General features: G+C 53.7%; 4 protein-coding genes across 9 annotated transcripts; 1 reads left to right on the forward strand and 3 right to left on the reverse strand.

The window, feature by feature from the left end:
- The first annotated feature begins 300 nt into the window (after positions 1–300).
- On the forward strand, positions 301–17,280 carry TCFL5 (transcription factor like 5). Of its 5 annotated transcripts, none has more exons than XR_011247966.1 (7): positions 301–1,004; positions 1,929–2,115; positions 2,396–2,558; positions 5,041–5,287; positions 7,173–7,314; positions 16,498–16,858; positions 16,992–17,280. XR_011247966.1 is itself a non-coding variant. In XM_069546750.1 (6 exons), the coding sequence occupies exons 1-6, from the start codon at positions 346–348 to the stop codon at positions 16,618–16,620; spliced, it is 1,521 nt and encodes a 506-aa protein (XP_069402851.1). In that variant the 5' UTR covers positions 301–345; the 3' UTR covers positions 16,621–17,280. The 5 variants fall into 5 exon arrangements, 3 of the variants coding, with proteins under 3 accessions (XP_069402851.1, XP_069402853.1, XP_069402852.1); XR_011247967.1 differs by having other exon boundaries at positions 310–1,004; positions 5,044–5,287; XM_069546750.1 differs by having other exon boundaries at positions 16,498–17,280.
- COL9A3 (collagen type IX alpha 3 chain) lies at positions 17,278–36,255 on the reverse strand. Its single transcript, XM_069546749.1, has 32 exons — positions 36,104–36,255; positions 35,435–35,503; positions 34,218–34,253; positions 33,535–33,606; positions 32,742–32,795; positions 31,590–31,625; positions 31,354–31,377; positions 31,062–31,115; positions 30,686–30,739; positions 30,239–30,280; positions 29,111–29,167; positions 28,688–28,741; positions 28,025–28,078; positions 27,781–27,834; positions 27,325–27,378; positions 26,879–26,932; positions 26,161–26,214; positions 25,597–25,650; positions 25,452–25,505; positions 25,262–25,306; positions 25,088–25,141; positions 24,956–25,009; positions 24,448–24,501; positions 24,271–24,342; positions 23,915–23,950; positions 23,398–23,442; positions 22,190–22,222; positions 21,877–22,023; positions 21,661–21,715; positions 20,987–21,169; positions 18,888–18,965; positions 17,278–18,087 (listed from the first exon to the last, which is right to left on the reverse strand). The coding sequence occupies exons 1-32, from the start codon at positions 36,179–36,181 to the stop codon at positions 17,897–17,899; spliced, it is 2,055 nt and encodes a 684-aa protein (XP_069402850.1). The 5' UTR covers positions 36,182–36,255; the 3' UTR covers positions 17,278–17,896.
- A 2,859-nt stretch (positions 36,256–39,114) lies between these two features.
- OGFR (opioid growth factor receptor) lies at positions 39,115–46,595 on the reverse strand. 2 transcript variants are annotated; one of them, XM_069546755.1, is made up of 7 exons: positions 46,362–46,595; positions 44,330–44,398; positions 43,702–43,780; positions 42,721–42,799; positions 41,912–41,978; positions 41,175–41,323; positions 39,115–40,459 (listed from the first exon to the last, which is right to left on the reverse strand). In XM_069546755.1, exons 1-7 carry the CDS (start codon positions 46,506–46,508, stop codon positions 39,445–39,447), a joined length of 1,605 nt encoding a protein of 534 aa, XP_069402856.1. In that variant the 5' UTR covers positions 46,509–46,595; the 3' UTR covers positions 39,115–39,444. The 2 variants fall into 2 exon arrangements, with proteins under 2 accessions (XP_069402856.1, XP_069402855.1); XM_069546754.1 differs by having other exon boundaries at positions 46,254–46,560.
- A 2,086-nt stretch (positions 46,596–48,681) lies between these two features.
- Positions 48,682–53,583, reverse strand: MRGBP (MRG domain binding protein). The gene is made up of 5 exons (XM_069546756.1): positions 52,886–53,583; positions 52,271–52,392; positions 50,439–50,520; positions 50,115–50,189; positions 48,682–49,705 (listed from the first exon to the last, which is right to left on the reverse strand). Exons 1-5 carry the CDS (start codon positions 53,031–53,033, stop codon positions 49,518–49,520), a joined length of 615 nt encoding a protein of 204 aa, XP_069402857.1. The 5' UTR covers positions 53,034–53,583; the 3' UTR covers positions 48,682–49,517.
- Positions 53,584–68,106: the final 14,523 nt, after the last annotated feature.

A 68,106-nucleotide genomic window follows, 5' to 3' on the forward strand; every position in this document is an offset into this window, starting at 1 on the left:
CCGATAGCCGGCAACGCCCCGAGTAGTCTGCTCCCGCGACACTGGACTACAGTGGTCTCGACTCGCGGACGCTCGGACCCCGGCGGCTCCGCCCCGCCCCCTTCGCGCCCTCTACCTGCGCGCGCAGCCCGGGAGGTGGAGCCGTAGCAGGGGCGGGGCGGGGCGGGCGGTTGGCCTGGCCGGGCCGCGGGGCGGGGCCGCGGGGCCGGGGCGGGGCCGCGCCCGGGAGGGGCTGCCGTTGCTGGCAGGCGGCGCAGGCGCGCTGCGGCCGGCGGTTTCCGCGCCCCCGCCCGCCCGGCCTGGCCCCGCCGGCCCGCCCGCGCGCCCCCCGCCGTTGGCGCCGGCATGTCGGGCCCCGGGCCGCGGGAGCCGCCGCAGGCGGGCGGGCCGGCGGGCCCCGAGGGCGCGGACGCGGCTCTGGGCGAGGCGGGGCTGAGCTTCACGACCACCGACCTGAGCCTGGTGGAGATGACGGAGATCGAGTACACGCAACTGCAGCACATCCTCTACTCGCACATGGAGGCGGCGGCGGCCGACGGCGAGCTCGAGACGCGCCTCAACTCGGCCTTTCTGGCGGCGGCAGCGCCCGGCGCGGCGGCGGGAGGCTTCGCAGCGGCGGGGGGCGCGGCAGCCGCGGCGGCGGGGGGCGCGCCGCCTGTGTACCCGGTGCTGTGCCCGCCCACGCTGACCGACGGCGGCTTCGCAGGCGCCAACCAGTGCCTGGGCCACATCGACTTCCAGGAGCTGCGCATGATGCTGCTGAGCGAGGCGGGCGCGGCTCCCGCCGCCGAGAAGACGCCGGGCGCCGACGGCCCGGGCCCGGGCGCACCCCGGCCCAAGGCGCCCGACGGCGCCGGCAAGGAGAACGCGGAGGGCGCGCCGGAGGCGCGGGCCAAGTCGGCGGTGCGCGTCCGCCTGGAGGACCGCTTCAACAGCATCCCTGCCGAAACCCCGCCCGCCCCGCGCGGCGCGGAGGCCGCGGAGCCCGGCGTGGCGCTCAACAAGTGGGTGCATCCCCCGAGGGAGCGGGCCCTGCCGGGTGCGGGTGTAGACCAGGGCCCGGTGCAGAGAAGCACCAGCCTCGGTCTGGGTGTAGACCAGGGTCACATGCAGAGGCCAGCGGCCTCCGTGCAGCTTGCATCATAACAGGGAGCAGGCCACAGAGGGCCTGGGCCCGACCTGAGACATTGTGTGCTCTGTGCAGGCAGAGTGAGCAGGTCTTGCGTACACACCCCATAGCATTTCCTTTATGGTGTACACTCTGCGTCTGCACGTGGAAGAGAGATGAGTTAAGTGCACAGATGCTCCTGAGGATCAAGGCTTTTTCCCCAGATCGCCTACCTAAATGTCAGGAGAGGCCTCGGCTTCCCCTTGCATTGACTCAGGCTTAGGCTGACCTCACGCTGTGCCGGTGGAAGGAGAGAGGTCATGTTGTGAGGCTTGGAGTGAAAAGCAGCTTCATCCTTCAGCCAGACTGCCAGCTCACAGGCACTCTCCCAGCCACTACTGGAGGGGAGTAGCCTGTCTGCTGGGGTGTCTCCTCAGTTTTCTGACTGTCCCCACCCTGTAGTTTTCCCCCCATTTTGCCCATAGTCGTCAGATTTTGGAGGATGGCAAAAACAAACAAAAACCCACCAGAGATTGGTGTCAGAAGTGGGATGGGAAGGGAGTTGTAACTGAAAGATGACACACAGCTTCACCTTGCATTGTGAAGAAGATAGTTTGAACTTGTCCCCTGCAACACTAGTGGATAATTGTTTTATAGAGATTTCCATGATGAGGGGCCTTTCATGGTGACAGATTAGAATCTGTTATCTAGAAAATCTAATGTTAACCACGGGAGTGTGATAGTAAGTGATTGTGGTGTTTCAGGAAACTTACCTGCCACACACACTTCACGGGTTTCTGGGTTTCTTTTGTCTTGGCAGTTTGGTTACTCTTATTCGCCATCCATCCGAACTAATGAATGTTCCTCTTCATCAACAACAAAACAAATGTACAACATTAGTGAAAAATAAAACTACTGCTGCAACTACTGCTTTGCAATTTACATACCCTCTGTTTACTACAAATGCTTGCTCTACTAGTGGAAATTCTAATATTTCACAAACACAGGTAGGGAAAATAATTTGTAAAGCTTTTTGCTCTTTTGTATTAAAAGGATAAGTTGTATTTTAGTTAGGTCCCAAGGATTTTTTTTTTCCCTTTCATTAAGCTCAATAACATTTTAAAATTGAGAGTATTTATGTGGTTCAGGGATACTTAAAAATGCTTAAAAGTTCTTCAAGTTCATGTGAATAGTTTTGGTGTTATTTCTGTTAAAGTGCATTTTATTTGTGTGTAGAGAGGAGATTGTCACATGTTGATAAAGTTCTTATTGCTTCATTTTCTCCAGACTTCTAGTAACTCATGTTCTATACTCGAAACTGCCAAGCATCAGGATATTGGATTGCCAAGAGCATTTTCTTTCTGTTATCAGCAAGAAATTGAATCCACTAAGCAGACTTTGGGTAGTAGAAACAAAGCTTTGCCTGAGCAGGTTTGGATTAAAGTAGGAGGTAAGTGATAAGGCAGAAGCTGGCAGATGCTTTCTCTTCCTGCCTGAGTTTTGCCCTTGATGTTGGGTGGGTTTGTTTGGCCATGGGTGGGAGAAGGGGGAGGTGGTTTATAAATGAAATAATCTTGGAAGTCTGCTTGCATTTTAGGAACCCTTTCCTCCCTCTGCTTTAGTCACCTCACTTTGAACATTCATACCAATTTTGAACATCGAGTTTATACTTGGCCTGGAAATATTCAGTTTAGAGGCTGGTTTTTCTTAACAGTAACCTCTTTAAACAGAAAAATGATAGACTTATGTACATTTTTCGTTACCTTCAAGTTGCTGACAGATGTAAAGTTTTTTTTTTTTTTTTAATTTCATACTTCATGAATGAGGCATGAGTCTGAAATCTGCTCAGAGATTTTAGGGGAAGAGGAACTAAAAAGCTTCTTGATGAAAGTGAAAGAGGAGAGTGAAAAAGTTGGCTTATAGCTCAACATTCAGAAAATTAAGATCATGGCATCCGGTCCCATCACTTCATGGGAAATAGATGGGGAAACAGTGGAAACAGTGTCAGACTTTATTTTTGGGGGGCTCCAAAATCACCAAAGATGGTGATTGCAGCCATGAAATTAAAAGATGCTTACTCTTTGGAAGGAAACTTATGACCAACCTAGATAGCATATTAAAAAGCAGAGATATTACTTTGCCAACAAGGTCTGTCTAGTCAAGGCTATGGTTTTTCCAGTAGTCATGTATGGATGTGAGAGTTGGACTGTGAAGAAAGCTGAGTGCTGAAGAACTGATGCTATTGAACTGTGGTGTTGGAGAAGACTCGTGAGAGTCCCTTGGACTGCAAGGAGATCCAACCAGTCCATTCTAAATGAGATCAGTCCTGGGTGTTCTTTGGAAGGAATGATGCTAAAGCTGAAACTCTAATACTTTGGCTACCTCACGTGAAGAGTTGACTCATTGGAAAAGACTCTGATGCTGGGAGGGATTGGGGGCAGGAGGAGAAGGGGAGAACAGAGGATGAGATGGCTGGATGGCATCACCGACTCGATGGACATGAGTTTGAGTGAACTCCGGGAGTTGGTGAAGGACAGGGAGGCCTGGCGTGCTGCAATTCATGGGGTCGCGAAGAGCTGGAGCGACTGAGCAACTGAGCAACTGAACTGAGTGGTGGTGGTTTAGTTGCTCAGTCGTGTCCAACTCTTTGCGACTCCATGGACTGTAGTCCATCAGGCTCCTCTGTCCATGGGATTTCCCAGACAAGAATACTGGAGCAGGTTGCCATTTCCTTCTCTAGGGTATCTTCCTGACCCAGGGATCGAACCCACGTCTCCTGCATTGCAGGCGGATACTTTACCAGTAGCATCACCTGGGAAGCCCTGGTGGGGACAGTCTGCAGATGGGCAAAGGATTGAGTTGGGAGCAAGAGGCCATAAGGTGATTCAGAAAATTTTAGATATAAAGAAACTGCTGAAGACAAACTTTGCTTACCTCTGACGTTAACTCTCAATCCATTTTTCCTGGGAAGCATTCTTTTTCAAGTTATCCAACAATAACACAACTCACACAATGTGCTTTCTGAGAGCTGATGGAGACAGGATAGTGATGGAGTGCTCCTGCTTTCTCCCACAGCAGTGATTAATTTTTCCTGGTCATTGTGATGTTGTATGTGAAAGTATACGTTAACATTTGTAAGGTACAAAGGTTAATATTAAAATAGTTCCTGTACTGACTATTCAGCTTAAGAAATAAAGCATCACCAATACTTGTGAATTCCCCTCTGTGTCTTTTTAAAAGTTATCCCCATTCTGAAATTTGTGTTCAGCAATTCTGTCACTGTAGAAGATTTGGCTTTGTATGGCACCTTGGGAATGCTCATCACCACTTGTATTAGTTAGACCCCTGTTTGATGGGAAATTGACAGGTTTCTGTAGCACAGGTCACAGCTGTGATGTGATTACTGGTTTTGTAGGGGGAAGGAGTCTCATTTGTAAGGTAAGGGCATGTTTAACCCTAAACCACTTAGGTTTTGTCCTCTTCTGAGCATTGCAGCTATAGTATCAGTTGTCATTTTAGAATAATTGCATATCAAGAAAATCTTCTGGAGAAAAGATTTCTGGGTTAAAAAGAAACCCCAGATTCCATCCTGAATATCAGGAAAATCAAACAGCTTCTTGGTTTCTCTATTCAGAGATGACAGTTAAAATGCCTCTTGATTTAAAGGAGAGACCTTTAACAAGCTCTGTTGATCACATAATACTCAGTGTATTTTAATTTGGTTTATGTTCAGTTTTATAGTTTGAAACCTGGAGCTCTGTGCCAGCTGCCCCTGTGGAATTTCTGAGGCTTCCTGTTCGGTTCTGTGTGCTCCTTACCCATTCATGTTTACATCTTGGATTGAAAATACTGAAAAATATATTCAGCATTTACGAGGGTAAGTTAAGAAGAACTGAAAAATTAAAATACCACTTTTTCCTTCTTTTGCAAAGAAGAAGCGCTATGTAAACAAGCCATAAATAAGAGGAATCGGAGTAGGATACGTCAGTTGGACACAAATGTAGAACGAAGAGCCCTTGGAGAGATTCAGAACGTGGGCGAAGGCCCCACGGTGGCGCAGGGGGCTTGGCAGTCAGCAGAGCCATCCCAGGCCGCCCTTGGTGAGCAGACCCAGAGCGGGCCGCAGGGGGGCCGGTCCCAACGCAGGGAGAGACACAACCGCATGGAAAGAGACCGGAGGTAAGGCCCGAGCGCCGGTAGCATGGGCGCCCCAGATGCCAGGCAGGTGGCGGGCAGTGCTGGTGGCAGGCAGCCTGTTGTAGAGAACGGGGGTGTAGCCATCTCTGTATTCAAAGGGAGAGAGAGCCAGCAGGAATCAGCAGCCACTGTGTTTTGTGAGGTGGGAGTACTCACGACGACCCCCAGCCTTGATGATTCATTGGGAACACTCGTGGCTCTGGTCTATTTTGGACAAAGAACCCAGCAGAGCCAGCAGAGGTGTGTGGGGAGACAGCCAGGGGACCAGGCACCAGCTCCCAGGAACCCCCCACCCCCAGTGGAGCCACTCAGGATGCCTGTCAGCCCCAAGCCATGGGAGTGTGTCCCCAGCCAGGAGAGTGGTTGAGAGACTCGGGGCCCTGGGATCCTACTATAGGGAGCTGACTGTGGGGGCCTTCCTTATCGGCCGCAGCCAGATCCCAGACTGCCGGAAGGAAAGCTGGTATTTGACATAAGCCGTGTTGTTTGCACCCACGGCTTAGTCACGGGGTGGTGACTGGTGGTGGTCGGATCCCCCAAATCTGAGTTTCAAGGTGCCGGCCAGGGTCACTGGTCACTGAGTCACTCAGTTTTGTTGGGTTCTTCTAAGAATGTTGGAGAAGGAGGAGGTTACAGCTTATGTGAGTTGTTTTTATCTGTTGATTTTATTTGTGCTGTTTTGCATAGATCCAAAGGTGGTTACATTTTCCATTGCAGCTGGGTTTTTACAAGATGATTCCCTCACATATAATTACCTTAGTCATTTGTTGAGTTCTATACCAGTTTCTGTTTTAGGCTCAAGAACTAGAGCACTGAGCAAGACATATATTCATCTCTGAACCTACAGTGTTGGACTAAGGCAATTTACTTATTTTAAAGGGAAATATTAAAGCTAGGCAGCTAGACACCTTCCCTAAATATGCATCCACACATAACTGAACTCACTGTGAATTATAATGGGCATTGTTCCCACTCTGACATGTATTTAATAAACATATACTGAGTACCTACCATCTGACAAAAAGCCTTTTACTTACTACTACCTGTTGACAGTGAAGGTTTGAATTCTTCCTCTGCCATTTCCTAGTTAAACAACCTTCTTCTTGTTCTTCTCATCTCCTCCTAAGTTCCTCGTGTGTGAAATAGGTGTTTGAAATGGGACGCCAGCATCAAACAAGCTGAGATGTTGGGCCTGGTGCCTGCGGTTACAGAGCATCTAGTGAATTCCCACTGTTACTACCTTACAAAGTTTCTCTTACATTCTAAGTGTACACATGGGAAGATGAGCAACAAGGGCCATATTGTATAAGGTGTTCCACATCAGCTCGTGTAGCACTGAATGTAATTCGTGAATGTTAAAAACAGTCTAAGAGTGAGGCTCCAGTAATGTAAATCATCTCTAAAAAGACCAGGTTTGGGGACATTAACAGGCTGGTAGTCTGTGTCCTAAATGAACTGGGACCCCTTGAAGAATGAGTGCTGTGAAACCTAGCTTGTGTGAGCTCCTTGGCACCTAGCGGGCAGGTGAAGGCGTGTTGAGTGAAAGAACATTCTGCCCAGAAGAAGCACATACAGTTTTGCTTCTGGTTTTGGGGCTTTGGGTCCATCCTTGCTCTAGAGGCTTGGAGCTGGCCCTTGCATGTACCCCAGGAGAAGTAAAGAGGAGAGACTCTCCAGGGAGCATGACAAGGCTGAGCTGGCCCCCAAGCGGGCCTGGTGCTGCAGAGGGGATCCTAGTGGGGGAGGAGCTGCTCGTAGTTCTCAGTGGCTGAGCTGGGAGCTAATTCCTTGAGGAAGTTAGGTATTCATTTTATTCCCTTGTTCTGCATCAGCTTTTCGATGTTATTAATTTGGATTTTGACCATAGGCGCAGAATCCGCATTTGCTGTGACGAGTTGAACCTTTTAGTCCCGTTCTGCAATGCTGAGACCGATAAGGCCACGACTCTGCAATGGACCACAGCATTCCTGAAATATATTCAGGAAAGGCATGGAGATTCTCTTAAAAAGGTTAGTATCTAGGCCAGGAGACTTTCAATCCTGTAAATGGATCAGTATTGCTATTTATCCTTTTCCTCGAAGATGTCCCAAACTGTCCTTTGTTTCCTGTACTTTAACATCAGATACTGAGCCCAGTGTGAGTAACGCCCTGCTTGTTAATGATGGAATTATCTATTATCAAAGTACAAAGCATAGCCTGGGTTTGTCCACTAACCACAGAGTGTAAGCCTGCATTGTCAGTTGTCAGCTAGCAAGGAGACACCCGCTCTGTACAGTGAATTGTTTGGGGGCTCAATGGGGTTTCAGAGACAGGCCTGTAGGGTGTGAGTTTTTGCCCTCAGAAATTGTTGTGAAAGAGATAAAGCACAAATAGAAACAAAAAGAGGCAATTCAGTGTCAAAAATAATCAAACAGTCTGGTTATCAAACGTGTTGAGAAGGCAGAGCAGAGAGACCCTTCGGCCTGGGTGATGGAGGACTATGCGGGGGCCTGCGGCAAGCATCTCAGTTTCTTAGTACAGCGAGTGCCTCAACCTTGACCCTGTCTGTTGGGGCTGAGGAGCCATTGATACCTTGCAAGCCAGCGTGGCTCCTGGTGGGACCTAATGCTGGATGTTAGTGGGGTTTCAAATGAGAGAATGTGCCTGGCGGTGCCTCCTGTGCTCTGCCTCGGGGGACCTTGGGTCCAGGTACCTGCCTCAGAACTTGAGGTAGGGGCAAGTGGTTAGTGGAGAGCACCCTGGTTTTGCTCCTGGTCCCAGCTGTCGTGCTGCTATTGACCGAGCATAAGTCTAATAAGAGAACTGAGCTGACATTGGTGTAATAAACAGGGAACCATTTCTAGATCCTGGGGGCCTGAGCATCCCCCGCCCCCAGCCAGCCTTTCAGGCTGAGTGCTGAGAGTTTGTCTTCTCCATTTCCTCTCCTGTGCCCATGTGCATTTCCATCTTGTGAGTTTTGTAATTTCATCAAGTTCCTTATTTTCATTGTATATTTCTAATTGCCTTTTAGATTTGTGCTAATTGGATTATTTATGGTTATTTATAATGTGGTTATTCTGGTTATTTTTTTAACATTATTTTTAGCAATATACTTGGTTTATTGTAATAAAATAAAGCTTTTATGTTTAAAAAATGAATTTAATGGTTGGCTCTGTGTACCTTGTAAATGGTGAATTATTATTCATATGATTGATTCAGATATGATGATAGTGTTTACAACAACCCAAAGAACTTAACTGTCTCTATATTCAAAGATTAAATAGTTTAAAACATATTAATGTTTGTGTGTATTAGGTTTCCTGAACATTTCTGAAATTTAATTACATTGAGTTTGTAAATTATTTCTGTGTCGGATTACAGGACCCATCAAAAAACAGGCTGAAGTAATATCAGTAGCAATTTTGGGGAGAATTAGACTGGAAAATCCTAAACCTTTGTGTCGTTACTGTTTCCTTAGTGACATCCCCCCTCACACTTACATGAACATTTTTGTTCTTTAAGGTAAAATACATAAAAGTCTTAAGTAATTTGCCAAGATTATTTCAGTATACATCTCATCCCACAGCCCTTTCTGGATCACCAGGGAAGTCCAAGACTCTGCTTTTTAAGAATAGTATTTTGTCTGTTTTATCTATCCTATTTCTCACATTCTGATCTGTAAAGATGGCAGTTTTTAACAGCTTGCAGAGACTTCCATTGTGACCGCTTATGTAGTCAAATTTTTAAAAATTCTGTGTTTATTTGGAAAGTACATGCATTCTCTGTTTGGTGAATTCTGTATGTTTATTAGGTCAAGGTTACGAAATATGGTTCAGGTCTTTCTTAAACTATTTAAGGTCCTCTCTTGTCTGTCATACCTGTTGTTCCGAGAGCCCTCGTGGCATTTCCCACTGTGATTCACCTGTCCTGTCTCCTTGGGTCTCTCACGCAGCTGAGTGTTGAGGCACCCCCTCCCACCTGGGCCCTGAGGTTTGTCACCCCTCTTGATTTCATTAACCTTTTGCCTTTAATTCTCTCCTCTCTGTCTATGGATGACACCAGTTTTCTTCCTCTTCCTAACTTCCTGATATAATTTCTTGACGTGTAACTGTAACAATCTTTCTTTTTCCTACTAAAAATACAGATTTTATCATTGGCATTCTCCTACTTACAAATGTAATGTGAATATCAAGTTTGATTAGGTATCATTTCAAGTTGTCTGATGAGTTGTAAAAATCCCTTAGAACTCAGTTGTTTCAATCAGGTTTTGTTAAAATAGATGCTAGCTGAGCCAGCCAGAGTGCTGGTTTACCTTTGGTGCACTCGAGGGCAGGAGAGGTCCACTTGTCTCCTCTCTCACTGTCCCTCCAAGTCCCCATGAGTCAAGACCCAGGGGCTGTGTGAGAGTCTGGATTGAGCTATACCCGAACTCTATTTCCGGCAGAACTATTGAGAATAAAGATGGCTACCCAGAGGTAGTCAGCTCATTGTGTGAAGGTTGTTTAGAAAATCTCTTGAAGAACTTTCTTACATCTGAGAAATGATGACTTCTGTTTAGTTATTCTCAAAGGTAAACTCTACCTTCTCAAATATAGACAAATATTTTATATTTCAGCTTGGGGTGTCAGAATACAGAAAATGATCAAACCGTGGTTCATTTTATATTAAGATCCACTGAAAATATTTTAAATATTGGGGGAAAAGTTAGAGTATATTTATGTACAGCTATAGCCTCTGAGCGTAGGTGGTTGTTGCAAATGGCAGGTGGCCTTGGTCAGGCTGGCCACCTTGGTCGCCGCTTGGTCAGGTGGAGTATTCCAGCAGCTCCAGATGACTCAGAAGGTAGAACAGTGGCAGCAGACACAGTGCTTACACTTCCCTTCGTGGTCATGAATTAAGTGTAAATCTACTTATAGTCCAGCAGCAAAAAGTCGACAAGATTCAAAAATGGGCAGAGGACTTGAATAGACATTTCTCCAAGGAAGATGAGCAAATGGCCAATAAATACATGAAAAGATGCTCAACATCACTAATGATCAGGGAAATGCAGATCAAAAACACGTTAATGGATATGAGATACTAGTTCACACCCATTAAGTGGTGGTGGTGGTGTTCGGTCTCTCAGTCGTGTCCAACTCTTTGCAGCCCCATTGACTGCAGCACACCAGGCTTCCCTGTCCTTCAGTATCTCCCAGAGCTTGCTCAAACTCATGTCCATTGAGTCGGTGATGCCATCCAACCGTCTTGTCCTCTGTCGTCCCCTTCTCCTCCTGCCCTCAATCTTTCCCAGCATCTGGGTCTTTGCCACCCATAGGTGTGGCTATTACAAAGCAAAATAACAAGTGTTTGTGAGGATGTAGAGAAATAGAAAACTTTGGGATTGCTGGTGAGAATGTAAAATGGTACAGCTGGTGGTTCTTCAAAAAGTCAAACTTAGAATTACCATATAATCCAGCAATACCACTTCTGGGTATTGTAAATACCCATGAGAGTAGAAAATCAGGGACTTGAACAGGTACTTGTATACCAGTGTTCATAGCCACATTATTCACAGTCACCAGAAGATGGAAACAATCGAGTGGTGGAGATAATCCAATCAACAGGAGAATGGATAAGCGGAATGTTTCTATAGCCAATAGAATACTATTCAGCCACAAAAAGAATGAAGTTCTGACACATGCCTCACAACATGAATGGACCTCAGAAATAGGATGCTGAATGAGAAAAGACAGACAAAAATACAAATACTGTATGAGTCCACTTATATGAAGTCATCCGATTCATACAGTCAAAAAGTAGAATGGTACTAGAGGCTGGGGTAGGTGGATGGGGAGTTAGTATTTAATGGGGACAGAGTTTCAGTTTGGAAAGATGAGAAAGTTCTGGAAATAATGATGATGATTACACAACTTTGTGAGTGTACTTATGCCAGTGGATTTTACACTTATGAATGGTAAAAATGGCAAGTTTTATGTTATATATATTTTACCACAATAAAAATATATAAACCTAGACTTAATTGTGTAAGAATACTGTTCTTTAAAAAACAAAAACAAAAAATGGAAATGCATACACGCACAAAAATGGAGAGACTGGAATAACGAACTTCTGTGTCCCATAGCTCAGCCTCAGGCCTAACTTCATTTCACCGATTCATCCCCATCCTCCCACCCTCACCAAATTATTTTAAAGTGTTTCCAGATGTCACAGCACTTCATTTGCAGATGTGTCTCTAAAAAAGGAAAGTGCTGGTTAAAAGCACAACTGCATCATCATCATCTTCCTTAATCTCAATCCCTGTCCAGATTTTTCTGGCTCACAACTGTTGTTTTACAGTTGACTTATTTGAGTCAGTATCCAAACATTGTATTTGGTTCATAGCTGTTAAATATCTTTTAATATGCAATGGCTTCCTTTCCTATTTTCCTTACTGTGTTTTAATTGATGAGGTTGAAAGTCACTGAGTGAAATTTGAGTCCACTCGCCCACACGCAGTGAAGCCAGTCTGCTGACACCGGGCTGTGGTAAAAGAAACGGGCAACATTTATTGCAGGTGCCAAACAAGGAGCCTGGGTGGCTTATGCTCAAATGACCCGAACTTGTTTTGGCGCCTGCAATAAATGTTGCACTTTTGTTCACCACAGCCCGGTGTCAGTAGATTGGCTTTACTGTGTGCAGGGGAGGGGACCCAAATTCTGTTCAGTAACAGATTTTGGCACCCAGATGCAATGGAAATCCCATCTGGGTCACCAAAAATTGTTAAACCAAACTTGGGTCTGCTCACCCATGCGCAGTACTACATGTCATGATTAGTTACACTCTGTGACAACATCAGAGAATTTTTTTCCGTATAATGTTTTTCATGTAATTTAACATTCTAAATAATGCCAATTAGTTTAATATTTCCTCCCTGAGATGCCTCAGGAGTCTTCTGGAAAACTCAGAGTCAGCTAGAGAAGGAAACTTAACAACCTGTTATCAAAAGCAGCTCAATATTCCAGGAAAAGTTTGTTCCCTTAACAGAGAGGGAAAACCACATTGAGTCTTGCACCAGCTTACTTTTAATAGCAAACTTCATTTACTTAATTCATTTCAGTCTAATCTGAGCACATCTTGACCACATGCAAAACTCTTTCCTTAAGATTCGTTTCCCACAAACCTTCCATCACTTTCTGTATCCATGTTAGTTTGTCCTTTATTTTTTTCCCATCCAGAGACCAGAAGCCCTGGGACAAAACTATTCTCCCTTTACCCCCTGAACAAAGATATTTCCATTTTTTTATATCTTCTCTCACCGACAGTGTATATCCTACTTGCTTTATGCATTGAAATCCTTCCCTTACTACTTTTAGAAGCTTAATTACATATGTATTACAATTTTAACCCTTAAAAACTTTAATCTCTAGTGAAAACCAAGAAGCAAGTAATTGAACTGTTTCTTTACATCAGCATGGGCTTCCCTGATAGCTCAGTTGGTAAAGAATCTGCCTGCAACACAGGAGACCTCAGTTCAATTCCTGGGTTGGGGAGATCTGCTGGAGAAGGGATAGGCTCCCCGCTTCAGGATTCCTGGGCTTCCCTCGTGGCTCAGCTGGTAAAGAATCCGCCTGCATGCAGGAGACCTGGGTTTGATCCCTGGGTTGGGAAAATCCCCTGGAAAAGGGAAAGGCTACCCACTCCAGTATTCTGGCCTGGAGAATTCCATGGACAGTATAGTTCATGGGGATCACAAAGAGTCAGACATGACTGAGCAGCTTGCACTTCACTTATATCAGCCTGTTTTGACTGGCAAACATACAAACATTATGTAACCTCTAAAAGCATACGTTTTCCTACAACTTTTCAATTTAATGTGGTACAGGACGTGTGTCTAATAAGCCCGAGCATCTTTAGTTTTTTTCTCAAAGAAGATGAAAGAAGGTGAACTTAGGCTTGTCCAGTGATCAGTGTTAATGCTCAGAAGATCTGAACTGCTTGTCTGGTACCTGCAACAAACACCGTACTCCTTCACCACACCCTGGTGTCAGTAAATTGGCTTTACTGTGCGTGGGCAAGTGGGCCCAGATTTGGTTCAGTGACAGTTTCAGTGACCCAGGTGGATCCTGTCCAGCAGATGCCTGAGCACCTTTTCTCAGGGGCAGGCCCTTGCCACCGACTGGGTGTCCTTGGCCCATGGCACTTCTGGTAAAGGAAAACAAGGTGCTCACATTGGCGGGTTGAGACGTCTTTGGTAAGTAATGGAACTGATGTGTGGTTACACCAGAGTATTCTTCCCTATCACTTTGACTTCAGCTGTAGAGGAGCATTCATTAGGATTTTCCCTTTTGGACTAAGTAAGGCTTGGTCATGTGGCTTTGTCTCTGATGGCCACTAGTTAGGAACTCCCTCTTTTGAGACTAGGGAACTTGAGCCTTGAGAGACAGGTTTGCTTTGACTTGTTGATTTGCTTGGTATTTGACAACACTAGCCATGAATAATTAAGTGTGAGTGATCAGTGCTCTGTTCTATCTTGTAGTCTAGGGTGTATTTTACAAAACTGGTAAATGTTCAACTATGCTTCTATAAAAAGAAAAGTGATTTTTTTTTTTTAAACACCACATGGCCACAACATTCTTCATTCAAACTCAAGGAAAAATTGGTTAAGATGAAACTGTTGAAATTCTGAAACTGGTTCTTTTTTGCCTATCAGAGAAAACTGGCTTAGATATTTTCTCAATATCATGACCCTCAGAGATCAAAATATTCCTAGGAGAAACCCTGAAGTTATACCTCTTAGCATGTTCTTGAAATGTAGACACAACTCGCATTGCCTGTGACTTTAGTTGTGGGTTAATTAGTAGAACTACAAATCAAAGGGGGAAGAGAGAAAGAGCCTTTTTAAAATCAAGTAAATTCAGCTTATCTCAACTGTTATGAAGTTTTATGTTTGCTGGGTGAGTTACCATGACGCTGGTGGTCACGATTTCCTATCTTTTCATTTGCATTTTGTTTGTTGTTAAAACAGGAAGCCTTTGGGACCTTTAGGGAATACTCCGACTTCACCTTTTGTTTTTGTCCTGCGGGAATCTTGTTCTATGTGTATGTGTGTTTGCATTTGTCTTGCGTGTGTACCAGCCATGGGAACTCAAGCTCATTTCTCAAATGCAGCCTTTTGTGGTACATTCTCCAGAATTGGACTGCTTTCAGTCGCAAACCAATAAAATGTACAAAAAATGATTTTCCTTTTAATATGGTCTGGCCATAATACTCTAGATTTAGGGAAAAGATGGCTTGCTAATGGATACCTAAGTTTTGCTACTATTATACAGCTTAGGGCGGTCTTATAATAGAGATAGAAAATGGGATAATAGTTATAAACTGATAAGTTTTGTATTGAAATACAAGCTATGTGATCTTTGGATGGGTAATGTCTGTATAATATTATCATAAATAATAAAATAGAGATAAATGGGATAAAAGCTTTCAGATGAACTCCTTAGGAATAATTATAGTTTTTCCAGATTTTTGGTAACTTGAAACTAGTTTTGCTAAACTAAGCTGTGTGACAGAAATTCATTTAAGGTCTAAGTCATTAAGATGACTATTTCATTAAAGGTCTATTTCATTAAGATGAAATACTGGAACATTGATTGCTGGACAAGTCTAAGTTCACCTTTTGTCTTCTGAGAGGGAAAAAAAAATCTTAAGCTATTTGGGCTTATTAGACACATGTCCTGTACCACATTAAATTGAAAAATTATATCATAGGAAAATATATGCTTTGAGAGGTTACAAGAATGTGTTCTTAAGTTTGCCAATCAAAACACATGCCGATGTAAAGAACAGTTCAGTTACTTGCTTCTTGGTTTTCACTAGAGATTAAAGTCTTTAAGGGTTAAAATTGTAATACGTATGTAATTAAGCTACTAAAAGTAATAAGGGAAGCATTTCAGCGTGTAAAGAAAGTAGGGTATTCACCCTCAGTGAGAGGAAGATATAAAGAATGGAAATATCTTTGTTCAGGGGGTAAAGGGAGAATAGTTTTGTCCCAGGGCTTATTGTTTCTGAATGGGCAAAAATAAAGGACACATTAATATGGATACAGAAAGTGATGGAAGGTTTGTGGAAAAGGAACCTTAAGGAAAGTGTTTTACATGTGGTCAAGATGGGCTCAGATTAGACTGAAATGAATTAAGTAAATGAAGTTTGCTATTAAAAGTAAGGAGGTGCAAGCCTCGATGTGGTTTTCCCTCTCTGTTAAGGGAGCAAACTTTTCCTGGAATATTGAGCTGCTTTTGAGAACAGGTTGTAATAAGTTTCCTTCCCTAGCTGACTCTGAGTTTTCCAGAAGACTCCTGAGGCATCTCAGGGAGAAATACTAAACCAATTAAGATTATTCAGTATTGTATATTACATGAAAAATTCTCTGCTGAAGTTGTCATAGAGTGTTAAGTTCTCACGACATGCAAAGCTTCATGTTGGCGAGCAGGCCCAAGCTGTGGCCTGTGGGACTTCCCGCCTTCTGCATCTCACAGACCTGTAGCTTTTGTTTCCTGGAGGCCTATGAGCCTCAGGTTGTCTGCTTGTACTCGCCTTCTCCTTTTGTGAGCTTGAGACTGATACAGCCATTAAAACTGAGGCCTTTTCTAAAGCATTTAGAGGTAGAGTGGCATTAAATTGACCCACAGCCAGTAGGATATTGGGGAGTCACCTCAGTCTGGCCATCGCCATACCCAGTACTGAGCACTTAGCAGCAGAGGGGTGGAGACTGTAAATGCCCCTGGCAGGAGGGGTGCGTAATGGTACACAGAGTCTGTGTGGGGTGGTGGAAATTTCTGGAAATGCAGAGTGGTGATGGTTTGCACAAGAGTGTGAACATACTTAATGCTACTGAATTGCACACTTACAAATGGTTAAAATGGTAGAGTTTATGTCTATGTTACCACAATGAAAATAAAAAATACGGGTGCTTTTTTGAATATCAGAAGGGTTTATAATATGGACTGGCATTTTGAGAATCTATTGGAAAATGAAATAAAAATACATGTAAGGTAACCAAGGAAAGTATTTGAATCCCCATCTTTATCCCCTTACAAGATGTGACATGTATTTGTGACACCGTAACTATATGTTTTGATGTAGTTTAGCTCTTAATGTCAAACTTTTGTGTTTTTGAAAATAGCAGTTTTCATGTCTGTGCATACAGTACATTGATGGTCATGTCTTGATTTTAGGAATTTGAGAGTGTATTTTGCGGTAAAACTGGCAGAAGGCTAAAGTTGACCAGACCAGACTCCCTGGTGACGTGTCCTGCTCAGGAGAGTCTACAGAGCAGCCCAGCTATGGAGATCAAGTGACTGGATGTGAACACTGGTTCCTGGGCAGTAGACAGCAGCTCCTTTGTGACACGCAAACATTACCTTGGACCCTGGACTTCCGCTCTGATAGTCTTAACTTGAGAGGGACGTGTCTCAGCTCATGGGACTCTAATGTGGACTTTGAAAGCCCATTTTGTAGAAATATTTATCTAGAACAAAATACTTACCCATTAATGTCCTCTTAGACCTTTTGGGGATGAAGACATCTTGACAATTAGTAAGTAATTATTCAATTATCTGTCTGATTCCATCATGTTTTCTTAACATGATAACTTAAAAATTAACATCCTTTGTAATTTCTTTAGTCTTAAAAGGTACATTGCTTTTTACTTATTTTATTTACATTTTAGATATGCCCCGTTAACAACTAGAACGAGTTAAATTGTTCTTAACTGTAAGTAGTTTGGGAATTTTATTTCTTTTGTTTATCACTTCCCCTTGTAATGATTTCCAGCTGCACCGAACTGTATTGCAAAATGCAGTCCTCTTTCAAGCCTTTTTGCTGGAAATTTTCCAGAGACCTCCTTTAAAGGTACTTTTGTCCATAAATGAAATATTGTCACAGTAGTATTGCTTCAGTGCCCTCATTTTCATAGAGTCATTACTTTCTGTGTAATAAACTGTAATGTTTGGAACTGAGTTTTTCAAATGAGTGGCTTTATTTGTTACAACAGATAATCCCAATAGGCTTTAGTGCAATACAGTCACTTTCAATAAATACTGTCAACAGAGATAGTTAAAAGTTTGTGCACAAAAGAAGCAGGTAAATCAGACGAGACCTTTGTATGGAAGGGATACGGTACATTAAATTCTTTATTTTTTTTTTGTAATACTGTGGCCAGTCATTAATCTGAAGATTTCATGTGTCATTTTATTGAAGTGTTATCTTAGTCTTTACACAAATGCCATGTAAACAAGTTGCTGACTGTTCTTTCTCGGAATTGTACGGAACCTCCTGTGTGTACACCCTCAATCCCTTTGAAATGTTGGTCTGTGTCTGAGGTATGACGTTACAGCTGAAGGGACCGTTGTAAATTCATGTAGAGACGGAACACTTCTGACAGCAGCTTGATGAAGCATGGTCTCAGGGACCAAGTGTCCAGTCGTCACTGCTGAGGATGAGGAGGGGCGGCCTTGCTGGATGGCTTGCTAGGCAGCGTTCCCCATTGATACCAGAATGCCACTGGTCCCCGCAATCCTTCCAGAGCCCGCTGCTCAGTTGGCACCGCTTTCTTACTCTTCCTGAAGTTGTGTTTTAGGAGCTTCGGGGACCTGACTTCTCCCCGACAGCTGCCATCACGGCTCCTTGGCAGGCGGAGGTGTCGCAGATGCCAGGAGGCCCCTGAGCGCCGACGGCACCAGGAAGGCCAGGATCGCCGGGGAGCCCAGGCTCACCGTGAGCCCCATCTCTGCCGTCTTTGCTGATGCCGGGCACGCCTTGTGGTCCTTGAGAGCCACCAGGAAGGTGAGTGGAGACATAGAAAGGGGACAGCAGTGGAGTGTCCGTTAAGCCAGCCCAACACTTGTGTTTCTCTAGCTCATTTCTTAACTCTGGGAGGGGCCCAAGGGAGGTGCACTCAGGCTGGAGAACAGCGAGGGCAGAGGCCTCGTGTGGGGAGGATGGGCCCAGGGTGCGGGAGTCGGGGTTCTGTCCTAAGCAGGGCAGCGTGGAGTGAGTCAGTCGGTGCTGTGTGAGGAATGGGTCTTGGGTGAGGGATGGGGTGCTGTCGATGAGGGTGGTAGTCATGGGGGTGGACTGTGTGGGGGCACCTGAGCAGGTGGACAGCAGGTGGAAGCAGAGGAGGTCAGCAGAGGAGAAAGCAGGAGCCGGGGGTGCTGATGGGTGTGTGTTGAGGTGGCCCCAGCATGTACCCTCCCCCACCAGAAGGCGCAGAAGGGAACACGGCTGGGGCTGCCCTCCTCCCTCTTGGCAGAGCATTTATATTTGACATGAAAAATGCCAACACCCAGGGTACACGTGGGTCAATTAAGAGAGAAAATTCCATTGGAACTGAACTGAAATACCTGACGGCTTTACTTCAATAGAATCTAACTGAATCTACTTCAACACAGGGTGATCAATTCATTGATTCAGCTTTTCCATATAAAAGTGGTTACTGAAACAGCTTCTGACCCCGCCTCTAAGAATGCTTTGCCAAGAGAAAGAAGTTGTTCCATTAGAAGGCGATGAAGTGTGCTCATCCCCCAGATGTGCCCGTGTGACGTTAGTGACAGTGGTCTCATACCTTGCAGCCCTTGGTCTCCGTCAGGCCCATCCAGGCCCTCGCCAGCTGAGCCTTTGTCTCCTCTGTCGCCCTGGTTTCCTGTTAAGAGCAAGTGACATAATCATATGCTTAGAAGCTCTGATTCAAGTTCAAAGACAGACTGGCTGTGGTGAGTGGTGATCTGCCTTCTTACAAGCAGGGTGCCTGCTTTCTAAGCTTTTTACTGAATCAAAACACATTTAGAAAAGGACACGCAGCAAAATGTCGGGCTCAATGTCACCCACTTGTGTGATTCCCCAGTATCAGAGCATCACTCTCAGACTTTTAGCTTGTTCAGTCTGAGCATTTACCCTGTATTCCTATGTTCAACATGAGTTTTGACAGTTATTCAAGGTGTTTTCAAACCCCCCCTGGACTGTGTTCTCTGCTCCCTCGCTCCTGGCTGCTTTTGGTCTCTGTGGCCCTGGTGTCTGGAAGGTGCGCTAAGGCCCGCTGCGAGCACCCGCTGGCTGCCTGTGCCTTGTGTGATGCTGGCTGTAAGACCTGGGGATGTTCTGGGGAAACCAAGCCTCTTGTCCACACAGTGATGCTGCTTGAGGCAGACAGCTGGGCTAGGGGCATCTGTCCTGCCTGATGCTAAAAGCAGTGACACCAGTTTCTTTTCAACTGGTGTTTGTCATTTTTCCCATCACAGAAGGTAGCACACCTTCTGCAAAGGACTAGGATCCCCAGGGCCGGGCAGTCAGGGCCTCCCATGGGTCCTGGGCTTCCCCGGCCCCTACAGCTCCCTGACTCATTTTGTCCTGGGGAGATGGACGCCCAGCAGTGACAGTGGCATCTGCCTGAGGACCTACAGAATATGTTCTCTTTTAACTTAAACAATAACCCTCAGGCGTCCCCAGCCAGAGGCAGGCACCCCAGGGAGCACAGTGACCCTGCAACCGAATGGCTGCCTCCACTGAGTCCTGTCACACTGTTTTTCTGAAAATCCATAAAAGTGATGAATGCTGTTTTTGAATTTTATTTTCAACAGTCTCAAAGGCACTCAGATCCCTATTTGGATAAAACCTTGTTGGTCTGTCTTTGGGGGGAACCATCCCCCACTGCAGACGGTGACATCTCCAAGACAACAGGAAGCTGTCTGACAGTGGACTTCAGCCTGCCGGGGAAGAGAAGGGCATCTGAAAGCATTTTCCCTCCAGTGCTGAAAATATTCTCGATGTCTTTACGGTAACGAAAGGATACCGCTAATTACAGAAGCGATTTCATCTCCTGAAGTGTTTAAACTTAACCTCACAGATGAAGAAAGGAACTCACAGAAGTAAGTTTTGTTTTTCTTAAGCTGTTTTTCAGAATTAGAAGATTATTTGGTTAATAAGTTTGGAACGACCTAGCAGCAATGAGAGGTCTAAATCCTGAATTTGGGCTGGGAGGCTAGCTGACCTGAGACAGTCAGACTGGTGGCAGAGGAGGTATAATGAACCAAGTATTCAAGGCCTTTTTTAGAAGAGGTTAATGGCCAAGCAATTCCCACAGCCGTGGTACTGTGTGGGCACTGAGCTTCCCTCGACGGCACCACGGCAGGGGGTCAAGGTTTCCGCCTCTTTCTAAATTACCTCTCCTAGTTCTTAAGATGCATTTCTCAATTTCATTAACTTTTGCCTTTTGCCACAGAAAATGTTCGCACATACCAGTTTTCATTACAGGAACTGTTCTTACATATAAATGAGGCTCCTGTTGGTTCATTCCTCACATTCTTCTCAGCCCGTCCTCCCCCAAATGTTGTTCTAATGAAACTTGAGGAGAACATCACATTTTGGAAAATGTTGTCATACCCTTGGGTTTAATAAGGAGCTGGGCCCCAAAGCATGAAGGGCTGTACCCCAGGCATTTCTAGCAATGGCTTAACCTCTGGGGCTTTTTTAGAGGAGCCCATGGGGAGGAGATGGGAGGAGAGGGGAGGGGAAGGGTGGGGTCCCTGGGGCTTCGTGTCAGTTTCCCCTGTGGGCCTCTTCCCTGCCCTGTCCCCATAAGGGAGCATCTCAACGTGGAGACTCTGCGCGGAGATACTGGTGGGGGGCTCCGGCGTGTGGCTGCGTGGTGGGGTGGGCTGCACTCACCTCTGGGTCCAGGGTCTCCAAGCTCTCCTGTGGGACCTCGGTATCCAGGGGGCCCTCGAGCCCCAGGGTGACCAATGGAGCCTGGGGGGCCTGGGGGGCCCGGGGGGCCAGCAGGACCCGGGCGCCCGATGGAGCCTGGTGCTAGGGGCTTCCTCAGGTGCGCGGCTAGCTGCGCGATTTGCTCTTTTGGAAAACAAAGATCAGGCATGTATTCATCAGAAGTGTGTTACATGAAGTGTGAACACACTGCCCTTCAAAGAAAGCTTGTTCGTTGACTGCAAAGGGCTGTAACTGCTTTAGGTCTGTGAGAAATGGTGTCAGTATGCTGTCTGTGAGAAATGCTGAAGAGCAAATCACAGCCCTAAGAAATGCTGAGGGGAAGGAGCCCACCCAGTGCAGACCCCAGGGACACCAGCAGTGGGCTTGGCTGGAAGGTGATGGAGGGTGGGGATGAGGGTGGGGTGGAGGTGAGGCTGGGGATGGCAGGGGTGGTGGTGGGATAAGGGTGAGGCTGGGGGGGTGGGATGAGGGTGAGGCTGGGGGTGAGGAGGTGGTGTCGGGGGTGGGGATGGGATGAAGGTGAGGCTGGGGATGAGGATGGGACCCGGCTGGGGGTGGGTGAGGCTACAGGCACCGTGGACCAGGCAGGGTGGGGTGGGATGGAGGACACTCACCACTGACCAGCCCCCCGCACAGCTCCCTGATGTGTTGCTCGCTGGCTTCTTTCCCCTGAAATTCACCCCCAAATCCATCATCATATTGGGGGGCCCACTGGCTTCTCTTTGGGGCACCCCCACTAACACCAGGAACCCTGATTGTCTGGAAAGGACTTGATCCAGATCCAGGAAGAGCCCGACACAGTGGAGCACTGGCTCCCGGGGCACACGTACCGGGACCCCAGGTTTTCCAGTGATGCCGGGCACGCCTCGCACGCCCTGGAGGCCCACGGGGCCAGGGGGGCCAGGGACGCCATCTACGCCGCTGGTGCCGTTGGGGCCCTGGATGCCCTTAGGGCCCAGCTCCCCGCGACTGCCGGACTGGAGGGAAACAGGAGCAGGGAGGGGGTCATGGCCGAGCCACCTGCAGGGGCTTCTCCCTTGGAGCTGGCAGTTTCCCCACTTCTGACCCACACGGCCATCAGTGCCCCAGAGCCAGCCTGGGGCCCCAAGGGGGCCAGGGAGCCAGTGTCTGCCAGGCACTCACCTCTCCTTTGGGGCCAACAGGGCCGCTGGGACCCTGGAAAAGAGCAGAAAGGAAGTTGTGCACTTCAGTTACTCACGTGTTGTTGGCTGTGGGAACTAGTTCCCCAGGAGCCAGCTTTGCCCATTACTAGCAAGTCACCCATGAAGCTGCTGTCTGATTACATGACAACATCCACAGGGGTTACTCCTTCTTACTCTAGGTATGTTTCTTTTATGTTCATAAATATTGTATATTCTTTTTATGTTTTTATATTGCTAAGATTGTATTGTAGCTACTGATGTTTTTAAACTTATTTTCCCTGAAGTGAAGTCGCTCAGTTGTGTCCGACTCTTTGCAACCCCGTGAACTGTAACCTACCAGGCTCCTCCATCCATGGGATTTTCCAGGCAAGAATGCTGGAGTGGGGTGCCATTTCATTCTCGGGGATCTTCCTGACCCAGGGATCGAAGCCGGGTCTCCTGCATTGCAGCCAGACGCTTTACCGTCTGAGTCATCAGGGAAGCCACCTTATTTTCCCTAAGCAGTGTTATTAGCAGCAGTGCGCTTCTCACCCATGTTTGCTTTGTTCTCACTCTTGTTTTACAAGGTAGAGCTGAGGGTCTCCGTGGCTGAGGCCCCCCTTCTCCAGTTGTGAACCTGGGAATCTGCCAGATTCCAGATGGCCCAGGACCCTTCCTCCACCAAGGCTGCTGTCCGGTGAGAGCCCGACGCCAACTCCGCTCCAGCCACAGCTGGTGCCCAGCACCCCAGCTGGAAAGGTTGGCTCTGGGCTACAAGGTTCTGCTGGAGACGAGGATCCTGTACTGAGCCGTTTCCAGACTTAAAGAAAGGCTTGGTCACAGAGCCAGAGACCCTTGCCACGTGGGGCCATGAAGGTCCCTGTCCCCAGACACCCTGCCTGTTCCCACACTTCTTCCCGAAGTGTGACTGTCTGTCAGTTCTATCAGCCTTTCGCTTTATCAGCTCGGTGGAAGCAGCATTTTCTGTAGCTCAGCCTCAGCTCTGGCTAATTCATACTGAAAAGTCACAGAGGGAGTGTGGAGAGGGGGTGGGGGATAGAAGACCCACCACAGGGGACAGCACAGGTCCCACCCTCTGCCTCGGGCCTCGACTCGGCCCCACCCCCACCCCACAGACCTGCAGATGCCGCCCTCCCCGCACCCTTCCCCGCCACCCCAACATGGCGAGAGGCCGCCTGTCACACTCACCAGTTCTCCTTTATCCCCAGGAAGGCCGTCAGCACCCGCGATGCCCTGAAATGACAGAGTGCTGAGCTGCCGACCCCCATTCGTGGCGGGAACTGTGCCCGAGACCCAGGCCTGGGTGCCAGGCAGACAGCGAGCAGAGCCTCAGGTGGGTTTGGACCATTTTAGGTGCTCTTGGTGCTCCAGAAGTGGGGGTGGTCAGCAGCAGAGCTGTGGGCCCCTCTCCCACCCTGGGCCCTCCAGAGAGAAGGTGCTGCTCCTGGGACCCAGACAGCCAGCGGGGAGCATGCCTACTCTGAGGGTCCCTGAGAAGCCCTGTTGTACCCAGGAGCCAACAGGCAGCCTCTGTTGTACCCAGGAGCCAACTGACCCCGGTCTGGATGGATGCTCTGAGTTGTCAGCCTGGGGGGCCAGGAGTAGGGGAAGCAACACAGCTGGAAGGAGGGAGGGAGAGAAGGAGGTGCCCCCAGCCCTGAAGACAGTGGCAGCCCCCCAGTTGACCTGACCACCGATGTCTCACCTGGTCGCCCTTGGGGCCGGCAGGTCCTCCTGGGCCCTGGTCAGAAAGGGGTGATGAGCATTAGAGGATCACAGTGGGGCGGGGGAGGGGGCTGGTACCCTTCCCCGACTGGGGCGCCAGGACCAGCTTGACACACAAGGGCCCCTTCTGGACACTTGGCATCCTGGCCCCTGAGCGTGACAGGAGCTTGCCCCAGCCTCCTCCCTGATGCCCCCAGCCCCCAAGTTTCAGGGACAACGGGGACCCCCCAGTGCTGACTACTGGGCACCAACACTGCCTTTGAGTGTGCTGTGGAACTGTGGGAGGTGGGATGAGGGGCATTGGGGTGCAGGGATTCCTGCTGGGACAGCACTTACCCGGTCGCCCACGCCACCTCGGAGGCCTTGGGGGCCCGGCAGGCCGGGGTCTCCTATGCTGCCCTTCCGGCCCTACAGACAAGGGCCCAGCTCGTCAGCTCCATAAAGGAGCCCAGTGTTGACTCTCCCCAAGCCTGGCTGGCCCACCTGGGCTCCCTGGCCCCAAACCTCACCCACCTGGAAGCCACGGACGCCAGGGGCCCCGGGGGGGCCTTGCAGGCCCAGTGCCCCCTGAAAGATAGAGGGAGAGTGTTAGTCCAGCTTCACCTCCCCTTGGGGGCTGGGCAGGCACAAGGACTGGACCCCAAGCCATCTGGCCCAGTTGCTGGGGAGGGGGCATCCTAGGGGCAGCTGGGGTAGCAGAGGTCAGGTCCTGGGACCCTGTGCATCAGCCGGACTTGGCACCAGGCACCGATTCTCCCGCTGCCCTGGGCACTGATGCTGGTGGCGTCATTGCTGGGTCCGTGGAGGAGCCTGAGGCAGGGCTGCTCCCTCGGCCTGGTGCTGGGTGCTGGGCCTCTGCACCCTCAGCACAGTCTCAAGGACAGGACCGCTGGGCCCCGGCCACCACCATGTCCCAACTTTCACAGACTCAGCCGTTTCATACTGCCAAGATGTCACCCCAGCCCACAGAGAAACAGGCCCCGAGCCCATTGCCCCCTGAGACTTCATTTCCCCAACTCACCGCTGAGCCCCTGTGTCCAGCCTCTCCACGCTCACCGGGCATGCCAACATCTCCCTACACTCAAGAAGGGACAGAGGGTGTCAGCGGGCTTCACACACATGTGAGTAGGGGGAAAGGGCTGCAAATACTCACAGGGACACCAGGCTCTCCCGAGGGGCCGGCCTCGCCCAGCTCTCCAGGTCTGCCCTGCGGGGGAGGGATGAACCCTGAGTGCCTGCCTGCGGGGGAGGGCCCCTTCTGCCCCCAGGACCCAGACTGTCGGCTGCGCCTTCCTCTCCCCATCCCCTGGAGAAAGCAACCACATACCAGTTCTCCTTTCTCACCCTTGGGCCCTGCTCGTCCGGGGAGACCCTGTAGGTCAGAGGTCAGCACACAAGGTCAGAGGCAGAGCACCCTGAGAGTGAGGGGCTCCCGCAGCCTCCCTGGCCTTGATGCAGAGACCCCACATACACCCCTGCTCGGGGTAGATGGCCACCCAGTAGCGGCACGCACTCACCGGTAGCCCGTTGGGCCCCTTCTCTCCCGGGGCGCCGTGGCGACCAGCTTCTCCCTGTGGGGTTTGTGGGACACGTACTGGGGTCCTGCAGGCTGAATGCCCTGCATACCCTCCTCCTCCCTGCAGACCCCCAGGCAGGACCAACCTTCTCGCCATCGAGTCCTGGCACACCATCCCGGCCGTCCTTGCCTGGCATGCCCTGGGGATGGGACGGTGTGAGGCTGTGGGCCCCCTCCAGGCCCTGCCCTTCCCCACTGCCCTGTCGTGGGTCTACGCTCCCGGGCTCAGGCAGGTGGTGACCTGTGCTGCCCTCCAATCATGCAGGTGAGGGCAGGGAGGATGCACCCAGACTCTTCACAGCACCCCAGGGAAAGCCTGCTGTGCCCGCTTTACAGACCAGGAGACTAAGGCCTGGGAGCCAGGATCTGGCCTTCCTAGTCCCACAGGCTTGACCAATTTTGGAACCACAGACAGAGCCACGTGCTGGGAGGGCGGCAGGACGGCAGCCAGGGTCTCTCCCTCCCCTCCCCTCCTTTAGCTCTGCCTCCCACCACCGGCCGTGCCACCCTGTCCTCTCAGGCTGGGGTGGGGGAGGAGCCAGGGCGCCAGCGGGAAGTGTGGGTCCAGGCTGAACGTGGGCACGGGGCTAGGAGAGCCTCACAGGTCACCCACCCCACCCCACCATGCGCTGGCAGCTGCGGACACTCACCGGCTCTCCAGTGGGCCCAGACATGCCGGGGATGCCTTTAGGACCAGGCCTGCCCTAGGGGACATGGAGGGACCACAGTCAGGCCTCGGGGACTGCTCTCACAGGTGTGTCACTGGGTCCTGGGAGGGGGGCAGGAGCCTTGCCCACCACTTCCTAGACTCAGGATTGGCTGGGGACAGCTGTGGGGGCCAGGCCCAACCCTTAGCAGAAGAGGGCCATCAAGCAGGAGCTATCTTAGGGTCTTGGGGATGCTCTCAAGCTGGGGGAAGACGAGATGGGTGTGGAGACAGTCACTTCAATGACCAGATGCCTGATTATCTCAGTGTCACTTAACCCTAGAGTCGTGTTTTCTGTTGCTCCATCTCTCAGCTGGGCAGTCCTGGCACAAGGTCAGGCCTCACAGCCCAGGGCCTCTTGATGGACGTCAGTGGTCCTCTGGCCCCTGCCCGGCCACTCCCAAGAGGAGCTTGTTAGGTGACAGTAGCTTCAAGGAGCCACAGGGGAAACAAGGCCGGGGCCTCCTGGGGAAGCTACCTGGGCTAGGGGGGAAGGCTTTTCTCCCCAGGTCGGCCCTGGCACTACCCAGGGGCTCCCCCTACCTCCACAGGAGGGCAGCCGCCCCAGGCCTCCCTAGACTTGCTGTCTGTGTGCCTCCCCCACCCCCATGGACCAGGTTCTGCCCAGGAAGGACCCAGAGAACCCAGGTTCTCTCACTTACAAGGTCGCCCTTGGGGCCACGGAACCCCTCTGGGCCCCTCTCTCCTCTGTCGCCCTGCAGTGACAAGGGGGGACAGGGAAAGAGTTAACAACGTGGGGGGCAGGTGACACTGCTGAGCGTCACAGAGGCCAGAGGGACCCCGACCACACCTCCACCTCACTTCATGCCTGGAAACAGGGCGCAGATCTCCCACGCGGGCCAGGCTGACTCCTCTGGGAAACTCACCCCCCCGCCAGGTGTGCCCAGTCATTCCCCTCAGGCATGCACATAGGTGCCTGCCTAGGTGTGACACATGTGTCCCCTAGGTGAGCCCACGGGACAGTGAAGCCCCGGAAAGGGCTGGGGCAGCCCAGTGGGTCTGGGGAAGGCGACTGGGTGAGGAAGAGAGCAGAGAACAGAGCTGGGCCTGCAGGGGCCACCCCACTCACCCCCAGACACACACATACCGCTTTCCCAGGGGCTCCTGGGATCCCGGGGGGCCCTCGGAACCCAATGGGACCCTGTGGAGGAGAAAGACCCTGAGCCTCTCATCAGAAGCCTGAGGGCATCCCTAAAGCACCCAGGTCCATCTGGAGAGACCCTCCTAGGAGCTCCCCAGCATTGGCCCCATCAGCACCCCCACTAGGGTCCCCAGGCCTTTTCCCCTCCCCACATTTGCCAAGCCCCCCCAATGACCCCCATCTGCCCCTCCCACCCCCCTGGACCCACAGAAGCCTTCACAGGCTCCAGTTTGGGGAACCATCCGGTGAGTGGAGTCCAGAGAGCCTTGCCATGGTCACGGGTGAGGACCCACACTCACGGGGCCCACCTGACCTTTGGAGGTGGCCCCCAGTGCCTCTTCACCTCAGGCTGGCCCATAGCCCCTCAAGGGGCAGATGAGCGGGGGGGGCTTGTAGACTTACCCGGTCCCCGGGGGGTCCAAGTGGCCCTGGAAGTCCTCGTAGGCCCCGTGGACCCTGCAGGGAGACAGCTGGAGCTGTAGGGCCCGGGCCAGCAGTCCCCCAGGAGTGCACACCCCCAGGAACCACGGAGACCCTGGTCTCAGGACCCCCACCCAGTCCCGTCCTGGGGGTTGGTGGACCACTCCTCATAGCCCTGAGCCGTCCACCCCGCATCCTCACCTGTCCAACCCCTCTCCCTGCTCACCTGCAGCCCCACGGTGCCCGGGATACCAGGGGGTCCAGGGGGGCCGGGGTCACCCTGCAAGAGAGGTGCAGAAAGTGGTGATGGGTGGCGCCAGCCCCAGCTCTCCTCCTTGCCCTCTCCTCCTACTTACTGCCCAAGCCCTAGCAGTGGGGGGCGCCGCCCTGACCTCACAGCTGCGCGCCTCCGAGGCGAGGGGGCACTGGCCGTCTTCCAGAGAGGTCGCACCCTGTCCTCCCTCCCAGCAAGGACCCCAGCCCTCCCCGGACACCTCGTGGTGGGGGTCAGCCGCTCACGTGGCAGTCTGGCCACTCCCACCACGGTAGAGGGGCCCTGGTCTGCGGGTAAGGACAGACACATGTTCTCCAGGGCAGTGGCCACGAGGGAGGGGGGCAGCGGGTCTGCCCCGGCTCAAGGAACCTCTGTGTGAGGCCAGGTGGCGGTGGTCTGTGCAGAGACCCTGCCCCAAACCATTGGGCTCTGGCAGGCAGGCCCAGAATGGGGGGATGGGGGGTTCACAGAAGCCGCTCAGTCAGGTTGCCCCCACCTGCCCACCTGGGAAGCAGCCAGCACCTCTCAGTCACCCCAACCCCTCACCCCAACCCCACCCCAGCGCCCGTTCCTCCCCACCCCCCTGCCAGGTTCCACCCCACGGCCGGCCTCCACCTTTTCGCCATCCTTGCCGACTTCTCCGGGCTCCCCTTTGTAGCCAGTGGGTCCCTGGAAGACAGCGGTGGGCAGACAGTCACGGCCCCACCCCCAAGCAGCCCAAACCAGTTAGGCCCATCAGCTGGCTGGGGAAGCCAAGGCCCTGGTGGGAGGAGCGGTGCTGGGCCAGGATGGGGTGGGGGTTTGAGACCAGCTCTCCCCATGCTGTCTCTCGATGCCCCCATCCCAGCGGGTCACCAGTGTTGAGGGGCAGGGACACAGCAAGGACCCCCAGCAGGGTGGGACCCCAGCCCCCATTGCTTCTTGCAACAGCCTTGTGACCCCACCACCCCCTGACCTCTGCCCATGTCGGGGCCCGGCCACCTCCTAGGGAGTGTAGGGGTGGGCTGGGGTCTGTGTCAACCTTCAGTGACTGCTCACCTTGAACCCTGGCATTCCTGGGGGCCCTGGGGGGCCTGGCGGGCAGATGGCCGGGCACTGTTGGGAAACAGAGCGGTCAGACCCCTCCCGGTCAAACAGAATAGGAGCGGGGACTGAGGTCAGAGCATGGAGGCCCTGGGGTGTGCCATTTGGCATGGGTGAAGGGGACCTCGGGCCACACGGGGGCCTCCTGGGGGCCGAGACAGAGCCTCATTCAGGGCCGCCGCGGGGTGCAGCGAGGCACTGCAGAGCCAGGCTGCAGCCACCAGCCCCTCGAGGCTGCCTCCACACACCCAGCTCCTATGTCTCGGCCCAGCACAGGTTCAAAGTAGCTATTCAGCAGAGTGGCTGCTGGCTTCACAAAGGGGCCTTCATCACACAGCTCGGCAGCCAGCCCTGCTCAGGGTCCCCATGGTGCATGGAGGTGCCAGAGGGAGGCGTATATGACCCTTGGGCATCCCCAGGGCCTCGGCAAGCCCAGGGCTGGTGTGGGGGCTTCTGTATCATTCCGCAGCTCATCTGGTAGAGCCAGTGATGTCACCCCCCAGTTGCTCCCAGTCATTCTCCTCTTTCCAGAAGAGCCCCTGAAGCCTCCCCAGGGACACCAACGTCAAGCCCTCAAGGACACAGGTCGGGGCGAGAAGGGCCAGCAGGGGCACCAGTGGGCTAGCCGGGCCAGGCCAGGCCCTCTGTTTAATAACTTACAACCGCTCCAGAGTCACTGTTCTTATGTGAGAGACAAAGCTCAACTATGAGACTGTAGCCTGAAAGTTTTTGTCTTCCCCATCAAGGTGGTCAAGCTTGCCCTGCGTGGCTAAAACCTGGCCTTCACATGCAAAGCCTGGCTGTGCCAAGGAGGAGCGGAATTGGTCAACATGTGATTTTGCTTAAATTAACTTCCATTTGCACTACCGTGCATGCCAGGGAGATGCGATGGTGCAAGGCTAGACTGTGGGGGTGGGGAGAGGGCAGCGTGGGGGGGATGCTACACCCAGAACTGGTGCCGCCTGCACTGACCCTGTTCCTAGGGAGCCCCCATCCCTGCCTTCCTGTGCTCTCCAGATGGGGGCCCCTCCCACCAAGACAGGCACCCCCACAAAAGGCTTTGAAAAGGCTGCACGAGCCCACCTGAAGATCAGTAGCACCTTCGGGAAGCACCCCTGGGTGACCCTGGAAAACAGAGATGCCAGCTTCGACACAACCCTCCACCCTCTCCCTACAACCCGCCATGCGAGACCATCAGGGCGCTCGGGCCCCTCATCCCCCAGTACCCAGTGCCAGTTACTGCTGGCCCCTCTGCAGAGTGCATGACAGTGACAAAAACCGTCTGCCCTTGGGGTGGGTGGCCCCAGGCCTGAGCCCCACTAGACCGGGTCAGCTGATGCACTGCTCCAGCCTGGCCCTAGCCCCTGTCTGGGGTATGGCCAGGACTCTCCATGCAGACATGGGTCCTGGGGCTGGCAGCCTGGGGGGCCTGAGGATGGGCACCCTGGGGACAAGGGAGTCCCACCCACCAAGCAGTCACCCATGCCTGAGACTCGCCCAAGAGCTTGAGAGCCTCTGCCTAGTACTCACAGGGGGGCCAGGAGGTCCTGGGGGGCCAGGGAGGCCTGGGAGTCCTGAGGGTCCCTGTGGGAGGGGTTATGACTTAGAAAGAGCAGGAGCAGCCCCCACCAGGGGTGAGGCGACTAGCCTCCTCCAGAGATGAGCCCCCTCACCCCCCCACCCCACCCCCATCCAAGACAATGCACTTATGGTGCCCCCCACTTGCTCACCCCTCCCCCACCTTCTGCATCTCGAGATCCACTCTGTCCTTGGACTTTAGCCACTGAGGCCCACCAAGGAAGAGGGGAGGAAGAGGAGGGGTGCAGGGAGGAGGTGAAGGGGGCAGGGAAAGGGGAGGGAAAGCCCCCCCCACAGTTGCCTTTGGGGAGTCCTGACAGTCACTCACCGGGGGGCCCCGGAGGCCAATTCCACCTGGGAGGCCGCTCACCCCTGCCTCTCCCTGGGAAGGTAAGAAGTGAGAGAGGGGGTTCTGCACCCAGGGAGCTCTGAGGACCCAGAGCAGTTCAGACTCTATCCTGTATCCCCTCAAGGGCTGGCCAGCTCTCTTCAGGTACAGGGACTCTGTCTCCCCCCACCAAGCCCCACCCTCACCCTGGCTTGGGACCTGGTGACCATGTTGGCTCTGAGTGTGGTGGGCATGCTTTAGGGGGGTGGGCACGACGGTTGTAAGTACTCACAGGAGGTCCAGGGAGGCCTTTGCCCTGCAATGCCAAGAATGGGGTCAGGGCTTGCTGGGGATGGGAGGGGGTTGCCCACCACCCACCCCATCACCCTGAGCTGGTAGGGCAGTCATTGGGGATGAGAGGATACAGCCCAGATGGCACCCAGGACCGCAGAAGAAGCTGCAGAGGGGTCGCATTTGGGGAGCTTCGGGGCCCTCAAACTCCCACCAGGAGGAGACGCCAGTACTCACCCCCAGCCCAGGTGGCCCTGGGGGTCCCAGACTTCCCTGCAGGAGGAAATGAAGTGTCAGAGGGGCTGGCAGAGGCACCATGCCAGTGTGTGCAAACCCATTCCCCTCCCTCCCAAGTCCATCTCCCCTGAGGAGGGGTTCCTATTTCACAGAAGACTAACAGCAGGTGGTGGGGGGACCTCTGATGTCTCAGGGGTCTGGGTCCAGCCCTTTACCAACAATCCTGCAGAGGAAAAGCCAGAACCGGTCCCACCTTCCTGGGAGCACTGCTGCAGGCAGGATGAACCACCAGGTGTGACCCACGCCACACAGAGGAGCTCCATAGCCGGTTCCTCCAGGAAGCCCTCCCAACTTGGCCCACAGTAGAGAGTCCCAAAGCTCCAGCAGCCACCTGCCTGTCAGCAGCACCCTCCTGGCCCTTCTCCTGCCTGCATCCCCACTTCAAGGTCCTTGTACTGGAGGCCCCTCCCCTCCTGTGTCCCAGGCTCCCAGCAGAAAAACCTGGAGCTAGCCCACTTTCTCCCACCCTCCTCCATCTCCCACACCCTCCTTGGCATCACCAAAGCACCTGCCCTCCTGAAGGCGGCCACTCTTCCTTGTTTCTACTTAGAAAGCTCCGTAGCCCAGTTCCCAAAGGCAGTGCTGTGTCCTGGGTCCCCCCACACCCAGCCCCTGTCCTCTGCATTCCAGGGCTGGGAAACGGTCATTTCTTAAAGCGGGGAAGGAGAGGGAGTGTTGGGTTCAGCTTTGCTCTCAGTACCACAAGAGAAGTTAGTCAACCAGAAAGAGGCTTTGGTGGACACTGGTCAGACTCAGGGGACAAGCTGGGCCATGACCATGGCCCCTCAGAGAGAGGGGCAGTGGTTCACCACGGGAAGAGGAAGGCCAGCCATGTCCCCCCCACGCCAGCCCCTCAACATGGTCTGAGGGCTGGGGCAGCTCTGACCAGATGGGGTGGGGACAGGGAACACACCACCCTGTGTCCACCTGCCCTCCTGCCCCCTCCACCCATCAGGGGCGGGGCCCAGCCAGTCCAGTCACGGCAGCTGCCCTCAGAACCCCCACCCTGTGGACAGGCGGTGCTCAGCCAGACTGCCCCTGGCCGGGACCTCAACTCCAAGCTGAAGCCACTGGATGTGGTGTCTGCCTTACCCGTTCTCCAGGAGCGCCCTTGGGTCCAGGAGGTCCATCCTGCCCGGTCAGACCCTGGGGAGCAGATGGAAGGAGGGCTGGAGGGGTCACACAGGAAGGATGTGCCCCGCCAGGGGAAAGAGCCAGCCGTGGGCCCTTCTCTAACTAAAGCCAGTCCAGAGAGGTCACAAAGACTAGACTGGTACCTCCTCTCACTAGCCACACCCACCGTCCACCTGGTGTGCTGTGTTGGGGCGGGGAGGGGGGGGGGTGGGGACGGGGGGTGGGGTGGGGGTGGGGGCGGGGAGGGGGGTGGGGTGGGGGCAGCTGGTGGGAAGCCAGTAGCTAGAGCTCCTGCTGAAGTGGACAAGCCCAGGGAGCAGGAGAGTTCCCCTCTTGGACCCCCTCCAGTGCTCACAAAGCCCCCATCCTGGGGCCCCGCCTTAAGCTCCTGAGGACCCCTGATGCAGCCGCCAGGGGCTCGGAGGGGACTGGATAATGGGTCTTTGTTCCCAGAGAAGCGAGAGCTGGCGGGACTTTCGCCCCTCCTGTGTGCTGGCGCTGTCGTCTGGCGGACAGGGCCAGACACTGACAGGTCTGGGATGGAGGCCAAGGGACCCCGCTGGGGGACCTCCGGAGATCCTCTTGGGCCAGGCTCTCCTATTTGAGCTGGCCCAGCTGGAGAGAAGCAATTAAACCTGACTCCTGGGCGCTGAGATGTAGCCCCTCCAGGCGGGAGGGGGTGAGGGCTCGAATGAGGAGAGGAGAGGAGAGGAGGGGGAAGGGAAGGGAGGGGAGGAGTGGGCACACTCACATCCACGCCAGGCAGTCCAGGCAGCCCGGCCTCTCCTGGTTTCCCTGGCTTCCCTGGGGCCCCTTTTGGTCCCTGTGGGGGGAAAGGGCAGAGGCATGACAGAAGCTGAGCCAGAGAGTGGCCTTCACCAAGAAGAGAGACGTCCTCCAGTGGGGCCCGAGGAGGGCCTCTCCACCAGAGCCCTGCCCCCATGCTGCCCGCAGACCCTGGCCCGGCTGCCCGCCTTCACTGGCGCCTCCTCCAGCGGCCCCCTACCCGTCTTTGGCCACATCTGTGTGATACTCATCTGGACCCTTCAGCCTTCCCAGTGAAGGGCTGAGGTACCCTCTGTGAGCCTAGAGCCCTTAATTCCTGGCCTGAACAGCTCCAGGAGAGTCACTTGTGGGACCTCTGACAAGCTGGAAGTGCAGGGTTGTGTTGACCCCTCCCCTGGCCGGAACAAGCTCCAAAAGCTGGACCCTGCCCTGAGAGGCACCAAGTCCCACCTACTCCCCTCCCACCCCTTTCTGCTCTGCCCCTTCTCCCAGGCCTCCCCTTTGGTGACCCAGGGCCCAGCGTGATGGGAAGGGATGTCAATGAGCCCTCTGTTATAGGCCCACCCCTCCCCTCCAGACTAGGAGGCCATCCCCACACTCCCCACCCCCCGACACACACACAGCCCACACCGCAGCCAGGACACTCACCACGGGCCCAGGAAGACCAGGAGGACCAACTTCTCCCTGCAGAGGGGACATGCCCACGTGACCAAGCATCCCTGGGGAGCAGAGCTGGGACAGAGGAGGCTCCAGAAGACAAGATGGAGCCCCTCATCCTGTCGTCCACACCGGTGGGCCCTTCCCTTCCAGGGGCAGGCACAGCAGTGGGTGGTGGGGAGAGGGCAGGTGGTGGGGAGAGGGGTTAGCTGGACAGACTGGGGATTTTGAGCCTACTTTGAGGGCACAGGAACACCCCAGAAATGATGGGAGGCATCAAGAAGCCCACCCCTCCACCTGCCTGAAACCTAGTCAGAGGTGGCAGCCCCCACACTCACAGAGGAAGGCACCCCAGCACCCCTCCCCTCTGATGACCACCCAAAGCTTCCAGGCCAGGTATTACATGGAAACATCTCTAGAGGGAACAATGGGGCCTGGCTCCTATTGGCTGCAGAGCCTTGAGGTGCAAGGGGCCCAGCCCCACCAGGAGGAGAGGCTGCCTGGGTCCAGGGCCCAACACTGCTGCACTAGGCAATGGCCCTTCGGAGGGGATGGAAGGAGGGAGACTTGGGCCATCAAGAGCCGGGCAGGCCCCTGGGACTCAAGGAGCTGAGAACTGGTCAAGGCGGCTCCACCGGGGAACAGCACTGGTGGGGAGAGGCCTGGAGGGCCCTAACTTTCATGGCCTGGCTGGGTCTCTCTGGGTCCAGGGTTCTCACCCCACCTGGATCTGGGGGCAGGCTGTGGGGTCTCATCTGCTTCCACACAGCCAGGGCTACACTTAGGCTGGGGCACCTTGAAGATGACAGGCCCCCAGCCCCTTCAAGGCTGGCTCCAACCTCTAGTAGCCATGGAGACCCTGCTAGGGGCATAAGCCCCATGCCTGGGCCTTCACCTCCAGAAAAGAGGAGTGTGGGCCCTCTAGGGACCCAGAGACACATGCCTCAGGGCCCACAGTTCCAACCCAAAGAGCACTTCACAGCCACCCCCACCTGTTCTGGGGAGACAACCCCTGAGGGGTCCACTCCAAGAAGGAACAAGGATCATTCGTCCCATTTCACATCCCACAGGGGTGCTCATCACCCCCAACATCACCCCAGCTCTGGGAGGTGGACTTTGTTTTCTCTCCATCAGGCCTGGGGCTCAGGGAGTTTGGGACCAGAGTGAGAACCCCACAGAAGTTCCCCCATCATCCCCCCCAAACTCACATCAATGCCATCCTTGCCTGGCTTCCCGGGTGGCCCTTGGGGACCAGGGGGGCCTCGAGGTCCCACTTTCTGAAACGGAGAAACGTCATCAGGTGTTGGCACCCCATGCTCTCCCACTGCGGGTCCCCCTGGTTGGCCCTGGGGTTAGCCTGACAGAGCACCCCCTCCTCCCAGTCTGGAGAAGAGCTCGGGCCTGTGCAGGGGCCCGCACCGCCCCTTCCCTCATTCCCCTTCAGACCCCCGGGCTGTTGCAGTGTCCCCTGCCACCTTGCTGGGCCAAGAGGGGCCACGTCCGAGGCCCATGAGGAACAAAGGCCACATTGTGTGTCTCTGGTGGAAACGCAGCTCTGGCACCACACCTGCTGGGTGAGGACGGGGCAGTCCCTGAACTCATCCCCAGGTTGTCCCCCTGCCCGTGGGGGCTCAGCCGGGCAATGGTGAGCCTGTGCTCAGGTGGTGCAGAAACTTTGCAGTGACAAGACTGTGCCCGCCATCCCCAAGTGCCCCGGAATTCCTGGCTCCTTCCCTGACTCAGGGAGACTGGCTACAGGGGGCAAGTGGGGAGCTTATTCCCTGGCTGCGCTGCTCAACAGGTGACCACAGAGACACAGACCCCCACCCTAGCTGCATTCAAAGGCGAGCCCCATATGCCCCGGGTCCCATGCTCACCTGTGCCTCGGTCAAGGTTACGGTGGCGGCCAGCAGCTGCCCCAGCAGCAGCAGGGCCAGGGTGGGGGCTCCAGCCATGGCTGCAGTTGCACTCTGAGAGGAGCTGGCAGCGGAGGCAGGGGCCTCGAGCTGGGCTCGGCGGGCGGGGCTGGTGGTGGGCCGGCCAGACACCAGTTCCCGCCCCGCCGGCCCTCGCACAAGCCCCCCATTCAGCCACCCCACCTGGGTGGGCGGGGGCTTCTGCGTCGCCCCACTCCCTGCCGAGCCAGCCAGGGAAAAAAGAAACCCAGTGGCATTTTTGGGGCCAGCCTCTGAGTTAAAATTATCCTGGGACCGGTGAGTTACACACACACACCTTTCAGCAAAAGAGAAAGAGGCTCTTTTCTCACTTGGTCCTGCACCAGGGTGTGGAGGGAGAGCCTCACACTGAAGGCTCCTTTGAAGAAGGGGCAGTCCTGGTCCTGTCAAGGGGCTGACCAAGTCACATTCTCCTCCCTGAGAATCTCAGGACCTCCCTTCCCTCTCAGGACCCCGCTGCCCAAGGCCCAGGAAGTCCTTCAGAGAGAGTGAACACATCTGTGCCAGGGACCAGACAGGGCCCACCAAGGACCCCAGTCCCTGCCGTGAGCAGAGGTCCAGGGCCATGCCTGCCAGGCTGGAACCCCCCTCACTGGGGCCCTCACCCCAAACTTTAACTGTATTGAGTAGTCCATGTACCTGAACCAGCACTGGCAAAGCCCAGACCGTCACCCGGCACTGCCACCCCGAGAGGAAAGCGGGGGCCCCAGAGAGAAAGGAAGTGCCCCTGTGACCCCAGGCTCGAGAGAAACACAGTGGACAGGGGCTGGCTGCTCCTTTCTCACAAGCTGGGCGAACTGTGCTTCACCTGGAAACACATGGGGACAGCAGGGTGAGGGGCAGCACCTGAGGCCAGGGGCAGTCAGTGTCCCCCAGGGGGATACTCAAACATCCAGGTCACCTCAGAGCCCCGATTTCTCAGAATCCCCAGCTCCCCTCTGCCTGGTGTCAGAATCTTTAGAATTTCCTGGGAAATAAGGCTTCAGAATTTCTGCAAGAGGCAACTCAGAGCTTCTGAGTCGATGGAGGAGGTGCGTGGAGGCAGACCACAGAGTTAAGAACCTCCCTTCCCTTCCCCATTGGGTTTATCTGTGAGCCGCTCATCAGGCTTGGCCACACCCTCCAATCTTTGTTCAGTCGCTAAGTTATGTGCGACCCTTTGTGACCCCATAGACTATAGCACGCCAGGCTCCTCTGTCCTCCACTATCTCCTGGAGTTTGCTCAAATTCATGTCCATTGAGTTGGTGATGCTATCTAACCATCTCATCCTCTGCCGCCCCCTTCTCTTTTTGCCTCTAAAGGGAGGGATAATTATATCAGGAAGGGACAAGAGAATCTCCAAAATTCCTGCCTTCTAGGAATCATCCTAGTTTCCCTGGTGGCTCAGAGGTTAAAACGTCTGCCTCCAATGCGGGAGACCCGGGTTCGATCCCTGGGTCGGGAAGATCCCCTGGAGAAGGAAATGGCAATCCACTCCAGTATTCTTGCCTGGAGAATCCCATGGACGGAGAAGCCTAGTAGGTTACAGTCCACGGGGCCGCTAAGAGTCGGACACGACTGAGCAACTTCACCTTAGGAGTCATCCTAGGACATCCTCACAGAGGCGGGGGGGGGGGGGGGGGGGGGGGGGGGGGGGAAGGCGGGCTGTGGGACTGGGGGTGGGGCAAGCCACTCTATCCCACCCCTACTGACAGGGCCTCTCGCCCGACCCGCCCCTTCCTCCTGTACTTCCATGCCTTACACGCAGGGGCACCAGAGCGCTCCTGCTGGACCAGACTTGGGGAAGCCTTGCTGTGAAGTCAAGGAGAGACAGGGTGCCTGGAATCCCGTTCCCCCATCCTAGCCCCACGCAGACCCTCCCACCTGCTGCCAGGAAACACCCTCCCTTGGAGAGCAGCCCCTGTCTTGAAGCCCCAATAGCCACAGTGGCCTGGGGAGAGGCCAGGGGGCCGGCTTCACATCTACGAGCCAGTGTCCAGGGTTACTGCCCACCTGTCTTGGGCCATCACTCTCCCTGAGGCTTGCAGGTCAGGTGGGTCTAAGCGGCCTGCCAGCCTATCACCAGGTCCCACTGTTGGGCACAGATACTCCCCTCCCCGAGGGTTGCTCCAACGTGGTCTTCTCCTTCCAGGCTCCAAGCTTTTCCATCTGAACCTGAGCCCGATAATGGTCTGGATAAGGACCCTGACCCCTGGGGTCACTGTATGGCCCGCAGTAGCCCCAACAAGTGACTTTAAGTTTGTCCATCTCCCCCCGCCCCCCCACACAGGACAGGAGCTGTCGGGGGAGCATGTTAGCGGGACACAGGTCCCAGCTCCCGACTCACAGAATGAACTAGGCTCCCTCCCCCTGCCCCCACCCTCAGGTGTGACCTCCATCACTTCTACGTGTCAGGATGGAAGAGGTCAGTCCTGGCCAGGGGACAAAGCCAGGCTGAGGGCAGCATGCCCTGTGGGTTGGGGGTTGCTGAACGAGGGGTGCACTCTGTTCCCATGCCAGGTTGGAGGGCCCAGGGTCCCTGTGTGGAGGAGCCATGGGCTGAGGGGCGGCTGTGGCTGCCAGGGTGGGGACAGAGGGGCAGGGCCATGGAACCACCATAGAGCTTGTGCTCCAAGGTGCATCACAGAACCCCAGATCAGGGCACACCCAACACTGCTCCACGCCGTTGAATCGCTGACAAAAGGCAGCCTAGGGACCCAATGCAGCCCCAGAGGCTCTGGGTGGCCATGGGGTCAGGGTGCATTTTGGGGGGTGTACACTGGGGGGCACACATGTTCAGGAGGGCTGTACCAGGGGCGCGCCCCAGGCACTTCCACAGCAAAGTGGTGACACAGTTTGGCCATGTGCACCCAGGAGCCCAGCCAGAGTTACTCATGAAACCAGCCCCTCCCCTGCCCTGGCCATCCACGGGCTGCCGTCCATACCGAAACACTCAAAGTCAAATGAGTTTATTCAGAAAAGGCCTCTGTACCACAGTAAGAAAATGAGTGCCCCCTCCCACCCCTCTAGACCCTGAAGGGCCAAGTTACAAAGGTTGGGGGGGCGGGGGATGGGTGATGGCACAGAGGAGAGAGGAGGTGGGAAGTGAGGTGGAAGGAAGAAGGCTGAAGCCTCAGCCTCTCCAAGGGCTGGGTCTGGCCTCCTTGCAGCTGCAGTGACCACCAGGGACAGGCCAACAGAGCTGGACACTGAGAACAGCTGACAACATGGCTCCCAGGCCTGCGGCAGGGCAGGGCCAGGAGGCCCACGGGCATCCCCTTCCCTAAGGCTCTCCGGGATGAACACAAGGGCCCCCCTCTGTGGGCTCTGCCCTCTCCACTTCCGGTCCTTCAGTGGCTGGGCTCCCAGGGGCACTCTGCTCCAGCCCTGCCTGGCCTTCTGCTTCCTCTTTGACCCCATTTGCACCCTCTTCAGCCTCTGAGCACTCAGATAGGGCAGGGGGCTTAGTGGTGGCCAGTGTCAGGGTGCCACCATTGGCTGCTGCCTCTGGGTGATCACTGGCACCTTGGTCCATCTTCCTTCGCTTCCTTACCTCATCGGCCACCTTGGCCCCCGGGGGCTGGGGGCAGGGCTGCTTGGCCTCCTCTGGGGCCTGGCTGACCACTTCCTGGGTCTCTGCCCTGAGGTTGCCCTGGCTGAGGGCACAGCCCTCCAGGTTCAGGGCGATCTTCTCCACCTCAGAGGCGCTGGCACCTGGCTCCCCCAGGGCCCGCTCCCGCAGATTCGCCTCTAGCTTCCTCTTCTTGCTCTCCTTGGGGTTTGGTGACTCTGGTCCCTGCTCCTCGCTGGTCTCATCTCCCTGGTCCCTCTCCAGGGCTCTGACCTCCTGGGACTCTGTGCCAGGTAGCTGGGGACCCTCGGCCAGCGGGCCTACTTCCTCGTCCTTCCCCAGCCCGCAGGTGTGCCTCTGGGTGCCGGCTTCGATGGGGGGTTCCCCAGGGCTCTCCTCCTCCTTCGCCTGTCTGGGGCAGGCCAGCCGGGGTGAGCAGGGCGGTGAGCATGGCTTGAACTTCTGCAGTTTGTCCTGGGGCCCCCAGACGAACCTGCAGCGGGGCCGGAAGTGCTCCCAGGCGAAGTGCAGCAGCTCGCGGCGCTGGTGCCGGCAGCGCACAGTGAACACAAAGTAGTCCAGGGCGCTGTGCCGCAAGCCTGGCAGCTGCCTCCGCACCAGCGTCTCCTCCAGGAAGAAGCGGGCCAGGGGTGCCTGGTAGTGCGCCAGCCCCAGCTCCCCCAGAGACTTGAGGATGCGGGTGATGCGGAGGTTGTTGTGGCTGTGCCTGGTGGGGACAGGAGGTGCTGGTGGGGCTGCACGTGCGTGGGCAGTGCTCAGCCAAAGACTGCCCTTCTCCAGCCCCCCTCACACTCCCCCAAGAGGCTGGTGTCCACCAGCAGAGACACTCCAGCCCACAGGTCAGTCCTCAGGTCTGTCCTCAGGTCCCTGAGAAGATGGTCTATGGGCCTGGATCCTGTAGGTGAAGGACTGTGATGTGTTCCCTAGAAGGGTGACTGTCTCCTTGGTCCCATGGAACACCCACCCCCAGCACAGCTGGAGAAGAACCAGATGTGGACCCTCTAGAGGCAGGGTCTGTTGCCCATGTGCCCTGAGCTGGCCCCCTCCACCCAGTGCATCCCAGGGGGGGAGAGGGGAACATGTCTGCCACAACCCCCAGGTGGGATGCTCAGTGATGTAGTAAAAGTGATGGAGCCCCTGGCAACCCAACCCATGCCCACATGGGTGGCAGGCCAGTCAAGAAGCCCACAGCTGAATCAGGTGGCACTCACCCCTACTCCCCCCTCTCCCTCTCCCATCCTGTCCGACCTGGTCCCATCCTTACCCCGCTCTGTCTTGCCCCCACCCTGCCGTTGCCCCACCTCCACAAGCTCAGAGGATGCTGGGAGTCTCAGGCTCTGCCTTGCAGTCCGCCTCCCCAGAGATGATCCTCCACAATCAGAGACCAGCTGTGCAGACCCCCAAGCTCCTGGCCTGCTCACCAGTTGAGGTTCTGGAAACGCTTCTGGTAGTTGTGTGCTCGGCACACCTGGCCGGTATCTCGGTCCTCGAGCTGGATCCCGAAGAAGCCCAGCATGAGCTCGTAGGCCTGGACCAGCCGCTTCCTGACCTCCGCAGACTTCTTAAATGCCTGGAAAAGCCCCCAAGGGTGGCAGAGAGCTCAGTGTCAGTGCAGCACAGCCAAGAGCTGGACACCTTCCTCAGGCCCAAATTCATTTGGGGCCTTGGCTCAGACTGTCAGGGTGAAGGGCCAGGGCGCAGGAGCCCAGGGCTGCTCACTTGACTTTGAACTGGCACCAGATCTCCCCAGCCTGAGGCATGTGCTGTAGCCTTGAGAGGAACTCCCTAACCTGTGGGAAGATCTCAGGGACCCCAGGGCTGGACACGGGACTGTAAGCACCCATCCTGTCTCCTGGGCACACCTGCTCGGCCTCGCCAGCTCCTAGAGCCCCCTCCCCACTCTCCAGGCATCATCAATCCAGCCCAAACCAGGGCTGACCAAGGCAAAGCCTGGTCACTCTAACTTGCTTGTTAGAGCAACCCTCTCAGCCAGATTTCTCTGGAAGCCTGCAAGGAGCACTGAGGGCCAGAGGCAAGGACCACTTATGAGGGAAGATAATAAAACTGTGGGCAGGGGAGTCCTTCAGCTCCTGTTCCCCAAGGGACCCGTGAACACCTGTGGCTAGCCGTGACCTGTACCTTAACCTCCAGAGCTCACCTCGATCTCCCGGAGCGTGAGGGGCTTGGCGTGCCAGTTCACCCCTGGCTCCCGCAGTGGAAACAGCCTGTGAGGGAAGGGATGGCACAGGCCTGGTGAGCAGCACACGCGGCCCCCAGGGCTCTCTGCTCAACTCCAGCAGGGCTGGCTGGACCTCGCATGCCACACATGCTGTGATCTCTCCCCAGGCAATAAAGTCAAAGGGTGAGGATGGGAGAGCTCCAGGGGGAGTGCCCAGGATAAGGACCCAGGACAGCCCACCCACAGGAGTCCCAGCCCACCCAGAGCCCAGCCTGCCCGCGCAGCAGGAGGGCACCTGCCAGACAGTGACCCGCCTCCCTACCATTCTTTCATTCTCACGTTCTTCTTTGCCACCCACCATTAATGCTGCGGAATTATTCTCAGGGATATCCTGTGCCCTGGGTCGGTCGCCTGCAAGCCGTCCTTAAAGGACACTGCATTTGCAGGCCAGCGTCCGGAGGGCACTTTAAGGCACCGTTAGAACCCGCCCTTGCGGCAGAGGGGCTCTGTGGACAGATTCAGGACAGCCTCATGGGGCCTCCAGCGAGCCAGCTAGTCGACTGCTCTTGCTATCCCCCAAAGCCAGCGTCAACCCCCAGTAGCTGAGGCTGTTTCCAGCTGGAGAACCCAGACCCGGTCTCCCCTTAGCTGGCCCCCGCCCGCAGAGCCAGGCATGGGGCACAGAGGACAGTGCGCCTGCTCAGTAAGAGCGATGCCTGGAAGAGGCGGAGCCAGGATCCTGTATGGGCGGGGCCTCAAGCCGCTCCTCAGAAGCCCCGCCCACTCACCACTGGATGTAGGAGTGATTGTCCTCCAGGAGTTCATAGTCTTCCTTCCAGTTCTGAAGAATGTCCTCAATGAAACAGCCTGGGAGCCCCACAGAGACAAGTCAGGGGGACTGCTGAAAGCCCCTCCCCTCGCCCCTTTCATGAGGACCTTGGGGCTCAGGTTGTGCACACTTCCTGTGATGTCAATCCAATTTAGGCTGACCACCACTGTGCAATCTGGAAGGTGAACCATTATGGCTGATAGAGGACAGACCGGAGTGGGCAGGCCATGCTGGCACTCTGGGAGAACCTGGGAGGCCCCATCGGGTAAGAGCGAGTGGTCCCAGACCTGCACCTGTCTTTGCAGAAGGGTGGCCTTGCTGCACCCCACAAACCACAGGCTGCTAGCTGGAGTTCTGCCTTCACACAGGGCCTGCTAGCAAGCCCATGCTGCAGCCTGGTCTCCGCAGGGCCCCCCCCCACTTTCTGCAAAGGGCCTGGAGGGGAATATTTGAGGCTGTGCGGCCCCTGGCACGTGTAGCAAAGGAGCCATAGACAACACGCATGTGGATGGGTTCTGATAAAACCTCACCATGGACATTGAAATTTGAATCTCATATGATTTTCACATGTCATAAATGTTATTGTACCATAAAATTTCCCCAACTGTTTAAAAAGGTAAAAACCAATCCTTCCTGTTAGTTTATGTATGCAGCTTCCTCACGATGGAGGCAGAGTCAAGTAGTCATGACAGAGATTGTGAGCCTGCAAAGCCACCAGCATTCATCGCCTGGCCCTTGGGAGCATGGTGGCCACTGTGTCCAGGCCAAGGGTTGGGGCCCTGGGAGTCCCTCAACAACTTAGGGGCGGGGTGGGGGGGGGCGGTGCTGTGGGGGTATATCTGAAAGCCACAGGTCCAAACCATGTCCCAGCAGACCAGACAGGCAGAGAAGAGAGGAATACCCCCAGAATGGAGCTGCCAGCAGCTGGGCAGGTACACACCGTTAGGCAGGAACCGAATCTCATTTTTGTAGAAACTCAGGTTGAGCATGTCACCATTGTCATCTCCTTCTACCAGATCCTACAGAGCCAGAGAAAGGTGACAAGGTGTCATCCAAACAGGCTGCCTCCAAGGACCCCTCATACTGAAGCATTCCTGGGGCGGGTGGGAGGGAGGAGGTGTTCGCTTTTGGCCCGTGAACCTCCAGATATCCTGAGGGCTGGTGAAGACCCCAAGTGCCAAACCTGGGTCCCCCATGACACAGGGGAGGACCAGCCTTCACACTTGGGAGATAGCAGCCACCTCTGAATACCAGTGACGACCACCCTCTCCTCAACAGTGTAGGCCAGGGCTGGGAGGTCCCCTTCATCTGCACCCCAGAGACAGCCCAAGGACTCCCTGAGACTCTTGGGTGCAGAGGGCAGGGGCTGAGGGCAACAGAAGCCATGAGATGGGCTGGTGGGGCCTCCTGTGGATGAGCTGGCAGCTGGCGCTGTCATGGTGTGAAAGGTGAGGGTGCTGTGGTGGGAGTTAGGGTGTGGTGCTGTCACCCCGTGATTACAGGAAGGATTCAGTCCTGGTGGGCTGCAGGGGTGGGTGTTGGGGGTAGGGCTGTGCACAGATACCTACCGGGTAGTGGTGCCGGTACCGGCGTGTGTCCAGTGCAGCTCGCCAATTTCGGGACACTGTCACCTTGAGCTGGGGAGAGAGAACGGATCAGATCCCAGCGGGGAGAGCCTCCCCATTCCTCAAGGAAGCCAGCAAGCAGGACCCACCCCAGGGAGGCCCCACCCTGATGAGGGCAGCAAGGACTGCGCCTAGCTGCCAGCAATATCAGAGGGGCCAGAGTAGCTGGAGTGAGCCCTCAGGATTCCAGACCAATGTGCATTCTTGGGGTGCCCCACGACTCCAGCATCATTTTCTCCTCCCTTGTTTGCTGGCATCACAGTTCAGGACCTCCTCTGGGAACCCCACCTCCCCCAACACTTCCTCCTTGCCCTGCACTCTAAGCTGACACCTAAGGGGCTGTATACTCAAGGGCAGTGGCCTTGCCACCTAGAGCCCCAGATGCTTCTGAAGGGGGTTTCTTAGCCAGAGGCTCGTTAGGTCAATGGACAGTGGGTGAAAATGAAACTCAGCAGAAGCTGCCCCACCCCTCATCTGTATCCATTTCTCAGCCTCCCTGGGTCAGTCCAGAGGGCGGGTCCTGACCAATGTCGGTCACGTGCACAGCTCAGAGCAGGGCCAGCGCCATAGGTGCACAGATGACAGCGTCCAGGAGGAAGCACCAAAAAGCCACACCAGAACCCAGTGTGCGGCAGCCAGGAAGGACCATGGGGGAATGGAGAGGAGATTGGGACTCTGTAGGAGAGAAGCCATAGCAGAGGGACAGGGAAGAGGTCAGAGGGCCATGGGCATTTCACAGGGAGGTCCATGTGCCAAACCACTGCTTTACGAGTGTAGCCCATGGAGCTACAGTGAGGATGGCGTCCTCCCACCTAAGATGCACCACGTCCAGTGGGCATCTGCCTGGGGGAAGAGGTGGATTCCTGCCCTGTGACCTGTGACCCTGAACCCTGCCCAGCCTACCTACCCTAGGAACTCGTGCACGCCTGAAGCACTGGAAATGTGCCGAGGTCGCCGGCCTTCTCGACAGGCCCAGGAGCCCCTTGGGGTTCCTCTCGCTGACTGACAGCTCCAAGACCCAGAGAGAAATTTGAACACCAGAGTGCTTATCTGCAGCACTGACGATCCATCACTGAGACCACTAAGGCTGGAACTCAAGCTTCCCCAGATACGGTGCCAGGATACCCTCGTCCCAGAGGGAGGGGGACACGTCGTGACAACTATCACTTGGGGCCCTCGCTCTCACCTGGAACCCCAGCTGGAGCAATGGCACCCACTCAGGGGTTGTGACACCCGGTGAGTACCAGCAAGTAACTGCCAGTGATGCTGAATGACCATGGTTATGACAAGTAACCAGTGGTGAGATCGAGGAGCCGGTGGGCACACCAGCTGCCCCGGCTCCGGCAAGCCACACACATGTAGCCTCCAAGGCCACCTCCAGACGACATGAGGTCAGCCCCAGTCAGAGCGGGTAGGTGCTGCTCCTAGTGAGGGTCAACCGGGTGGGGCAGGCTGGGGGCTCTGGGCCCTGGGGAAGGGTGGAGTCTTGGGCAGGGGAACCCGGGGTGGAGGCAGCAGCTCCAGGAGACAGGCGGTGAAGGAGGCCAGAGCTCAGGGCTGGGTCTGTCTAGAGGACGGAGCCAAGGGCCCGAGGCTAGAATGTGACAGGGGAGTCAAGGATGTGCTGGGGCCATCCTCTGGAGGAAGTGTCACCGCGCCGATCTGGCCCTGGGGACAAGGGTCTGAGGGTGGCCCCGGAATCCCTGCAAGGTGCCCTGGTGGAGGAGCGCGCGGGGGAGCGGGTCGGGGCGGACCTCAGCGTGTCCTGGGGACCAGGACGCGAGTATCAGGACAGGGCGGGAAGAGGGTAACCGCTGGAGATGGGGAGCCGGACCCCAAGCCGGGTCTCTAGGAGGTGCCTGCACACCTGGCCCCGTGGCGGGGCGGGGAACGGCCTGCCAGCAGCCGGGCTTTGCCCCCTTTGCCGCCGCGGCCTCCCCAGGGCCGTCGGGTTCCCAGGGCGCGGGGGCGGCACCTGGAGCGCGCTGGGCCGCGCGTCTTCCTCGGCTTCCGCGTTCCCCGGAGCGCCGGTCTCGCCATCCTCGCCGGCTTCCGCCCGCGGGCCCTCGCCGTCCTCCTCCTCATCCTCGTCCCAGGTCGAGTCGCAGTCCGGGTCCTCCATGCTCCGGTAGCGGTGGGACCCGCTCCGGCGGAAGCGAAAGTGAAACAGGGAGGAAGCGCGGGGGCGGGCCGGGGGGCGGGTCGGAGGCGGGCCCGGGGCTGCCGTCTCGGTCCGCCCAGCCCGGAGGAGGACCGTCCCCAGGATGTACTCTCCAAGGATGTACCTCTGGAGGAGGCCTGTCCTCCCACATCGAGAATATCCCTCCCCCCGAGAAAGCCCCTCCGGAGGACGCTCCCCTCTCCCCCGAGGCTGTCCCCCTCCATGCCCACCTAGGTATGGATTTCTCCCTGGAGAGGACCCTTGGGGGGTGCTCTCCAGGATACCCTCTCAGGACCCTCCCAGATCCCTTTTCCCCTGGAGAATGGCCTCCTCCACCCTGGAGGACGCCTACCCGCAAGATGTCCAGAACCACTGCCCCACCCCCATGTTCTCAGAAGAATGTAGACAGGAAGCCCACCCCCTGAGGAGGTCCCCCAGAGCATCCCCAGAACGTCCCTTCCCCTCTGAACACCCTCCCCTGCAGGGCACCTCTCTGCACCATGATCCCCCCAAGGATGACCTCAGGGAGGGTGTCCCCCTGAAGGGTGCCCCCCCGAGGTTGTCTGTAGCAGATGTCCCCCAGAAGTGTGCCCCTAGGAGGATACCCCTAAGTTGTCTGAGAGTCCCATAGTGCAGTGTCCTCGTGGGCCTGACCTGCTGTCCCCTTTGCTGCAGGTAATGGTTGTAAGACAGCACGGGTGCTGCCGTCACTGACTTGGAGGCAGCAGGTAAAGACCCAGACACTCAGAGACAGGAATGACCCAGGGTCACCCTCAGGGCTGGTCAACAGAGACTGAGGCCCTGCCCAATCCTGCAGGCTGCCAGGCCTCAGGTTGGTATGCCAAAGGATGTGACAGTCCTTGAGCTGGGGACAGCTCAGAGCTGGACAGAACCTGCCAGTCTTGTCCATAGGCATGGCTGAAGACCCTTCTTCATGCTGGTGCCAACTCTTTGCAGGCTTACCAACCTCCGTTACCTCTCTGGGTACCATCTCGCCTGGACAACCTTCAGGGACAGTGGTGACTCCCCCAAAGGTGTGGAGTTCTGGGCATTTCTGCAAATCTTCTGCCACTGATGGCCAGGGTAGGTGTCCCAAGGAGCAGGCAACAGAGGCAAGCTGCCAGGCATTGTGTGGGGCTGGCCAATTGCAGACTGTGGCCACAGGCCTGGACTTCTTAGCTGACTTGCAGCTGGCTGACTAGACCCTGGCTGTGACTTCTGGAGGGATGGGGCCCTCTTATGAGGCACAGATGGGTGCTGGGGTGCTCTGAGAGCACTTGGGTTGGTGGGCAGGACCCCCCACCTCTACCAGAAAACAGACAAGCATGTACTGGAGGACACAGGGCTGTAGCCCCAGGCTGCAGCACTCAGAGCACAGCCTCCCAGACTGCCTGCTGCCACACACATTACTTGTTCTCAGATGGGGCCCAGCTTCTGCTTTACAAGTGCCAGTCACACTTGACTGCACCACGGTGCCATCTAGATGCCACTCCCTGTGGTAGGAGGCCCCTCTGAAAGTGTGATCTTCTCCTGAAATCTCACCCCATGGGGCCCTTAGGCACCAGGTCTGACTGGGGTGTAAGCTTCTGCCTCAGCATCCTGCACAGGGCAGTCAGGACTGAAGGCCAGGGCTGCTCAGGATCAGTAGACCTGATACGAGACACTCCGTGCCAGGCACTCCGGGCCCTACTGGGGCAGCAGGTGCCGGCCTCCGACCCCCACCAGGCCACCTCTCAGCCCACGGTGCCCCATGGGCTCAGAGATTTCCAACCGCCTGTGGCTGATGTTGGGGGGAGGGGTGGCACCAGTGTCCTCCTGGTTTGTCAGGATGAGGGTGAGTGCCTCCTCTCTCACGTGGGAGGCCTGAGCTCCACCCCAGTTCTCATGCTGGGGGGCAGCAAGCACTACCCCCACCAGGCACCACTCCAGACCGGGTGCCTCTCTTCACAGTTTTTATTTGAAGGGATGCTCACATGCAACAAAGTAGCCACTCTAGACCTGTTACTAGTTTGTATATTCATTGTATCAAGTGATCCAAGTACATCAAAGCCTAGCTTCAGCTATAAATCTTGGAAAAAGACAACCTCCTACTATAAGAAAAGTTAACCGTGGTATCAAAATCACACAACTCCAGTTGCTTTTTTGTGCTTTAATGTCCCTCAGTCAAAAGCAAGTGTGTCTCGGTCAGCCTGGTGCCCAGGCTGCATCCACCCTCGGCCTGCCTCCCTCTGCTCATTCATTTGGTCTGTTTGCGAGTGGAGTGACCCAAGAATACAAAAATAACGGCTACAAATTCTCTGTATCTGGCATATAAAAACTGAGTGAAAAGTATCTCAGTAATCTGTTACCTTAAAACGAAACATCTCAGCAAAAAATACAACACAGGTTCAACTTCTGCAGTACTTTTTTCATATAAAACCCTAGTAAAATAGGCTTCTTAAAAATTAAATAGTGAAATACCAACCAAATTATATACATCATTACAGTACAGGTGAATGAGGCAAAGTACCCAGTTCTCAGTCTCCCTGGTGGTGGAAGGGCCGGCGCCTGCGGCCTGACGCTCCCTTGAGGCTGCAGTCAGTTGAGAGCGAGCCTTTGACGGGTGGATAGACGGAGAAATGGGAAGACCCGGGCCCCTCAGAGCAGAGAGGCAGTCCATGATTTATTGCTTGCTGTGCCCGCTCTCCGCCCACGCAGCCTGGTCCTCAGGCCCATGCCAACGCTTGGCCCCAGGTGCAGCTGAGCCAATGCGATGGAACCCACGAGTGTCCAGAGAGGACGTGGCCTGGGCTCTCACGTCCCGGGTCTCAGCATCTGAGTGGGACCCGTCCTGGGCGTTGGGGGCCATCCGAGCTCAGACGGTCTGAGTGGCACCTCAGGAGCCTCTGGCCCCTGAGGGCAGGCAGCAGGGCCAGTGGCATTTGACCCTCCCACTGCCTGGAGACCACAGCACCCGCCTGCTGCGAGTATCTACGTCCGGCGCCGCTTGGCCGCGCTGGGGCTGGAGGGGTTGCTGTTGGCGGTCAGGACTTTGTCGGTGACCCGGCTGCGCTTCCGCTTGTCTGGCCCCTCTTTGGACCCCAAGTCTGAGTTGTTCTTTTCTTTGTCTTTGCTGGACTTTTCTGTTGCTTTCCCCAAGCTTCCTGAAGATGAAAAAACTGGGAGACAAAATCATTTGGCTGAAAACAGAATATCCAAAATTTTATTTCATCTTCCTGTTCAGTTACAAAAATCTATACCTATGTACATGACATTGACCCCAAAAGGCTCCTCCCTAGCTGGGGGTGCCTGCATGGCTGTGCCCATCTTTGCTTCTCGGGGTTCACCCTGCACTGAGAAGGCTGCCACCCATTCTACTTTAGTCAGGGAGCCTCCTGCACCCCCACCCCCCAGGGTTGGCTCCGAGAGTGACTCCCCTGTGTGAGAGGCTCTCTCCGAGCAGATGGAAGCTGCCTTCTCAGCTGCTGAGACAGACGAATGACCCCATTGCTAGTGATGGGGAGGCCTCGCTGGGCTAGGGTCCATGCCCCTGGGGCCCCAGGGTGGGAGGGCAAGCTCCACACTTACCATCATCAGCCCCGTTGTGGGGGTCCACATCTTCTTTCATTTCCTCTTTCATTTCCTCCTCGATGATTACTTTTCCTGTGGGGAGATGACCAATGATGACCTGGAGCCCGCAATGCTGAGTGCCGTGGCCCCGTCTGACCATAGTGGCTCAGGCCAAGGGCTGCTGACGACTTGGGAGGTGTCTGCCCCTGTCCTGGAGGCCCCCAGACTGCCCAATCCTGGAGGGTGAGCACCACCCAACTATTGACCCTCACTCTCTGAGGCTCGTGACCTTCACCCTGACACCTTTTCCCATTCCCAAATCTGCCCTTGCCCGAGTCATACCTTCTCGGACTTCTTGAATGATTTCTTCTGGAAGGATGAAGTTCCTCTCTGGATTTGGGAACGGAAGAATCTCAGACTCGTGCTGATGACAAACAAGGGTGTTTTTTTTTTTTAGAAGCAAAGAAGAAAATATGATTTTAAATATCACATTTAAAAGAAAATGTGACTAGAGATGTAAGAGCCAACTCAGGAGTGACCAATGAGCACAGATGGCTGTCCCGAGGGGCTGCAGTGGGCAGGCGTGGGGCCTGAGGCCTTTGTTCTCTCTCGTGGAAACCAGGCAAACAAAGCAAAATGGAGGAGCCACCAGGAATGCTCGCCAGGCTCCACTTGTTCCCCAGATCACGTAGGCCTGGAGGGACAGAGAGCCAGAAACACCACCACCAGACAAAGGGAAAGGTGAGCTGGTGGGAAGGGTCTCTGGGTTGGGAGGGGATTCAGGAGACAGGGCTTCTAGTCCCCAACTTGGGAGCTGAGCTGCAAGCCAGGTGGTCAGTGAGTAAGTGTGCCACCTGCCAGCTGGGAGCTTCACAAACCCCGAGAGCTCCTGGGCCCACGGTCATCCTGTGGGGTGAGATCCACAGACCCATATTTACAAGGTCCCAGGTGACCATGGCATCAGCTCTATAGCGGTGCTGGGGTCCAAGGAACTGAGGAAGGAAGGGCCACCTGTCCTGGACTGAGAGCCTCCCTGGTGGCCCCCACAGCAGAGTATCACCGTACCCTGTACGGGGCATCACTGCCTCAGCACCCTCTGAGCCAGCGTCTGCACTTGAGAGCCATCTGTCCTGTCTACCGCACCAAAGGCCCCTCAGGACAGGGGCCCTGCCATACTTGTCTCTGTGTCCAGCTTTGGGCCCCAGCCTGGAGTGGAGATGCAGGAAGCGTCTGGGGGCCAGGTGACACCCCAACATGACAAGCATGGGGGGTCCTGCCAAGCTGCTGAACACTGGAATTCTGGGGGAGTGGTGCCCCAACGGGTGGGCACAGCCCTTCGGGCGGCCTGCTTCAGTTCAACAGCTTGACCTCGAGTTCCTGGGTGCTAACTGCATGCTCGGGGTCAGAGCAGTACTGTCATTTCTCTCCCTTCTCTGCCTTGGGACAAGGAGATGCAAACGACTTGCCCAAGGCCAACAGGGAACTTGTGGTGGTGAGGGTTAAGGACACAAGAGGGTCTGAGCTTCACTTAGAAGCTCAGGGTGGGAGGGAGGGAGGAGGGAGGGGCACAGGGTGGGGTGCGGGTGCAGCCCCGAGTCCTGACGCCTGCTGCCACAGGGCCCTGACTCCTGCTGTTCCTCTGCAGGGAACACCCACCTCTCTTTTCTGCTGTCCTGGTTACCAAGTTGACCTGCTCTCCCTCAGACCCAGCATCTGGGGGTTCCCTGAGGGTGGTCTTCCAGTTGGCCTGGTTCTCACAGAAACCACCATGTTCATCTCAATGTGACTCAGACCCGGTCACCTCCCTGCTTATAGTACTCGGGAGTTTTCCACAGGACTGACAACCTAAGAGCCCCCTCCCACACAGGCCTCAGCTCCCTAGTTATCTCCTGGAAAGATCTTAACTGAACCTCGACTCCCCCCCAAAATCTAAGGTAGATTCAGTGCAATAACTAGCTACTGTCACCAAGCTTGTGTTTTCATAAAACTACCCAGAGCTATCTTGTTTAACAACTGGTCACCTGTGGGACATCCTGGATGTCAAGGTAGGACGTGGTTGGTGGCTGGTAGGTGTCAAGGTAGGACGTGGGGGGGGGGCGGGGGGGACAAAGGCAGGGTAGGCGGTGTGGAGGGGGCTCCCTGCCAGCAGCTCTGTCTGCGGGGGTCCAGCTCACCAGTGCCTGCATGTCATACATGGTGCTCAGGTGGTCCCAGATGACCTTGGATGGGACCTGCCGACCGATGTTCTGGCTGAACTTGTCTCGGATACAGATCATGTGGAAGTGCCGGTTCACCCCTGCAGAAGGAAGGGGTCGGCTTGTGGGGGAGGGGTAGGCCAGCTGGTAGGGTAGAGAAGAGGTAGGGGGCAAGGGGGAGAGAGCGGGCAGTGGTTGCAAGGGTGTAGGGAGGCAAAGGTGGAGGGTGGAAGAGGTAGGAGGTGCAGCGGAGAGAGGTGGGAGAGGAAAAGGCAGGGGTGTGCAGCGGAGGTGTAACGAGGGCACAGGGGTGGGGGTGCACGTGAGGGCTGGAGTCAGCCGGGATGGGTGGCTGGGCACAGGAAGGGGGCAGAGTCGGGTGGGGGTAGGGTATAGAAGGGGGCAGCGTGGGCAGGAGTGGGGGACTGCTGGAGGAAGCATGGATGGGGTGCGCAGGTGGGGGCAGGGTGCGCAGGTGAGGGCACGGTCGGCGGGGTGCAAGCGCAGGAGGCCCCGCCCAGCGCGCGTCCCCGACCGTTGCCGGCCGCCCCGCCCCCACGCGGGTGGGCCGCCCCGGCGCGGCGCTCTGCTCACCGACGGGCTTGTGGCCCAGCATGGCGTGGAAGAGGCACACCTCCACCTCGGGGCTCCACACCACCGTCTCCTCGGCCGGGCTGGTGGCAGCCTCCCCAGGGCCCTTGTCGCCGGCCGCGCCGCCGCCGCCCACCTCGGCCTCCCCCATGGCCCCGCCGCCCAGCGACGAGCCCCGGGCGGGAGCGGGCACGGCCACGAGCTCCGCGCAGGCGCACTCGCGGCGTGGGCGCGCGCTCGACGGGCTCGCTCTCGGACTCTCCCGCGGCGCAGGCGCAGGCGCAGCTGAGCGCTGGGTCGCCGCGCCCCCAGGCGGCACGGTCCCGCGGCGCAGCGCCGGCAGAGCAGGCGGATCAAGCGAAGGAGTGGGTTTGCGTAGATGGATGGAAATGCCCTAAATTAGATTGTGCCCGTAGCTGCACAGCTCGGGGTAAACCCCGCTGAACTCTGCGCTTACGATGGCGGGATTGCAAGCTGCACCTCAGTAAGAAGCAAAGAAGAAAAACAGGCAACCTACAGTTCCTGCGAGTGGGGGCTCCAAGGGCTTCCACTGCCTCCAGCTGACCCTTGGCCTGAGCGCTGCACAGAGAGGCTCCTGCACACCGGGGCAGGGACGTCGGGGTACAGCCTTCCCGCCTGGGGCCTCCAGGGTGACCAGCATTGGGCCCTGGGGGTTAACCCTGGTCGGGAGGGGCGGGGCCAATGGGGCGGCCGGCCTGGGCAGTCAGGTGACAAGCTCAAAGCTGCGCCCAATCAAGACCGCCGGCTCCTCCCCGCCCCGCCCCGCCCCATCCCCGCCCCCGAGGGCTTCTCCCCGGCCCTTCTCCGTCAGGCCACGCCCACGCGGTGCTCCGGGCGGTTACCCAAGGCGAGGAGCGCTCTTGCTCTTCGTCTCCCCCTGGGTGTAGACATAGGGTCGGCCTTCCGGGTCCCTTTCTGGCTCTGCGGCTTGCCAGCCGTGTGAGCCAGGCAAAACGCTGAGCCTCTCCAGGCCGCAGGTGTCCTCCTTGCAGTGCAACTAACGGCGGCGCCTTATCCTGGGGTGCCCTGGGCACACGCTGGCGCTTCTTAGCCGGCATTTGGAACCGCTCTGGCCAGCCTCACCCCCGGAACAGCGGGGACTCAGTCTTGTCCTCCCTTGTGTGAAGAGCGCTGCTGGTGATGCCAGTCCCCACAGAGTGGGGACATGTGGCCCAGGGAGGATTTCAGTGACCCAGTGCCACCGGCTGTCCTGGAGCCACGATGTGGAGGGACATTGTGACTTTGCTGGGCCTGTGCTTCTTTCCTCTCTCTGACCCACAAGTGGGGCTCCCCTCAGGGCTTGCTGTGAGGTGGAATGGAGCACAGCCCAAAGCCACTTCACTCGGGCTCTGTCACACAGAAAGCACTAACAGACAGTGGCCCTCATCATTAATCTCCCTACACTTCCCAGACACTTCGGGGTCCCTGCTCCTCCACCAGGTCCACCTTCTGCTCATTCTATCCCCACCCAATTCCTGCCTTCTTCAATCTGGAGAGCCTCCTCCTCTAGGAAGCTACCCCTGATGCCCACAAGACAGCCTCAGCCCACCTGTGCCTCTCATGCAATCTCTTCCTCCTGCCTGGGGTCACCTGGGTGCTGGGCTGTGTTTTCGTTCTCTCTGGTGGCCACTGTAGCTGAGCTGTGTTCAGCCAGCAGCTGTGGTCCACAGACACCCGGTTCCTTTCATTCCAGGCAGATCCTAGAATGTGTATCTTCAGTCAGACTCAATGCAGAAAGACAGGTTGGATGATCTGGGCAAAAGGAAACTGCCTTCTCCACATCTTTCTTACATGAAGCCTCCTGGGTACTGCCCATTTGTCTGCTTCACCAGGTTTGTGTGGGACTGTCTCTACCCATGAGTATTAAGCCCACCTCTGTGCCCAGTGTCAGGGTGGAGCTAAATGCCACGCTCAGCTGCCAGGACTTTGCCTAATCCCAGTGATTTGGCTCATTTCTTTGTGTCCCACAGACATGAGTACAACTGGAGCCAGACTGAGGCCGGATTCAGGAATCTGAACACTGTGCCTGCACCTTTAGCCTCTGGGTTGTGATGAATCAGATGTCGGGCTTCAGATTACTGCATTGGTGATCCAGTGTGGGACACTGGGCCACCTGGAACTTATTTAGAATGTGTTGCTGCTGCTAAGTCACTTCAGTCATGTCCGACTCTGTGCGACCCCATAGACGGCAGCCCACCAGGCTCCCCCGTCCCTGGGATTCTCCAGGCAAGAACACTGGAGTGGGTTGCCATTTCGTTCTCCAATGCATGAAAATGAAAAGTGAAAGTGAAGTCGCTCAGTCGTGTCTGACCCTTAGCGACCCCCTGGACTGCAGCCTACCAGGCTCCTCTGTCCATGGGATTTTCCAGGCAAGAGTACTGGAGTGGGGTGCCATTGCCTTCTCCGAGTGCCACTTGGGAAGTCCTATTTAGGATGAGCCTCCTCAGAATAACATACAGAAGAAAAAGTGTTCCAAAGAAGTGCAACTGGGTAGAGAGATGTGTGTGGGCCACCTGTGTATCCTTCTGGGGTGATCATGAGAGTTGGAGCTGAAGGAAGCCCGTTTAATCCGTGAGTAGAGAGCTGCTGTGAAAATTCCTCTGTTAAGGTCAGTTTCTTCCCACCTGGTTACAAAAGCAAGGGGTAGGTGTTGTGAGGGATGAAACAGCTGTTGGGGAAGGAGGCGGTCACCAGGTGATCATTGATCAATAACTGCCTCCTGAGAGCTTGGCACAGGGGTGTGGGGAGGGTCTGGGTGGGGCCCCTGTCTGCTGGGAGCCCATAGTTGGAGGATCACACTGAAGAAGATGTAAGATCTTATGTGAAGGAGCAGAAGAGAAGGGAGCTTCCCTGGGGATGAGGACATGGCAGAACTTCAGAAAGAGGCCACAGGTGCAATGGGAACCTGACTGTGAGCCCCTCACTCCTGATCTCAGTGCACAAGGGTCCCTGATCCTGACATGGCTCAGACACCACTCCTGGACCCACTCTGGACACATACTGCAGGGATCAGCTAAGACCAAGGGCTTGCACCAAAAGTTCTGGGCACCTAGATCTCCAGAGCCCTGGGAAGGGTGGAAGATGGGCAGCTCTTCCCCCAGCAAAGAAGACATTGGATCAAAATACCAACTGTTACTTTTCACAGAATTAATTTAAAATTTTGTACAGAAACATGAAGACCCCAAATAGCCAAAATAATCCTGAGAAAGAAGAATGAATCTGGAGGAATCACATGTCCTGACACTAGACTATACTGTGAAGCTACAGTCATCAAAACAATATGGTACTGCCACAAAACGGATACATGGATCAACAGAACTGGATAGAAAGTGCAGACATAAACCTGCACAATTATGATCAATTAATTTATAACAATAGAGGCAAGAATATACGGTGGAGGACAGGTCTCTTCAATAAGTGGTGCTAGGAAAATGGACAGCTATGGGTAAATAGAATGTGTTTATAAAGTTTTCTCACACCACATAAAAAAATAAACTCAAAATGGGTTAAAGACCTAAATATAAGACCAGAAATCATAAAAATCCTAGAGGAAAACATAAGAAATCTTTTTGGCATAAATCATAGTGATTTGGGGGGCATCAGTCTCCTAAAGAAAAGGAAACAAAGGCAAAAATAAACAAGTCAGACTTAATTAAACTTAACAGCTTTTGCACAGCAAAGAGAACCATTGACCAAACAAAAAGACAATCTACCGAATGGGAGAAAGTATTTGCCAATGACATGACTGATAATGAGTTAATATCCAACATACATAAATAGCTCACACAATTTAGCATCAGAAACAACTTGATTTTAAAAAGGCAAGAAGAACTGAATATACATTTTTCTAAAGAAAAAATGCAGATAGCCAACAGACACATGGAAAGATGCTCATGTCACCAATCATGAGGGAAATGCAAGTCAAAACCACAATATTACCCACACCTGTCAGAATGGCTGTCATCAAAAAGAACACAAATAACAACAGAATAATCTCTGTTCATTTCCAAGGCAAACCATTCAATATCACAGTAATCCAAGTCTATACCCCAACCACTAATGCTGAAGAAGCTGAATGGTTCTATAAAGACCTACAAGACCTTCTAGAATTAACACCCAAAAAAGATGTCCTTTTCATTATAGGGGACTGGAATGCAAAAGTAGGAAGTCAAGAAACACCTGGAGTAACAGACAAATTTGGCCTTGGAGTACAGAATGAAGCAGGGCAAAGGCTAATAGAGTTTTGCCAAGAGAACGCACTGGTCATAGCAAACACCCTCTTCCAACAACACAAGAGAAGACTCTACACATGGACATCACCAAATGGTCAATACCAAAATCAGATTGATTATAATCTTTGCAGCCAAAGATGGAGAAGCTCTATACAGTCAGCAAAAACAAGACTGAGCTGACTGTGGCTCAGGTCATGAACTCCTTATTGCCAAATTCAGACTTAAATTGAAGAAAGTGGGGAAAACCACTAGACCATTCAGGTATGACCTAAATCAAATCCCATACAATTATACAGTGTAAGTGGGAAATAGATTCAAGGGATTAGATCTGACAGAATGCCTGAGGATCTATGGACGGAGGTTCATGACATTGTATAGGAGGCAGGGATCAAGACCATCCCCGAGAAAAGAAATACAAAAAAGCAAAGTAGTTGTCTGAGAAGGCCTTGAAAATACCTGTGAAAAGAAGAGAAGCAAAAGGCAAAGGAGAAAAGGAAAAATATACCCATTTGAATGCAGAGTTCCAAAGAATAGAAAGGAGAGATAAGAAAGCCTTCCTTGGTGATCAATGCAAAGAAACAGGAAAACAATAGGATGGGAAAGACTAGAGATCTCTTCAAGAAAATTAGAGATACCAAGGGAACATTTCATGCAAAGATGGGCACAATAAAGGACAGAAATAATATGGACCAAGCAGAAGCTGTTAAGAAGAGGTGGCAAGAATACACAGAAGAACTATACAAAAAAGATCTTCATGACCTAGATAATCACACTGGTATGATCACTCAGCTAGAGCCAGACATCCTGGAATGTGAAGTTAAGTGGGCCTTAGGAAGCATCACTACGAACAAAGCTAGTGGAGGTGATGAAATGCAAGCTGAGCTATTTCAAATCCTAAAAGATGGTGCTGTGAAAGTGCTGCACTCAATATGCCAGCAAATTTGGAAAACTCAGCAGTGGCCTCAGGACTGGAAAAGATCAGTCTTCATTCCAGTCTCAAAGAAAGGCAATGCCAAAGAATGCTCAAACTACCACACAATTGCATCCATCTCACATGCTAGCAAAGTAATGCCCAAAATTCTCCAAGCAAGGCTTCAACAGTACGTGAATCATGAACTTCCAGATGTTCAAGCTGGATTTAGAAAAGGCAGAGAAACCAGAGATCAAATTGCCAAAATCTGCTGGATCATGGAAAAAGCAAGAGAGTTCCAGAAAAACATCTACTTCTGCTTTATTGGCTACACCAAGGCCTTTGACTGTGTGGATCACAACAAACTGTGGAAAATTCTGAAAGAGATGGGAATACCAGACCACCTGACCTGCCTCTTGAGAAATCTGTATGTAGGTCAGGAGGCAACAGTTAGAATTGGACATGGAACAACAGACTGGCTCCAAATAGGGAAAGGAATATGTCAAGGCTGTATATTGTCACCCTGCTTATTTAACTTATATGTAGAGTACGTCATGAGAAACACTGGGCTGGATGAAGCACAAGCTGGAATCACGATTGCTGGAAGAAATATCAATAACCTCAGATATGCAAATGACACCACCCTAATGGCAGAAAGCAAAGAATAACTCAAGAGCCTCTTGATGAAAGTGAAAGTGGAGAGTGAAAAAGTTGGCTTAAAACTCAACATTCAGAAAACGAAGATCATGGCATCTGGTCCCATCACTTCATGGCATATAGATGGGGAAACAATGGAAACAGTGACAAACTTTATTTGTGGGGGGCTCCAAAATCACTGCAGATGGTGACTGCAGCCATGAAATTAAAAAGCACTTGCTCCTTGGAAGAAAAGTTATGACCAACCTAGACAGCATATTAAAAAGCAGAAACATTACTTTGCCAACAAAGGCCCATCTAGTCAAGGCTATGGTTTTTCCTGTGGTCATGTATGGATGTGAGTTGGACTATAAAGAAAGCTGAGTGTCGAAGTATTGAAGCTTTTGAACTGTGGTGTTGGAGAAGGCTCTTGAGAGTCCCTTGGACTGCAAGGAGATCCAACCAGTCCATCCTAAAGGAGATCAGTTCTGAATATTCATTGGAAGGACTGATGCTGAAGCTGAAACTCCAAAACTTTGGCCACCTGAGGTGAAGAGTCAACTAACTGGAAAAGACCCTGATGCTGGGAAAGATTGAAGGCAGGAGGAGAAGGGGATAAGATAAAAGGATAAGGTAGTTGAATGGCATCAGCGACTTGATGGACATGAGTTAGAGCAAGCTCTGGGAGTTGGTGATGGACAGGGAAGCCTGGCATGTTGCAGTCCATGGGGTCGCAAAGAGTCAGACATGACTGAGTGACTGAACTGAACTGACTGAACTGGTATATGTATGTGTATGTGTATATGTATATAATGGTATACTACATAGCCATAAAAATTAATGATATTTTGCCATTTGCAGCCACATGGATGGACCTGGAGGATATTATGCTAAGTGAAAGAAACTAAGTCAGACAAAGAAGGATACACTGTATGTTATCAATTATATGTGGAATCTAAGAAATGAGACAAACTAGTGACTGTAACAAAAAGAAGCAGATGCAGATATAGAGAATAAACTAGCAGTTACCAGTGGGGAGAGGGAAGTGGGGAGAGGAAATACAGGGGCAGGGGATTAAGAGGGACCAACCACCATGTATAAAATATGTTACACAAACACATTACTAAACACAGGGAATTAGCCAATATTTTATAAAAACTATAAATGGAGTATAAACTTTAAAAATTATAAACAACTATATTGTACACCTTGAAGAGGGAAATGGCAACCCAGTCCAGTATTCTTGCCTGGAGTATCCCATGAACAGAGGAGCCTGGTGGGCTGCTGTTCATGGGGTCACAACGAGTCAGACATGACTGAGTGATTAAGCACATATTGTACACCTGTAACATATAATATTGTACATCAATTATACTTCAATAAAAGTTAATTAAGGGAAAATGACGTTGAGCTTCCTCCCCATCTGACAGTGAGAGAGCAGGTAGAGTCCCGTGACAGCCGTGAGGCCAAAGTCGTTGCACCCCGTGTGTGTGAGGAGCTATGTGGCTTCCCTGCCCTTCCTGTGTAAGGTGGGAGGTATGTGGGCACACCCTTGGGGGCTGCAGATGGGCTGAGGGAGGAAGCTCTGGGAGAGGCTTGTGGGGAGAAGGGAAGCTGACATGAAGTGCGTGGTGGGGGTGTGAGTGAGTGTGTGTGCACATGTGTGTGGTGAGGAGGAAGCCTTGCGGAAGTAAGCCCCAAGATAAGGGAACAGAATCCACAGAGAATGGATAAAGAAGAAAAGGTACTTTGTATTAAAAACAAACTTTGAAAAGAGATAAAGCTACAACCTACCTACCTTTCCATCTATCCACCATCAGCAACCTTGCCACAGTTCCCTAGTCAAAGACAGGACCTGGGCTCCTGTGACCCCTTCCTCTTAGCTTCCTCTTAGCCAGGCAGGCCTGTTCTGGTCCTCCTGTGCCCCAGGGGCCACTAATGCCCCCTGCCTTTGCCTGTCTCTCTCCTGCCCGGACTTCAACTGTCGGGTCCCAGGTTGCCACCCCAGGGGCCTCCCTCTGGTCCCCAGGCCGAGACCTGGGAGGAGGAGCTGGGGGGTTGCTGGGGGTCCTGCTTGCCCACATCAATCTGCTCAACCACGGCGGTCGTCCGGCCTCATCCTGAAATCTGGACCTGGAGGACAGCTGTCACCCTAGTCCCTGGGCTGAGGAGCCTGCAAGGGCAGACTCCTGCATCCCCACATTACGCCTCTAGGGGGCGCTTCCCACACACTATTTAGACTCAAACCTAGGCTCCTGCAGGCAGGGACTGAGAGAAGGCGTTTCCTGTTCTCTGGGACCTGGCCCACCCAAGGGAGCCAGTTAGGGTGATTTGAAATGGAAGTCTAATTCCTCAGACCAGGGACACAAGGAATCACTGTGATGACCCTGGGGATGGCTGTCCTGCCCGCTGAGCCAGCCTCCGTGGTTAGCACCCTTCCCTCGTACAGTTTCCACCAGGCCACCCGGAGGGCCCAAGGCTCAGTTGCTGGTCTCTCCTGACTGGGGGGTTGGCTTCTTTCGGGGAGGTTGCCAGATTCAACTTGTAAGAACAGAGGATGCTCAGTCAAATCTGAATTTCAGATAAACAATGAATAACTTGGCAGTATACATATGCCCCAAACATTGCACAGGATAGACGTATACCCCAAATTACCCACAGTTTATGCAAAGTTCAAGGTTAACCAGGCATCCCATATCTTATCTGATGATCCGGCTGCCTTTGACTGAACCATCTTCTGGTCTGCAACTGCCAGGTCCATGGTATTCCATTGGCCTCCCACTGAAGTGATGCAGAGTGAGAGACAGGCTGGCCCTGGCTCTATGGGGGGCTCATTAGGATGTGTAGAGGAGACTGAGGACAGCCAGGGGGAGCCAGGTCCTGGCTGCCAGGCCCTGGTACTGTAGGGGCCCAGGGCCCCAGGAAGGGTGCAAGCCATCCTTCTTGAGGGACGGATTCTCAGCTTGTTTATGCCAGGTAAAGCCACCTGGAAGCCTGCCCATGTGTGCTCCTCGAGTCCCTGGGCCTGTGGGAGGGTGTGCAAGTTCTGATGGACCTGGGCTGCTCGATTGGCCTCTCGCCAGCAGTCTTGGCCTCACCTGGGACTTGTCAGCAGTGCAGGCTCTGCCTCCACGTGCATATGCACGCACACGTGTGTGCACACACACATGTGCGTGCACACACATGCACGTACACACAGCCCCCCCCCCCCAGAGGTCTCGGAGGGGACCTTGGTGGGAGATGCCCCCCGAATGCCTCCCTCGCTCCTTCCAGCGAAGTGGGGAATGAACTGAGCTGCTTCTTACCATCTTTATTTTCTGGTCTCTTGGGGGAAGTGACTGCACATTTTGCCTGTCATGGGATGTGTGCCTGTCACAGCCCTGGGTCACAGCTGGCTGTCATCGGAGCCGGTCCTGCTGGAATGGTCTTTGGCTGGTGTGTTGCAGCTGTGAGAACTGGTCGCCTCACCTGTGACAGCAGGGACTGAGCAGACAGGAAGTGGAGGGAGGGTTTCCCGGCCAGGGGTTATCACCATCCCCTTTGTGGTGGGGAAATGAGACGGGCTGGGTATTCCAGGTGAGGGGCCAGGCTGTGTGCTCTGTTCCTGTGACACCAGAGCACCCACCCCCACTTCTTACCTCTCTAAGGGTGGGGCCCCTGGGACAGCACTCATTTTCCCTTCCCTTCCCCCTTCCTCCTGTGGTCCCAGGGACCCCTTGGCAGGAGTGTCTTCTGGAGAGAGGATCGTGGCTGAGGGCTGGGGGGTTTGAGGTGTGGGGAGGGGGCTCCCAGGTGCAGAAGTGAAAACAGAGCTGGGTGTGACTGCTGACAACAGGCTTCATTCTCAGCTTTTCCCATTATGTAGTCTGACCCCGGGAGGATGGGCAAGGAGCAGACCTTGATCTCCGGAGGCTGGCATTTCACTGAAGTCAGGTGTGAAGACCCCTGTCCCCAAGATGACTCAGAGCCACTTCAGCACTGCGTCTGCCCCCACCCAGAGGCCCTCCTGATCCCCTCACACTCTGTTCTCTTCTTTTAAATGGTTTCCCACTGCTGATGGTGAGTCAAGCATCATTTTCCACAGTGATTCTCATCTGCTTGGATCTGCTGGAGCCCAGGGACAATTACGACTTCAGACTTGCCGCAGGATGGTGATGTGATGATCGCGAGATGCTGCGAAGGCTGTGCCGGGGTGACCAGTTATTTTGGCTCTCAAGTCAGTTTCAGTGGCACTGGCCAGGCCGGAATGTATTCAGAATGACAAAATCTTTCCCAGTAATTCAGTTTCCAGAAGCCAGCTCTGCTTCCTTGCACACAAACAGCAGAAGGAAGTGATTCTTTGGGTCAACGTGAAGGATGGCGAATGTTGTCTTTGTAAAGGAGCGATTATTTCAACAGCAAGAAAAGTCACTCTGCATTAAGATCCCTTCTGCTCCACACTTTTTATGGACCTGGGTGCCACAGCATCTGGGCCTCGGCCTGGTTTCTGTCCACTTTGAGAAGGGAGGACATGGGCTTTGAGGGTCGTGTCGTGAGCATGGGCCCCGGTTGGGTATGAACTGCAGCTCAAATACGGACACAATGCAGGGCAGCAAAGAGGTGCCCACTGGGCTCAGGGATGCCAGGCAGAACTGATGCAAAAGGCCTCTCCTGGTGACCTCTCAAGACCCAGGGACAAGAACAAAAGACAGGGGTTTAAGAAGAGGAATAGGCCTGGCCCCTAGAGACTCAGAGCCAGAGTGATGGCTACCTCTGACTGTCAATGTTCACAGGGATACTGATGCTAAACTGGAGCCAGCCAGCCTGTGTGTTCTTCAAGCTTAGGGACCAGGTGCTGCCAGGCTCATGGCCTCCCTGGGCACAACAGCTTCCGGAAAGAGGCCGTGTGGGGTACGCAAGCCAGATGTGACCCCTGAGGGGAGAACAGGCGCAGGTGCTTGGTGGGGGGTAGCGATGGACCTGCATCCCTATCCCGGGCCTGACGCAACACCAGACTTCTCAGAAAATAATATCTCCATCATCATAAACTTTAGGTGCTGTGGATCAGCATTGCCTGGTTAGAATCTCTGTTGACCAAAGAGGAAGTCTTGACTGTGTCGTGGAGTGGAAGGCAAAAGTCCTGGATCAGATATGTGATGGGATGTGGTGACTGGTGGCAGGGGTGGTGGGCAGTCTCCAGGCTCCACTGTGCTCTTGAAAGTTCAAAGGCATCCCGTACAAGATGGAAAGTGACACTCTGACCAAGGGAAATGAGGGGGGGTGGTGTCAGGAAGGAGCATCTGCCGCAAATCTACCATTGTTGAGAACCTGTGCAACATTGAAAAATCACAAAATAAAGATGACAGCAGATTTAAGGTTCTCACAGTCACCTTGTGTCTTAGCTTGGGCCGCGGCAATGCGCCCTACACTCTTGGGGTCTTATCCACAACTGATGTTTATTTCTCACAACCCTGGAGCCTGGGCGCCTGAGATCAGGGAGCTGGCACAGGTGGGTCCTGGTGAGTCCTCTTCCCAGCTGTACAGAAGAATCTTCTCCTGGAGTCCTTGAGAGGTGGAGGGGGTAAGGGAGCAATCTGGGGTCCATTTTACAAAGGCACTAATGCCATCGTGGGGCTCCATCCTCATGACCTCATCACCCCCAAAGGCCCCACCTTCTAACATGTCACCTTGCTGGTTAGGGTTTCAACACATGAAGTTTGGGGGGACACCAACAGACCACTAAGCACAGGCGCCTGCGATCAGTGCACTAAGCACGGCTGAGAGGAGTTACCCCATGTCCAAGGTCAGGGGCAGGGCCGAGAGTGCCAGGCTGTAATGGCGCAGAAAGGGTCGAGAGGAGCTACCCTGCGTCCGAGGTCAGGGGCAGCAGCCAGGAGGAGCTACCTCGCGTCCGAGGCCAGGGCCGATGGCAGAGAGGAGCCACCCCGCGCCCGAGGAGCCCTGGCTGCGCGGGCACAGGGGGGCCTAGAGGGGCTATCCCACGTTGAAGGTCAGGAAGGGCGGCGGTGAGGAGATACCCCTCGTCCAAGGTAAGGAGCAGCAGCTGCGCTTTGCTGGAGCAGCTGTGAAAAGATATCCCACGCCCAAGGTAAGAGAAACCCAAGATGGTAGGTGTTGTAAGAAGACATCAGAGGGCAGACACACTGAAACCATACTCACAGAAAACTAGTCAATCTAATCATGCTAGGACCACAGCCTTGTCTAACTCAGTGAAACTAAGCCATGCTCGCAGGGCAACCCAAGACGGGCGGGTCATGGTGGAGAGGTCTGACAGAATGTGGTCCACTGGAGAAGGGAATGGCAAACCACTTCCGTATTCTTGCCTTAAAACCCCATGAACAGTATGAAAAGGCAAAATGATAGGATACTGAAAGAGGAACTCCCCAGGTCAGAAGGTGCCCAATATGCTACTGGAGATCAGTGGAGAAATAACTCCAGAAAGAATGAAGGGATGGAGCCAAAGCAAAAACAATACCCAGCTGTGGATGTAACTGGTGATAGAAGCAAGGTCCAATGCTGTAAAGAGCAATATTGCATAGGAACCTGGAATGTCAGGTCCATGGATCAAATCAAATTGGAAGTGGTCAAACAAGAGATGGCATGAGTGAACGGCTACATTCTAGGAATCAGCGAACTAAAATGGACTGGAATGGGTGAATTTAACTCAGATGACCATTATATCTACTACTGCAGGCAGGAATCCCTCAGAAGAAATGTAGTAGCCATCATGGTCAACAAAAGAGTCCAAAATGCAGTACCTGGATGCAATCTCAAAACGACAGAATGATCTCTGTTCGTTTCCAAGGCAAACCATTCAATATCACAGTAATCCAAGTCTATGCCCCAACTAGTAATGCTGAAGAAGCTGAAGTTGGACGGTCCTATGAAGACCTACAAGACCTTTTAGAACTAACACCCAAAAAAAGATGTCCTTTTCATTATAGGGGACTGGAATGCAAAAGTAGGAAGTCAAGAAACACCTGGAGTAACAGGCACATTTGGCCTTGGAATGTGGAATGAAGCAGGGCAAAGACTAATAGAGTTTTGCCAAGAAAATGCACTGGTCATAGCAAACACCCTCTTCCAACAACACAAGAGAAGACTCTACAGATGGACATCACCAGATGGTCAACACCGAAATCAGATTGATTGTATTCTATGCAGCCAAAGATGGAGAAGCTCTATACAGTCAGCAAAAACAAGACCAGGAGCTGACTGTGGCTCCGATCATGAACTCCTTATTACCAAATTCAGACTTAAATTGAAGAAAGTAGGGAAAACCACTAGACCATTCAGGTATGACCTAAATCAAATCCCTTATGATTATACAGTGGAAATAAGAAATAGATTTAAGGGCCTAGATCTGACAAATAGAGTGCCTGATGAACTATGGAATGAGGTTCGTGACATTGTACAGGAGACAGGGATCAAGACCATCCCCATGGAAAAGAAATGCAAAAAAGCAAAATGGCTGTCTGGGGAGGCCTTACAAATAGCTCTGAAAAGAAGAGAGGTAAAAAGCAAAGGAGAAAAGGAAAGATATAAGCATCTGAATGCAGAGTTCCAAAGAATAGCAAGAAGAGATAAGAAAGCTGTCTTCAGTGATCAATGCAAAGAAATAGAGGAAAAGAACAGAATGGGAAAGACTAGAGATCTCTTCAAGAAAATTAGAGATACCGAGGGAACATTTCATGCAAAGATGGGCTTGATAAAGGACAGAAATGGTATGGACCTAACAGAAGCAGAAGATATTAAGAAGAGGTGGCAAGAATATACAGAAGAACTGTACAAAAAAGATCTTCACGACCCAGATAATCACGATGGTATGATCACTCATCTAGAGCCAGATATCCTGGAATGTGAAGTCAAGTGGGCCTTAGGAAGCATTACTACGAACAAAGCTAGTAGAGGTGATGGAATTCCAGTTGAGCTATTTCAAATCCTGAAAGATGATGCTGTGAAAGTGCTGCACTCAATATGCCAGCAAATTTGGAAAACTCAGCAGTGGCCTCAGGACTGGAAAAGATCAGTCTTCATTCCAGTCTCAAAGAAAGGCAATGCCAAAGAATGCTCAAACTACCGCACAATTGCACTCATCTCACATGCTAGTAAAGTAATGCTCAAAATTCTCCAAGCCAGGCTTCAGCAATACATGAACCATGAACTTCCTGATGTTCAAGCTGGTTTTAGAAAAGGCAGAGAAACCAGAGATCAAATTACCAACATCCGCTGGATCATGGAAAAAGCAAGAGAGTTCCAGAAAAACATCTATTTCTGCTTTATTGACTATGCCAAAGCCTTTGACTGTCTGGATCACAATAAATTGGAAAATTCTGAAAGAGATGGGAATACTAGACCACCTGACCTGCCTCTTGAGAAATCTGTATGCAGGTCAGGAAGCAACAGTTAGAACTGGACATGGAACAACAGACTGGTTTCCAATAGGAAAAGGAGTACATCAAGGCTGTATATTGTCACTCTGCTTATTTAACTTATATGCTGAGTACGTCATGAGAAACGCCGGACTGGAAGAAACACAAGCTGGAATCACGATTGCTGGGAGAAATATCAATAACCTCAGATATGCAGATGACACCACCCTTATGGCAGAAAGTGAAGAGGAACTAAAAAGCCTCTTGATGAAAGTGAAAGTGGAGAGTGAAAAAGTTGGCTTAAAGCTCAACATTCAGAAAACGAAGATCATGGCATCCGGTCCCATCACGTCATGGGAAATAGATGGGGAAACAGTGGAAACAGTGTCAGACTTTATTCTTTTGGGCTCCAAAATCACTGCAGATGGTGAGTGCAGCCATGAAATTAAAAGACGCTTACTCCTTGGAAGAAAAGTTATGACCAACCTAGATAGCATATTCAAAAGCAGAGACATTACTTACTTTTCCAACTAAGGTCCGTCTAGTCAAGACTATGGTTTTTCCAGTGGTCATGTATGGATGTGAGAGATGGACTGTGAAGAAAGCTGAGTGCTGAAGAATTGATGCTTTTGAACTGTGGTGTTGGAGAAGACTCTTGAGAGTCCCTTGAACTGCAAGGAGATCCAACTGATCCATTCTGAAGGAGATCAGTCCTGGGATTTCTTTAGAAGGAATGATGCTAAAGCTGAAACTCTAGTACTTTGGCCACCTCATGCGAAGAGTTGACTCATTGGAAAAGACTCTGATGCTGGGAGGGATTGAGGGCAGGAGGAGAAGGAGACGACAGAGGATGAGATGGCTGGATGGCATCACTGACTCGATGGACGTGAGTCTGAGTGAATTCCGGGAGTTGGTGATGGACAGGGAGGCCTGGTGTGCTGCAATTCATGGGGTCGCAAAGAGTCGGACACGACTGAGTAACTGAACTGAACTGAACTGAACTGAACTGAACAGAACAGACCACAGGTCTTCCCAGGTGGGGAGAGTGGTAAA

This window comes from Ovis canadensis, chromosome 13 (genome assembly GCF_042477335.2).
Source record: "Ovis canadensis isolate MfBH-ARS-UI-01 breed Bighorn chromosome 13, ARS-UI_OviCan_v2, whole genome shotgun sequence".
Taxonomy (NCBI): Eukaryota; Metazoa; Chordata; class Mammalia; order Artiodactyla; family Bovidae; genus Ovis; species Ovis canadensis.

Bases quoted from the DNA above. Each gene is read 5' to 3' on its own strand.
- TCFL5 (XM_069546750.1), top strand. From the start codon at position 346: ATGTCGGGCCCCGGGCCGCGGGAGCCGCCGCAGGCGGGCGGGCCGGCG. The intron at 1,005-1,928 runs GTGGGTGCATCC...TTGTCTTGGCAG, and splicing joins CCCGGCGTGGCGCTCAACAA to TTTGGTTACTCTTATTCGCC. The intron at 2,116-2,395 runs GTAGGGAAAATA...CATTTTCTCCAG, and splicing joins CTAATATTTCACAAACACAG to ACTTCTAGTAACTCATGTTC.
- MRGBP (XM_069546756.1), bottom strand. From the start codon at position 53,033: ATGGGGGAGGCCGAGGTGGGCGGCGGCGGCGCGGCCGGCGACAAGGGC. The intron at 52,393-52,885 runs GTGAGCAGAGCG...TTCCTTCTGCAG, and splicing joins GCTGGGCCACAAGCCCGTCG to GGGTGAACCGGCACTTCCAC. The intron at 49,706-50,114 runs GTAAGTGTGGAG...TTTGTCTCCCAG, and splicing joins CCACAACGGGGCTGATGATG to TTTTTTCATCTTCAGGAAGC.
- COL9A3 (XM_069546749.1), bottom strand. From the start codon at position 36,181: ATGGCTGGAGCCCCCACCCTGGCCCTGCTGCTGCTGGGGCAGCTGCTG. The intron at 32,796-33,534 runs GTGAGTGTGCCC...TCTGCTCCCCAG, and splicing joins CTGGACTGCCTGGCGTGGAT to GGTCTGACCGGGCAGGATGG. The intron at 31,116-31,353 runs GTGAGTACTTAC...TTACCTTCCCAG, and splicing joins AAGGCCTCCCTGGACCTCCT to GGAGAGGCAGGGGTGAGCGG.
- OGFR (XM_069546754.1), bottom strand. From the start codon at position 46,508: ATGGAGGACCCGGACTGCGACTCGACCTGGGACGAGGATGAGGAGGAG. The intron at 43,781-44,329 runs GTAGGTATCTGT...CTGGCTCTGTAG, and splicing joins GGTACCGGCACCACTACCCG to GATCTGGTAGAAGGAGATGA. The intron at 42,800-43,701 runs GTGTGTACCTGC...TGGGGCTCCCAG, and splicing joins GATTCGGTTCCTGCCTAACG to GCTGTTTCATTGAGGACATT.